The 69,844-nt window shown below is 33.5% G+C and overlaps 11 protein-coding genes, 1 long non-coding RNA gene, 1 other non-coding gene and 1 pseudogene across 16 annotated transcripts in view; 4 read left to right on the forward strand and 10 right to left on the reverse strand.

The window, feature by feature from the left end:
* LOC108819636 (uncharacterized) overlaps positions 1-1,528 on the reverse strand; it is a 2,540-nt gene extending 1,012 nt beyond the window's left edge. Inside the window, exons 1-3 of the mRNA XM_056987331.1 lie at positions 641-1,528; positions 485-559; positions 1-421 (exon numbers count right to left, since the gene is read on the reverse strand). The exon at positions 1-421 is cut by the window's left edge and continues 50 nt beyond it. Of these exons, the coding sequence (XP_056843311.1) occupies positions 1-421; positions 485-559; positions 641-1,528 (1,384 nt within the window). The remainder of the gene's footprint in view (positions 422-484; positions 560-640) is intronic.
* A 7,407-nt stretch (positions 1,529-8,935) lies between these two features.
* LOC108819637 (uncharacterized) lies at positions 8,936-9,511 on the forward strand. Its single transcript, XM_018592691.1, has one exon. The coding sequence runs from the start codon at positions 8,936-8,938 to the stop codon at positions 9,509-9,511; it is 576 nt and encodes a 191-aa protein (XP_018448193.1).
* A 3,500-nt stretch (positions 9,512-13,011) lies between these two features.
* LOC130497119 (uncharacterized) lies at positions 13,012-14,106 on the forward strand. Its single transcript, XM_056990104.1, has 2 exons — positions 13,012-13,870; positions 13,952-14,106. The coding sequence occupies exons 1-2, from the start codon at positions 13,019-13,021 to the stop codon at positions 14,084-14,086; spliced, it is 987 nt and encodes a 328-aa protein (XP_056846084.1). The 5' UTR covers positions 13,012-13,018; the 3' UTR covers positions 14,087-14,106.
* Positions 14,107-21,350: 7,244 nt separating this feature from the next.
* LOC108806337 (glyceraldehyde-3-phosphate dehydrogenase, cytosolic-like) lies at positions 21,351-23,515 on the reverse strand (annotated as a pseudogene).
* Positions 23,516-26,043: 2,528 nt separating this feature from the next.
* Positions 26,044-28,590, reverse strand: LOC108805871 (trihelix transcription factor GT-1). 2 transcript variants are annotated; one of them, XM_018577849.2, is made up of 5 exons: positions 27,921-28,588; positions 27,486-27,524; positions 27,051-27,182; positions 26,591-26,821; positions 26,044-26,510 (listed from the first exon to the last, which is right to left on the reverse strand). In XM_018577849.2, exons 1-5 carry the CDS (start codon positions 28,525-28,527, stop codon positions 26,311-26,313), a joined length of 1,209 nt encoding a protein of 402 aa, XP_018433351.1. In that variant the 5' UTR covers positions 28,528-28,588; the 3' UTR covers positions 26,044-26,310. The 2 variants fall into 2 exon arrangements, with proteins under 2 accessions (XP_018433351.1, XP_018433352.1); XM_018577850.2 differs by lacking the exon at positions 27,486-27,524 and having other exon boundaries at positions 27,921-28,590.
* A 2,861-nt stretch (positions 28,591-31,451) lies between these two features.
* Positions 31,452-32,868, reverse strand: LOC108811448 (uncharacterized). The gene is made up of 2 exons (XM_018583494.2): positions 32,512-32,868; positions 31,452-32,372 (listed from the first exon to the last, which is right to left on the reverse strand). Exons 1-2 carry the CDS (start codon positions 32,832-32,834, stop codon positions 31,541-31,543), a joined length of 1,155 nt encoding a protein of 384 aa, XP_018438996.1. The 5' UTR covers positions 32,835-32,868; the 3' UTR covers positions 31,452-31,540.
* An 8,323-nt stretch (positions 32,869-41,191) lies between these two features.
* LOC130495810 (uncharacterized) lies at positions 41,192-44,017 on the forward strand. The gene is made up of 2 exons (XM_056987332.1): positions 41,192-43,332; positions 43,405-44,017. Exons 1-2 carry the CDS (start codon positions 41,192-41,194, stop codon positions 44,015-44,017), a joined length of 2,754 nt encoding a protein of 917 aa, XP_056843312.1.
* A 6,018-nt stretch (positions 44,018-50,035) lies between these two features.
* LOC108806649 (uncharacterized) lies at positions 50,036-51,495 on the reverse strand. The gene is made up of 2 exons (XM_018578818.2): positions 51,085-51,495; positions 50,036-50,955 (listed from the first exon to the last, which is right to left on the reverse strand). The coding sequence occupies exons 1-2, from the start codon at positions 51,402-51,404 to the stop codon at positions 50,136-50,138; spliced, it is 1,140 nt and encodes a 379-aa protein (XP_018434320.1). The 5' UTR covers positions 51,405-51,495; the 3' UTR covers positions 50,036-50,135.
* A 1,187-nt stretch (positions 51,496-52,682) lies between these two features.
* LOC108808358 (uncharacterized) lies at positions 52,683-53,355 on the reverse strand. Its single transcript, XM_056987333.1, has 2 exons — positions 53,339-53,355; positions 52,683-53,242 (listed from the first exon to the last, which is right to left on the reverse strand). The coding sequence occupies exons 1-2, from the start codon at positions 53,353-53,355 to the stop codon at positions 52,732-52,734; spliced, it is 528 nt and encodes a 175-aa protein (XP_056843313.1). The 3' UTR covers positions 52,683-52,731.
* On the reverse strand, positions 53,223-53,373 carry LOC130497132 (U4 spliceosomal RNA). The gene has a single exon (XR_008936145.1). It is a non-coding gene; the product is annotated as a U4 spliceosomal RNA (small nuclear RNA).
* Positions 53,374-56,292: 2,919 nt separating this feature from the next.
* On the reverse strand, positions 56,293-58,283 carry LOC108809941 (uncharacterized). Its single transcript, XM_018582073.2, has 2 exons — positions 57,831-58,283; positions 56,293-57,235 (listed from the first exon to the last, which is right to left on the reverse strand). Exons 1-2 carry the CDS (start codon positions 58,136-58,138, stop codon positions 56,401-56,403), a joined length of 1,143 nt encoding a protein of 380 aa, XP_018437575.1. The 5' UTR covers positions 58,139-58,283; the 3' UTR covers positions 56,293-56,400.
* Positions 58,284-59,060: 777 nt separating this feature from the next.
* LOC108805935 (uncharacterized) lies at positions 59,061-61,251 on the reverse strand. Its single transcript, XM_018577929.2, has 2 exons — positions 60,830-61,251; positions 59,061-59,946 (listed from the first exon to the last, which is right to left on the reverse strand). The coding sequence occupies exons 1-2, from the start codon at positions 61,144-61,146 to the stop codon at positions 59,094-59,096; spliced, it is 1,170 nt and encodes a 389-aa protein (XP_018433431.1). The 5' UTR covers positions 61,147-61,251; the 3' UTR covers positions 59,061-59,093.
* A 1,526-nt stretch (positions 61,252-62,777) lies between these two features.
* LOC108805936 (uncharacterized) lies at positions 62,778-63,803 on the forward strand. The gene is made up of 3 exons (XR_001942480.2): positions 62,778-62,958; positions 63,171-63,302; positions 63,449-63,803. It is a non-coding gene; the product is annotated as an uncharacterized LOC108805936 (long non-coding RNA).
* A 4,433-nt stretch (positions 63,804-68,236) lies between these two features.
* LOC108805934 (choline/ethanolaminephosphotransferase 1) overlaps positions 68,237-69,844 on the reverse strand; it is a 68,862-nt gene continuing 67,254 nt past the window's right edge. For all 3 annotated transcript variants that reach the window (XM_056989977.1, XM_018577928.2, XM_018577927.2), the window contains 9 exons: positions 69,756-69,825; positions 69,492-69,555; positions 69,368-69,408; positions 69,201-69,285; positions 69,054-69,116; positions 68,904-68,962; positions 68,763-68,815; positions 68,596-68,668; positions 68,237-68,487 (listed from right to left, as the gene is read on the reverse strand). In XM_056989977.1, coding sequence (XP_056845957.1) covers positions 68,457-68,487; positions 68,596-68,668; positions 68,763-68,815; positions 68,904-68,962; positions 69,054-69,116; positions 69,201-69,285; positions 69,368-69,408; positions 69,492-69,555; positions 69,756-69,825 — 539 coding nt within the window. In that variant the 3' untranslated portion in view covers positions 68,237-68,456. The remainder of the gene's footprint in view (positions 68,488-68,595; positions 68,669-68,762; positions 68,816-68,903; positions 68,963-69,053; positions 69,117-69,200; positions 69,286-69,367; positions 69,409-69,491; positions 69,556-69,755; positions 69,826-69,844) is intronic.

Consider the following 69,844-nt stretch of genomic DNA (forward strand, 5'->3'; position numbering starts at 1 on the left):
TCGGAGAAGGCGTCTCTCCATCCTCAACTTCAACGCAGGGTTCCTTAGTTGGAGCTTTTAGCCGATGTTCCAATTGCTCTAATTTCTCATCCATCTTCTTCTCCATCCTTTGCTCCATTGCAGAGATACTCTGCTCAAACAACTGCGCCATAAAAGCCTTCATGTCTTCATTAAAAGATGGTTGCTTCGATCCACCATTGAGAACCTTATGCTTCCTTCTTTCCATACCACGATCTGGAAGCCTTTTCTTACTCTTCTTTGATGTATCGCCTAGGCTCGTTGATCCTCTTGGAGTCTGAAAAGTTTCATCACTCTCATCTGTCTCAGCTGCTTCATCGTTCACTCCCTCTTCATCATTCACATTTGCTTCATCAGGCTGATCTAGAGATTCCTCTACAGCTTCTTCGAAATCCCAAACATGCTGAGTGAAGTCATTCTTTGCGGAAATCAGCTACATTAGACCCTTGATTCTTTCATCCTCCACATCATCTCTGCGGAAATCAACACTCTGGATAATATCCGTATTCCCTGTCCATGAGATGAATGGATACATGTCATCCTACACAAGAAAAATAATGAAAGTTAGATCCTACAAATTTATTTCAAATCAGATGGAGTCATAAAAACAAGCGATACTTACCTCGGCTGTAAAAATCTCCTCCAACCGATTGATCTCTTGATATGACACCTTTCCAGCTCCCATCCAGTTGATGCATATAGGACCATCCGCAAAAGCTTTGTCCAGTTTTTTACCACAAAGCTTTCCAATCTTTGGTACAGCTTCCATTGCCCAAATCTGCAAGGCGTAGGAGAATCCATCTAAGACATAACTACTTGTCTTCTCCTTCAGTTTGTAGCGGTTCTTGGCTATTGACTCGCAGAGAAGATCATAAGAAGCAACTCCCCAAGGATACTTTCGAACCTTCTCAAGATCCATGACCACCTTGATGTATTTGAGAGGGATATTCTGCTTCTCATCTCTCGCTAAAACGACACAAAGAATGAAGGCAAGGTAGATAAGCCGTATGCTATCTGCATTCTTCCACTTCATGACAGAGTCCTTGTCCTTATTCCACAGGTCGAAGAGAGTAACTGTCTCGTCTTTCCTCCTCAAAACCCTGCTCCAGAAACCACCATCAAATTTCCACTCTTCAAACTCCGAAAGGGAGATACTCGTGTTGCACTCAAACCCGGTTACTGCGTGGTACTCTTGAAGTGAGAATCGAAGTGGTCTCCTCGCGAAGACAAACCAAAGCTCGTGAAGTTTGTAACTCACCAGCTCCCTGCACAAGAAGCTGTGTACCACTCTCGCCGAGTACCCGAGACCATTTTCATGAAGCTTAAAAATCTGAGCAAACACCGGATCTTTCTTCACAACATCCAGCTCCTTTGGCATCCACGCTTTGAACTTCTTAATAATGTAGTCGATCCTGCAGTTGTTATTGATCCGAGACACCTGAGGCTCCTTGCCCTCCTTAAAAAGCCTCTTTGGTAACTCCCCCAACATATCTACAAGCCATGAGATCATCGTTAGTTCAATTTGTTAAATATCAATACCATTCACAAAATAATGACACAAACTAAAGCTATTTTTACTTTCATATTGTCCCGATCCTAGAATATGTATTCCAATAGTTTAAAATTGTAAAAGAACCAACAATTTAATAAGAGAAAAATCGATCTTGAATATTAACAACAAGCATGTCTAGATTGAAAGAGAAAATTGTGGGCTATGAGAGCATAAACAAAGGAAGAAAATATTCTACAACCATTGTTTCAGTCGGACAAGAACTTACTAAGAATGCAAACACAATAGAAGGAACAACTAGTCTACATTTGAAGACCAATTTTTTCAACTACTCTACATCCAATCGGAGACCATTGTTTCAATCGGACCAAATGTTCTCTCTTTCTATAACCTTAAACGATAACAAAAAAAGCAAATCAAAATTATCTACATGATGTGTACTTAATCGAGGTTTGTAAGATGATTAACCAACCCACAAAACAAATTTGCCTTAAGAAACATTACAAATCGGTTTACACAAAAACTAGGTTAAATGGAACAACACATTGATTTCGTGTTAGATGAGAGAATATAGAAGAAATTGATTACCTTGTGTGAAGAGATGTGACTGTCTCGTCGGTATTAATGAAAGAAGCCTTCGATTTCACCCATCCGACGGAGAGGAAGAACAGAGAGAAAGCTCATTGACAAGGAAAAGGGTATGAGATCGTAAGAGGAAGATGACGAAACGAGAGTAGATGCTTCTAGATGAATCTCCGACGACGAACAAGGCTTCTCTCTGTCGATTTCTAGATCGCCATGGAAGGGGGAGAAAAGCTTACGGCGAAGAAGGAGAAGGAGAAAGAAATCGTGAAAAGAGGGATTAGGGATTTCCCAATTTTATTTTACTTTTTAACTTTTTTATTCTTTTTTTTACTTTTATTCTTTTTTTTACTTTTCCAATTTTACTTTTTTAGTTTATTAAATTAATTACGAAAATCTTAATAATATATTATAAATCTACTTAATCAATAATTAAAGGGCATTAGGGTATTTACAAGGTTTCAAAATCTTATTTTCCTAAACAATCTAACTAAAATCCTAATGTGACAAATGGGAGAAAAAAGTGGATCTATTTCCCAATTTTCTCTAAATTATGTCATATATTAGTTTTTATGATAATATTATATATGAATCATTTACTGTTTTATCAATAAATAAATAATAAAATTTTATATATAAATTAACTATAATTAATTATTTTATATAATAATATCAAAAATATTTTATATCTAAAAATATATCTTATATTTTAAAATAAACTTTACTTTAAAAAAATATTTCACATTTAAAATTTAATCTAATTTATATAATTAAATAATATTCATTATTTTAGTAATTAATATATATAGTTTAATGTAAATATTTTATAAAAAATTAGTGAGAGCATACAGCTTCTTGAGCGTACTGATTCTATAGCATACTGCTAATGCTTCTTCATCACCTGTACCAATCGAGGCCTAAGTTCCAGTTAAACCGCAATATAAACCACACATGGTATCTATTTAGTGTTGAACATGAAAGGATTTGAACCTTGCACTATGATCAAACCGCAATATAAACCACATATGGAACCGTTTAGTATTTATTCCTCTTGTGAATCATTTTTGGAAGAACGGACAAGCGACAATTGTAAGACTATATTGTGCACTCACGTTAACAGGCTGTCATGTATTAGTCTCGAGATATCTTCAAGACATCTTACATGTTCCTTTGGAGAAAATTTCTTGCCTTTCACAACTTGAGAAGATAAGTTATAGTTTTGGAGAAAATGGTTAATTGAAATTCTCGCATCACATCTTCTTCTCGCTTCGCGGATTTCTTCTCGATATTAGTAAATGGGGTCTTGGGTGGTTTCTTCAAAATCACTGAAGGAACCATACAAGTAGATCCTTTGTCCTAGCGGTGGAGTGTGTCTCGTCTGCTCATCTCTCTCTACAACACAGGAAGCATCTAATACCACCCAAGAACCAAGCAACTCAATATCTCGCATCTCATGTTTGCTGATGACGTTATGATAGGTCTATTGAAACTACTTATCGTATGTTTGTGTGTGCAATTGACTTATAAGAATAACTCTCTTATATTAACTCAAGGAAAAACTAACTCAAAACCCTGAGCCGTTTGTCAACAACAACACTTAGATCTGATCATCACTCGATGGATCTATATTTATAGCTAACAGATAAACCTAATACTTTTAGATAAAGATACAACACTTGTAGATAACTCTTAAAGTATATTCTTCTTTATCTTCAAATCTCGAAGTAGATTAGGATTCCGTTAGCTTGCTCCGCAAGTCTCTAGGCTTGTTCACTCAACTTCGAGCTTATCTCAACAATCTCCCCTTTAAGCTTGAAGTTGGTTCCTACTACATCTCGTACACCAATGTACTCTCTCATTTCTCTGAACTTCATCCTCCCGAGTCCCTTCGTTAGTATGTCTGCTTTCTGTCTGTTACCAGCAACGTGCTCGACGTCTACCAAGCCTTTCTCAACGCATTCCCTTATGAAATGGAACCTCCTATGTATGTGTTTGCTACGCCCGTGAAAGACTGGGTTCTTGGTGAGTGAGATAGCAGACTTATTGTCTACTCGGATGGTCACTCTTTTGCATTCACCGCCTGCAACCTCACTCAAAAGCTCCTGAAGCCAGATCGCCTGTTTTGCAGCTTCAGTGGCCGCCATGAACTCAGCCTCACAGGATGACAGAGCCACACTCTCTTGCTTCTGCGAGCACCATGTAATGGGGCTCTCTCCTAGATAAAATATGTGTCCAGTCACACTTCTTGCATCGTCAACATCAACATCTAGAGAGCTGTCGCTGCAGCCAATCAACTTCACCTCGTTTGCACGTCTGTAAGTAAGTCCAAGAGAAAAGCGTCCCTCGTAGATACCTTAACACATGCTTCAGTGCCGCGTCGTGAGACTCCTTGGGATCAATCATATACCTGCTCAATACTCCCACGCTAAAGGACAGATCAGGCCTTGTGTGGATCAAATAGCGCAAGCAACCAATACTCCTTCTGTACTTCTTCTCATCAACCGATCTCTCTTCTGCAGACTTAGAGAGCTTCAAACTTCCATCCATAGGAACGTGAGCAGAGTTGCATTCACTCATGCCGACTTCAGTGAGAATCTTTAATGCATATCTCTCATGCTTGAGTGTAATGCCGTCTCTGTGCTGAGAAACCTCAAATACCCAAGTAGTATGTCAACAATCCCAAGTCACTCATCTCAAACTTTGTCGACATCTCTTCTTTAAACACACGTATAGCTGATAAATCTGCCCCTGTTACTAGCAAGTCATCCACATAGACTGCAACCACAAGAAGATTCCCATTCTGTTTTCTCTTATATAACGAAGGCTCCTTGCTGCATCGTATGAACTGCAGCTCGTTGAGAATCTTATTAAGCTTATCGTTCCAAGCCCGAGGGGCTTGTTTCAAGCCATAAAGAGCTTTAGACAGCTTATACACCTTTTCTTCACTTCCCTTTACTTCAAATCCCTCAGGTTGAGACACATAAACTTCCTCCTTCAAGTCACCATGCAGAAAGGCTGTTTTCACATCTAAATGATGCACTTCCCATCCATACGATGCAGCTAATGCAATGGTAAGTCTGACTGTCTCAATCCTCGCCACTGGTGCAAAGACCTCGTCATAGTCTACCCCATGTCTCTGTACGTAACCCTTCGCAACGAGTCTTGCTTTATATTTGTTCACACTCCCATCAGGATTTCTCTTGATCTTAAATACCTATTTGAGTCCAATGGGTTTGACTCCACTCGGTAACTCAACTAGAGTCCATGTTTGATTCTTCTCAATCGACCTTATCTCATCTTCACAGGCCATTATCCACACCTTCATTCCTCTTGCTTCAGAGTAATCCCACGGCTCATCATTGATTGACATTAACAGCCATTCACATTCTTCTTCAGCTAGAAGTATGTAATTAGATAGGTACTCTGGCGTTGTCTTTACTCTAGTTGATCTTCTTAGTTGAGGTTGTTCCTCCACATCTGCCTCATCATCAGAGATCTCAACTACGTCTTGGTTATCGTTAGTCTGATCATCTTCGTGTTCTGATCGTTCCACACTAGCTTCTCCATCAGAAGCTGCAGTAAACTCAATCTTCTCTCAACCCTCTGTTTCCAAACTCACCAAGGTTGATGCTGAAAAAACTATTGTCTTTCTCTCGTTTCTCCCAGTTCCAACTCTCTTCCTCCATAAAGACTACGTCACGGCTCACTGTGATTCTTTTACTTGCAGGATCATAGAGACGATAGGCTTTACTCCTTGGTTATGTCCCGAGATGGACCAAAGCTCTCGACCGATCATCTAACTTCTTTCGGTTTGGAGCTTCCACTCTGGCATAGCTGACACATCCAAAGACTCTAAGATGTGCAATGTTAGGCTTGTTCCCCTTAAACATCTCGTATGGAGTAGCGGCTGATAAGCTCCTTGTCGCTGCTCGATTGATAAGGTATGTCGCATGCCTTACTGCTTCTCCCCACATATAGTTGGGAACATTCATGTGTTTCAGTAGACTCCTTGTCATCTCTAGTATTGTTCTGTTGCGCCTCTCCGCCACTCCGTTTGCTGAGGAGAATACGGAGCCGTCAAGTGTCTCTGGATGCCATACTCCTCGCAAAAGACATTAAACTCATGAGATGTGAATTCTCCTCCCCTGTCTGTTCTTAGTGTTTTGATAAGAATCCCAGTTTCTTGTTCAACAGAGGCCTTAAACCGCTTAAATCTCTCGAAGGCTTCACTCTTGTGCTTTAGGAGTAACGTCCACATATACCTGGAGTGATAATTGATTATCACGAACACATATCGATTTCCTCCTATGGTTGGTGGAGTGATAGGACCACAGAGATCCCCATGGAGAAGCTCAAGTCTCTGTGATGCACGAAAGCTAGTTGCCTGAGAGAACGGCCTTCTGGATTGCTTCCCAAGTAAGCAAGAAACACACGTTTTCTTCTGTATTGTCATCTTCGGTATTCCAGAAACTAGCTCCTTATCAACCATTAGCTTCATGTTATCATGGTTGATATGCCCGAGTCTCGCATGCCATTTGTCTTAAGAACTTGTAGAAACCACTTGTAAACACAATGGACTCTCTGCTTCTAACGACACTTTGTAAAGACGGTTCCTTCCCCTGCTAGTTCTTATCAACAGTCTACCATCTCGATCATGTATGTCTAACAAGTCTTCCTTCATTCTGACCTCACATCCCGCCTTTGTAGCATGTCCCAAACTAATGATGTTGCTACGGAGGGCTGGAATGTAATACACATTAGACATTGTTTTCTTAACTCCGTTCTTAAAGACAAAGCTAATAGATCCTTTCCCTTTTATGTTAATACGGGAATCATCACCGAACTTAACCTTTTCCAGTCACCGTATCGTCAAGTGTGGTGAAGTAGGTGCGATCTCCGGTCATGTGATTGCTGGCCCCGTTGTCCAAATACCACACACTGCTATCATCACAGCTTGACACGAAAGCATCCGGCTTCACCTTCTCCTCATTGAGAAATACCACTTCATGAAGCATCAATTCATGTGCATGCTGTGTGTCTTCCTCTTTATTCTCTTGTGTTTCCTGTAACTTGAGCAGTCGGTCAGGACAATCAGTGGCGTAATGCCCTAATTTATCACAGCGGTAACAAGTTATTCTCGCAGCATCTCGAGCCTGATATGTCTCTCTTGGCTGATAGTTATACCTTCCACGTCCTCTCCTTCCTCTGTCATGAAGTCGTCCTCTACGGCCTCTGCCGTCATGATTATATCCTCTGTTCTCTTCTCCATTGTCACCATTAGAGTTACGAGCATATTGTGTATCTGAGTTTGTATACATCAATTTGCTCTGTTCCTCTGACGCTTCTTCTTCAGTACTAACACGCTCCACATAAGCCTTTAGACGACCGATTATATCTTCAAATCCGGTCTTCTTAAGGTCCAATACTTGCTCCAGCGCTGCTACAATACTTATGTATTTCTTATGCGGAAGAGACTTTAAAAACTTCTTGACGAGCTTTGGTTCTTCAATGTCTTCTCCTAGTGCAGAGGATTTTGCAGAGATCTCAGAGATCCTCCCACTAAACTCATAAATTGTTTCGTTGTCCTTCATCTTCAATCTATCAAACTCCTCCATAAGTGTCTGTAGCCGAGCCTCCTTCACTCTGTCAGCACCCACATGTCTGGATTTTACAGCCTCCCAGACTTTCTTAGCGGTATCTAACTCTCCAACTTGTAACACCAAAGCCTCAGGTATCGATTGGACTAGGAGAGCCATAGCCATGTTATTCTTCTCCTCATCTGCTCCCTCTGTCTCAATGATATCCCATACCTTGTGTAACTTCAACATGATCTTCATATTGATTGCCCATACTGTGTAATTTGTGGCGTTTAGCATAGGGCACTTTATCGATGATGACCCTGCATCTTTCACCTTCGTTGTAGCCACTGTAAGATCTCCCATAGTTTTAACTTGGTGCTCTGATACCAAATATTGAAACTACTTATCGTATGTTTGTGTGTGCAATTGACTTATAAGAATAACTCTCTTATATTAACTCAAGGAAAAACTAACTCAAAACCCTGAGCCGTTTGTCAACAACAACACTTAGATCCGATCATCACTCGATGGATCTATATTTATAGCTAACGGATAAACCTAATACTTTTAGATAAAGATACAACACTTGTAGATAACTCCTAAAGTATATTCTTCTTTATCTTCAAATCTCGAAGTAGATTAGGATTCCGTTAGCTTGCTCCGCAAGTCTCTAGGCTTGTTCACTCAACTTCGAGCTTATCTCAACAAGGTCTAGCAACAGTTTACATGGAATCTCTGAATGCCTAGATGATTTTGCTTCCTGGTCTGGTCTTCATAAGAACACATTCAAAACCGAGCTTTTCACCGCGGGTTATACCAGTGTGAATCCAATGTTTTGCTAGCTATAGATTCCCATCTTGTCAACTACCTATGGGATTGGCATTGGAGCACACACTTGAATGATAAATCCTTCTGGACCATTGAATCTTCGGTTACAGAATCCTTGGCCTGGAGAAAGTTACTCGATCTCAGACCACTAGCGCTGCAATTCTGTAAAATTCGTCTTGGTAATGGCATGAGCGCTAGTTTCTGGTTTCATGTTTGGACTCCTCTAGGACAATTGATTACTCATATCGCCCTTCTGGTCCAAGAGCTTTGAGGATCAGGAAGAACGCGGTGATGGTGGAAGCAATCAGAGATTCAGTTTGTCTCTACCTCACCCAAGATCCCAAATGGAAGTTGAATTACACACTTATTTTACTACAATAAACCTGCCATTAACAGTTGATGTTGTAGATAATTATGAATGGATTTCTGGTCATTATCCCTTGAGTGTTTTCAGGTCTTCACCACATACGAGGTGCTGCGGCCACGACAGGGGATCAAAGACTGGGTGGATGTCGTCAGGTTCAAAGGAGGAATCCCGAAACATGCGTTCACAATATGGATTGTGAACTATGACAGGATACCAATGAGGTCTATGCTAGCAGCTTGGAGACTTCCAGTCTCTCCCACCTGCCCGTTCTGCTCCACGTACGATGAAACAAGGGACCAATTGCTGTTGTCATGCGATTACAAGAAGGATGTATGGAGGGAGGTCTTGCTCAGATGCCAGCCTCCATCAGTGATGTTCACTAATTGGTCAGAGTTCCTTTCATGGATCCGGTCATCACCATCGAGGAAGCTAATGCTACTGAGGAAGTTGGCAGTTCAAACAGTTGTCTTTCAATTTTGGAAGCAAAGGTACAACTTGATTCACAATCAGGCATCACTTCCGGCTGCAACTGTCTTTTATGGTATCGAAAAAGAGTTGAGAAACATCATCTCAGCAAGGAAACTAAGAAAGCATTTCAATTATCTTATGGCTATGTGGCTGAGATAGATTGTTTCTTGCAGGTTTAGTTTTCATTGATCCATCTTGTTTTTATTTTCTTTTTTGTTAGGATAGCTCAGATTTAAGATCTTATTTGAAAAATCTTCTTTTCATTTATATGATATTTAAAGTTTAGCAAAAAAAAAGTATGTAATTGTTCATTGAGTTGATACAAAATCCAACATAACAACAACATGGCATTAAAACAAGGGAAAATTGCCAAAAGAGAACTAAAAAATAAGGTTGGTGTCCCCTTGGTATAAATCCATCTAATTGTTGTCCTAATGGTATAAATTTTTTCATAATCCCAAAATTAACCTTTCTTTAAATAATTTAAAATCAAATTAAAACGAAATTAAAAGGTTTATATACATTTATAATGAAAAAACTATATAAAAAGATATCTAAAAAGCAAAAGAAATGAAAAAAAAAAACGAATAAATGAGCAACATTCCCATTCTAAATACATTTACACGGGATTATTTGTCTCTCTCTCTCTTCTTAGAACTCCATCTCTTCGACCCAATCGAGAACCAAACCCTAAGATGATTCCGTCGCCATCGCCGGTGACAGCTCCGCCTCTCTGCCTCTCTCTATCTCCGGTGTAACCCCTTCGTCCGTCCCCTACTCTGTGCCTCTCCGTCTCTCCGCCTCTTCCTCTCTCTATATCTCTGCCTCCCCGCCTCTCTCCCCCTCTCTCTGTCTCCGGTTCTCTCCACCTCTCTCCGCCTCTCTCCGCCTCTCTCTGTCTCCGCTTCTCTCCTCCTCTCTCTGTCTCCGCTTCTCTCCGCCTCTCTCCGCCTCTCTCTCTCTCCGCCTCTCTCCGCCTCTCTCTATCTCCGCCTTTCCGGCTCTCTCTTTCTCCGCCTCTCAGGCTCTCTCCTTCAGACATCCCTACAAGCAAGGTAAACCTAGGAACTATCTCTGATTTTGTTTTTTTTTGTTTTCGATTTTGACAGTTGTTGGCATTGATTTGTTATGTCTGACCCGTCTCTTTCTTGTCTGAATGTTGTAATACTTTTCTCAGCCTCTCTCTCTCGACGAACTCAAAGGAAATTTGGAGCTTCTATTGGTGATTGGTGAAATCGAGTTTGTCTTCACCCTCTCCGCCTCTCTCTTTCTCCAACATTGCTAGCATATAAGGTATCAATAATTTCTCCTTCTTCTCCTCGATCCGTTGCGTTGTGGCATTTGTCTGTGTGAATTCATATGGTTTTGTTAACCATTATGTGAAAAGATTGAAGGAATCGGGTTCTTTACTTGTTTAAGTTTGGTATATTGATTTTGTTTGTGAATCGGGTTCTTGGCTTGTCTTAGTCGTTGTTGCTTGAGTCTTGATATCTCTTGTGTTATGTCTGAACTGTCTGTTTTTATGGTTGTTGTATGTGTGAAGTTGTTGTCTCTGTTCTCGTAAAGAAGAACCTTTGTCTTAGCTTGTTGGTCAAATGATAAGGGTTGTTGTTGCTATGTGTTTGTCTTCCTCGGGTTCCTTTTTGCATATTCGATTGTTAGAAATAATAGTGTTGTTGTTGTATTTTTTAACTCATTTTCTTAGTTGCAAGATGGGACGGATACTCATGCTTTTTTATCTTTGTTCTGATTTGTTTTCTGCAGCTAGCTAAGGGGTGGTTATCTTTTTGGCCCTGCCTTGTAGCCGATTCTCTCTTGGAGCTACATTAGGTGAGAGACAAGTAACTCATTTATGTTTCTGATATTTTAAAATGGCATTTGGATATCATAATTTTTTGGGAAAATTGCCAAAACGGAACAAAAATTCAGCATGGTTGTCCTTATAGTATAAAACCATCATTTAGTTGTCCTTTTAGTATAATTTTTTTAATAATCCCAAAACTAACCCTTGATTAATCTAATTAAACACATTAAACTAATATAACTTAAAATAATAATAATTAAAAACGTTTAAAAAGGAAAAACTAAAAAAATTATTATTTTAATAAAAATAAACTTTTTAAAACTTAATAAAATAATAATAAAAATAATTTACAATTTTTAATAAAAAACAGTTTACAAAGTTTTATTTTTTATAAGAAGTTTAAAATGTTTGTAAACTTTTTAATTTTATCAAAATTTTTAATTAAAAAAAAATTAAAATGTATTTTTCTAAAGTTTGTTTAAACTTTTATTAAAAACTTTTTGTAAAGTTTTATTTTTATTTTTATAAAGTTCACAAATTTTATAAATTTTGTTTAAAGTTTTTATTAAACACAATAAACTAAAAGAATTTTTAAAAGATTTAATTAAAAACGTTTTAAAAAGGGAAAATAAAATAAAACTTTTAATTTTTTTTATAAAAATAAACCTTGTAAAAATAAAAATAATTTACAATTTTTAATAAAACATTAAATAAACTTATTAAAAACATTTTACAAAGTTTTATTTTTATAAAAGTTTAAAATGTTTTTAATAAAACTTTAATTAAATAAAAATTTTAAACTTTATAAAAATAAAAATAGAACTTTACTAATTTTTTTAATAAAAGCTTTAAACTAACTTTATAAAGAAAATTGTTTACAAAGTTTTATTTTTATAAAAAAATTAAAATGTTTGTAACCTTTTGAATTTTATCGAACTTTTTAATAAAAATAAAAATTTTAAATTTTTTTTTAATAAAACTTTAATAAAAATAAAATTTGTAAACTTTATAAAATAAAAATTAAACTTTACAAAAAATTGCACCTAATTTCAAAACACCACATGTTGTATAGATATGTATCATAGAGAATAATAGTTTGTGAAAAAAAATCAAAAGAAAAACTATGGAAAACTCAAAGATTAATGAAGAAGACAAGGTATAATCATTTTTTAAAAGTTTTTGACAAGTAAAATCGAAAATAACACGTTTTAGGAAGTTAGAATATTTTTAGGAGATCTTTAGAATATTTCCTTAACTGAATTTTTTATTAATTTTTGCAAAAATCAGGTATATTATCCGTAGAAGGCGCCTTCTAAAAGTTTAGAACATTGACAAAAACCTAGAACACGCTTTCTACTTTTAGTAGACGGAAGAGTACATTTTAGAAAACACATTCCGCGAAATTTAGAATACTTAATAAAAGTAGAAAATGCTTCCGGACGAAAAGTAGATAGATTTAGGATTAGTAGAATGCGCATTCCACTTTCTTAGAAAATTAGTAAATAGTAGAATGTACGTTCTAAAAATAGTAGATGAACGTGTTTATTTTAGAAATCGCTTTCTACTATACCATTTTCCGTAGAAGGCACATTCTACCTTTAGTAGAACGTATTTTCAAATTTTTATTTATCAACTTTTTGAAAAAAATAAAAATACCAGCATGTGTATATAGGTGTTTTATTAATTCTTTATATTTTTAATTTTTTTTTTGATTCACAAAAGTATTTATTTCATTAGTTTTCAGAAATACAAAGGGTAAAAAGGAGAAAAATTGGACAAAAAAGGATTTATACCAAAGGGACAACACCCTTGTTTTTTTGTTCTCTATTGGCAATTTTCCCTAATTTTTTTTCTCTGTAGATATGGAGCCAGAGCTACCTAAACGACTGTTTGCAGAGGGTCTTGAACCTCAGGTCGAGAAGATCAACAACTGCTGCCGCATGGAACTCATCAGGGATCTGAAGATAGCTATGCCTACAGACTATGATGATGTGAAGAAAGATCCTGTTTTCACTCACATCATGGCTATTGCGGAAAATAACCTTAAGTTTTCGGCGAAACTGGTGGATAGCTTCTTATGTAGGCAGCTGATTACCTCGAAGAAGCATGAGAAGTGGTTTGTCTTTGGGAGGTCGCCTCTCCGGTTTTCGCTTCAGGAGTACCACGCTGTGACAGGTCTAAAGATATCGCGGGAAGCTAGCAGTGGTGTAGTGAAATGGAAAAACGATGGGGGGTTTTGGAGTGAGCTATTAAAGACAGATGGTAAGATAAGCTTGCAGTCCATCAAGAAGGTACATCTACAAGAAGTTCACACCTGGACTCGGCTTGATAGGATGAGGTTGATTTACTTGTGCGTGATAATGGGCGTGGTGATGGGGAGAAATGAGAAGGTGTTCATCCCTCATATGTATATCAAGTTGGTGATGGATCTTGACAAGCTTCGGAAGTTCCATTGGGGTCTTCACTCCTACGATTTTCTGCTGCGTTCCATCGACAAGGCTACAAAGAAGTTGGGTAAGAAGGGCAGCTACATTTTCGAGGGTTTCTCCTATGCTATCCAGATTTGGCTTATGGAAGCAATTCCAGATTTTGGAGAAATATGCGGCACAAAACTCTCAGGCAGCTTCAGAGGTCCAAGGTGTGGCAATTGGAAAGGAGTTGCAAAAGTTTCTTATCAAGACATCACCAAACTTGAAGACTCATTTACTGACAAGGTATCTATATCTATCATATTCTTTTATTTGGTTGTATTTATTCTCTTGCAGCTTTTCATGTTATAATTGTTTTCTTTGTAGAGTGACTTCTTCTCGGTCATCTCAGTGACTGGCAATGGTGATGTCTTTCTGCACGAAGACTATGCAAGGAAGGGTGAGATGGAAGATGAACGAGTGAACCTTTTCCTTAGTAGGATCAATAGCAAGTTCGATTGAGCAAGACGGAGTGGCCAGTTATAGAACTTGAAGAGACTGAAATGGAGGAAGCTTTGACAGATGATATAGATGCAGAAGCTGGTATGAGTGGCGACGATACTGATGCTGCAGCAGACGAGGAGAACCCTACGGTTGAGGTTCCAGGAAAAGGCAAGAGAAAGGTTCATGATGAAGGAGCGGAGACAAGAAAGAAGAAGTTGCTGTGTAAGCGAGCAGCTGAAAAGAAACAGAGTATTGATAGTGAAACTAAGAGTTTCATTGAGGGTCTCCTCCGTACATCTGTTACTTCCTTGGGGGATATGCTCATCACGAAAATGGAAGATATGGAGAGCAAGTTTACGGAAAGGATGGGTAAGTTGGAGACCGAAGTGTCACAAATCAGGGATGCAGTGATGTTGAGTGCAGAAGGGAGCGATCCTAGCATGAGCGAAGCTGCAGAAAATCTACTAAAGTTCAAAGGAGATCAAGCTGCATGCTTTCTAGTTTTAGTAGAAGGAAGAGTAAACTTTAGAAAACACGTTCCGCAAAATTTAGAATAGTCAATAAAAGTAGAAGATGATTCCGGACAAAAAGTAGAAGCTTTGGGATTAGTAGAATGCGCATTCCACATATTATAGAAAATTAATAAATAGTAGAATGTACGTTCTAAAAATAGTAGATGAACGTAGTTATTTTAGAAATCGCTTTCTACTATACCATTTTCCGTAGAAGGCACTTTCTACCTTTAGTAGAACGTATTTTCAAATTTTTATTTATGAACTTTTTGAGAAAACAAAAAATACCAGCATGTGTATATAGGTGTTTTATTAATTGTTTATATTTTTAATATTTTTTTTGATTCACAAAACTATTTATTTTATTAGTTTTCAGAAATTCAAAGGGTAAAAAGGAGAAAAATTGGCCAAAAAAGGATTTATACCAAGGGAACAACAACCTTGTTTTTTTTGTTCTTTTTTGGCAATTTTCTCTTAAAACAACGCATTTTTATGTAATACTCTAGAACTCTCAATAAACTTTGGATCCTATATATAATTTTTTTAAAAATAATAATCAATAGGTTAATTTTAAAATTAATTTTTATTACATATTATAATTAAAAATATTTTTAATATGTTTTGTGAAGTTATAATTTTTTTTTAAGGTGGGCTATTTTTTAGGGATTGGAAAGAATTATGACCAAACTTTATACTATTTTAATTAAAATAATTGAAAAGAAATAATTTATTAAAATTGTAATTTTAGTTTTGTTATAACAACACAGTTTAGTCTTCTATCTTAAATCTATAAATTGAAGGTGCAACTTTATTTTGTGACACCATTTGTGTTTGTGATAGTAGTTTGAAATATATACTGCAAAGCTCTATTTATTTTTTTGGTAGGTTCCAACTTATTTTATGACATAAGACTGTAGAAAATTACAAAATATATTAACCCGTCTTACATTGGTTACATTTTTATAATAATCTTTTAAGAATCGATTTAATATTATTTCATCCCATTGCATATCATCAATATTCTACATCTTTAATAGAATAACCCCAAAATATGAAATTATAAAACATCAAACACAACTTGATTCATTGTATAACACTATAACTAAATAAAAATATCAGCTAATTTAAATATTTTATTTTTATTAAGTAAATATATTAATCTAATAAATAAATAAAATAATCTGTTAAAATTAAGTATTTTAAATTAAAATGTGTTGTGCATGGTTAGGAGTTTTTTGGAGTTTATTCCAAAACTTATAAAAGCATCTTCAGAAAAACTTTATAACTTCAAATATAGAGAGTTTTTTTGCTTTAAAAAAAAATTAAAAACTTCAAATTTAGAGTTTTGAACATCTAAACTTCATATTTAAAGTTTTACTACTCAAAACTTCAAATTTGAAGTTTTTTTTTTTTGCATTTTGATCCTTACAATTAGTTACATATCATATTTATATTTTTAAGTAATTTTAGTTTCTCGTATCTTCAAATTTTTTATATCTCATAACTATTTCAGATTTATTTCTATAAATTCGAGTTTTACAGGTAAAATTAAATAAATTTTAAAATAAAATATATATTATTTTAAAAATAGAATTATGAAACAAAAATATTATAAAAGAAACTTAATAAAAAATTAAAAGGTACATGAAGACAAAAATTATTACACATATTTAAATATTACAATAACACTAATGGTCTAGTAAATTTGCTTCGGAACCTCCAAAATATCTAAAATGTACTCTAAAATCATTTTGTGTAACCAAAGATGGAGCATTACCAAAATAATTTTAGGAATTAATGTGATATTTTCTTGTATTTTAATATTTAATTATGTATTTCTATTAATAGTTTTATATTGTAGTGTAAGATTTTATTAATTAATATTGTTATAATTTGTTTTATATATGTTCTAGTTTTTTATAAAAGTTTTATAGATCTACATTAATTATGAAATATATAAAGATTATAAAGTAAATTATAAATAATTTGAAGTTAAGTTTGAAGTTTTACTTTTGAAAAAAACACCTTAAAATTTAAAATATAGAGTTTTGCAAACTTTTAAATAGAGTCTTTTTGGATATGCTTTAAACACAATCTCGAGAAAAATAATGAGTTACCGAAAGTTTGAAAGTATATTATTTCAAAACATTATAGATATATCTCTGACTTTACTCAAAATAAAATTTGTTATCTGTTTGTTAATATGAATTCCTAAAATTATGGAGATTTAATTCGTATTCAAAATTTTTAATTAAATTAACATATATTATTAATTAGTTCTAAATTTCTTGTAATGTTGTCAAGAAAAAAAATTGTAATATAAATCATTGCATAAGACAAAATATTGATGTAAATGGTCTAAACTTCAAGGTTTTGTTCTTAATTATTGTAGAACAACATGTGTTCATGGTGTCTATAAGAATCATGATTGAAAAACTCATTAATTTACAAATATCATGTACATACATGTTACCAGTTCAAGTTTCTTTTGTTATTTTTGCATCGTTTTTAGATCTGTATTGTGAACCGTTTATACATATTTTGTGGAGTAAGAGCAAACAAACATCTAATCTATTAGTGTCGGATCCTATTTTTTATCTACTGTTGGAAGGTTGTCATTTAAATTTAACCTATACATTTTTTTTCATTAACAAAATATTAGATATTAAATATATAAATCTGAAAATTCTGTTACACTAATTCATTTTGCTTACTAGTTATTCGGGAATCAATAAACATGATTTATATTTTTATCAATGAAATTTAGTTTCCCAATTAAAATATACTAGATTTGGATCCGCACAACAATGCGGATATTTTTTTATATAATTAGTATATATTTTTAAGGTTATTTATATATTTCAATGTGTATATCTTTTAAATACAATAATTTTATATTTTTATTACTGTAAATTAATTAATTATTCCAAATCATCACATATATATTGCTTTTAAAATATATTTGTCCTATTGAATTTGCGTTTGATAATAAAACAATTTTTTAAAATATCACACATGAAATAAATTACTACTTTTATTTTAATATATAAGATAAGAAATAAAATATTGGTTTGTTAAGAGATCCGGTTTTATAAGAGTTGATCGTTAATTTAGATGTGACATATTTTTTTTGTCAGAAACAAAAACACACTCATATAGACTATGTTAACCAAACTGGTAGCTCCGCATCCATATGAACGACAAAAGACGGTTGTTTCCTTGCACTGCGTGCTAAACTGTCCGCCTTTTTATTTTGTGTTCTTGGTATATGAACGAGCTCTGAACTGTTGATACTTCTCTTCAAAATGTTAATGTCTTCTAGATAACTTGCAAAGGCTCTTGTCACTCTTCTCGTTCCGGAACCATCTTCACCAACTGAGAACAATCCGTTGCAAAAATGACTGAAAATTGTCTTAAATTCCTCATGCATTTCATTGCCCAAATGAGAGCTTCCATCTCTGAATGTAGGGCCGAGGTGGCCGCTCTTGTATTCCTTGATCCCATAAGTCCATATTAAACATATTTTAGTAATAAATGAATGGTAATTGATTTCTAGTTAAGGTTCATTTTAAAAAAAAATCACATATGAATCAAGGTTGTGACTTCTGTTTTAATATATAAGATTTTAAAAGTTTGTTTAGTTAAAATGAAATATAAGTTTAATTTTAAAATAAACACGACATTAAATAAATATTTTTAAAAAAAATTAAGTGAAAAATGAAATATACATTTATTTTAAATTAACACGAAATTACTTAAACATTTAAAAGGTAGTTGCTCAAAAAAAACATTTAAAAAGTTTATTTTAATAAAAATGGATATGTATTTATATTGTAAAAAAGATATGAAAAGATTTTATTCAGATATAATTTCAAATTAAATATAGGAATATATATTTGATTTGTTTTAAATAATTAAATTAATTTAAATATTTATAGTAGTTAAATCAATGGAAACAATTTTTTATGGGTAGTCCAAATTAAAAAAAAATCACAGATAAAAGAAGTCATAACTTCTATTTTAATATATAAGAATCTGTTTATTTCTAAGCGACATACACAATACAATATTTCTTCTTCCGTTTCTGAATAAGTGTCAATTTGACATTTTTCACACAGATTAAGAAAGTGATGGAAATATATGTGAGTTCTTATTAATCACACATCGTTGACCAATAATATTTAAGATGAATAAAATTATTTATAAAATTAATGCAGTTTATAATTAATTTTCAGCTGAAAGTAAATATAATTTGCATTGGAATTGTAAATTGACACTCTTTGTATAACTAGAAAAAATGTTAGAATGGCATTTATTATGAAACAAAAGGAATATTGTATACCTGATATCATTTCATTATGTCTCTTTACATTTCTCATTGCTATGTAAGACAATTTGAACCCTTTATTACCAAGATTTTCAATGTATGTGATGGTAACTAATTCCGGTGATTTTACAAAAAAAAACTAATAACCGGTGATATAATGAACTGGTCTTTGTGTATAACCAATGTTCTGAAAACCAAACCAATTATTAAATCGGTATTATAGTTGGATCAATGTTCGGACCAGTCGAACCAGTTCAACTGGTTTAAATTATTTAATTTAATATTAAATTAAGTAACTATATGTAAATATGTATAACTATAAAATTATTTTTATAAAAATTATATCATTACGTAATTAATATATTATCATAACATCGCATGTTATTTCTAATCCAACATATAAAAGCCGTATATTTGTTACTAAAAATTATAATAACCGCAAATTATCGTTAATATTTATATTGTGTGGTTTTCGTTTTTCTTTCCCTATTAATGACTATTCAAAAATAAAACAAGTCAAACATAAAGCCTAACAAATCAATCCATTGGTAGTATATAAGATTAGATGCTTTTTTAAGATATTCAAATATTTCCAGCATGAAATGTTTAAATTATGTTTTGACACAGATTTACTGTATAAAATTATACTAATATTTATATAAGAAAAAAATAAGATTTACTAACAAAAAAAACAAGTAACCCAGACTACAAGCTACACATTCTAGACTGAAATCAAATCTAAATTAATAAAATTGCGAAACACTTCTAACACTATTTTACTTTAAGAAAAATCGAGTTTTAACACGGATCACAATGTAGTATGACTTTAAGAATCATGAAATTATCTGTATAAAACGGTGGAAGAAGAAAAGGAAAAATAAAAGGAAGAAGAAGACCAACACATAAAATATATGATCGTTTGATTTTGTGCCAATAGTAATGTTAGTAAATGATGTTGCCGTGAATAATCAAGCATTCTGATTGGTTAAATATATTGGTAAAATTTATTAAAAATATTTTAAAATTAAGGAGAGGCATAAGATTGTAACTGTGAAAGAAAAGCAATAACATATAATTGGTTTGAACTTTGAAGACTTTTAAATTTAATTTAAACTTTTTGTTATTCAGAAATTTTAGTTATTAATCTATAATAAATCTATTAAATTCTCTTGTTGTTGGAAGTTAAAAACTTTTTTATATATTTACTCATAAAATACTAAACTTTGGAAATAACATGCCTAATCATAATATTCTTGAAATTTATGTAATAAAAACATACACATACAAACTCAAAAACTAGAATATTGTTTCAAAACTATAACGTGAACAGACTATCCCATTATTACTATAACAAAAAGAAGAGATGATGAAAAGCAAAACTGAAAAGACAAATGATTTTCTGCCTTACCATAACACAAAGAACACATCATCATCGTAACACAACGTGACAACAAGGTATGTACTAGCATCAGTAGTATCATTATAACAAAACCGATAAAAATTCCAGATAAATGAACACACCATACCAGAACACAAAGAACAAATACCTATAAAAAAAGCTTCACCAGTATTGTTGACTTCAATTTCTATTGCCACCGTCCACATATTAGAAACTATCATATATATTTTTTTTTTGGTAAAAGAAACTATCATATTTCTCCGGTAATTAGCGTATTCTCGTTGTTGAGATTCAAGAGTGTCAATGCCACGATGTTTATATATATTAATGTCGTACTGCATCTGTTCAAAAATGTGTATCATTGTGTCAGCGACGCGATGTTTATATATATTGTTTACGTCGAGAATGTTTTCTGGAAAATTTATAAAAATATTGGTATACATTACCTAATAATAAGGAGAAATGTTTTTGACAAAAATATATTATGCAAATCCATAGTAATCAATACAAAATATTGGATAAGAATTTAGAATATATTTTTAACTTTATTTAATTTCTAAAAAATCTGTCAACTTTTAAAATTTTTAAATTCCTTCGATTCCAATAATTTCCTCCAAACTAATTGGCAATACTTCTGGCAGTAAAATTAAAAATACATCTACACTAAATCTGACTCAAATGAAGAACTAAACTAACAAATAAAATACTAATGATAAAATATTTTTTTTTTTACTTTTACAAAATTATTAGTCAAGTTTGACCATCAAATTTTCTAACTAGTTTTTTCGATGATATAATTAGATCACTCTATTCTTCCTATGTGTAAAACAAATGTAGGATTTTATTAATTTTAGTTTTAAAAACAATTTTTTTATAGAAAATGTATCCAAAACTATCTGTCAACCACTCTAATTCACAGTTATCTACATTTATGTTACTTAAGAAACCCATGTTTCATTTGATGTAGTCTTGAAGAAGACTTTGTACAACTTCATACCCTCGAGGTATTATCGAACTGTTATTTGTTATCATTGTTAAAAATCATTTTACAGATGAATTTATTGTTTGATTCATTGGATATAAGAAGAGAGAACTCTTCGTTGTACAAACAACATAGAATTGAAAACATTTAACTGACTATATCAAAGGCCAAACAAAAGGCTCTCAGTAAAAAAACAAACGGTCTACAAACTTACCATCATGGCCCAGATAAAACTTATTCGAAAACGTACAGATTTAAGACATCATTACATCATTTGAGATCGAGAGCTTCTTTCTTTTTCTTCAGGGCTTTAGGCCTTGGACATGTGAATGATCAAGTCGACCACACGGGTACTGTAACCCCATTCGTTGTCATACCACGACACAAGTTTCACGAAGTTGTCACTCAATGCGATTCCAGCCTTTGCGTCAAAAATGCTCGACCTGCTGTCACCAACGAAGTCAGTTGAGACAACATCATCCTCTGTGTAACCAAGGATTCCCTTTAGTTTTCCCTCAGATTCCTCCCTGTACCGGTAACAAACCAATCAGTTAGGTTAATCTTACAAAAGATTCGATGAGACAAGCGAAATGGGAACCGAAAGCTTACTTGATAGCCTTCTTGATATCGTCGTAGGTAGCGGCTTTCTCGAGTCTAACCGTGAGGTCAACAACAGAGACATCAACGGTGGGAACACGGAAGGACATTCCGGTCAACTTTCCGTTGAGCTGTGGAAGCACTTTCCCGACAGCCTTGGCAGCTCCGGTGCTGCTGGGGATGATGTAATGTTGAATGAAGCGGCTCTTCCACCTCTCCAGTCCTTCATTGATGGACCATCAACAGTCTTCTGAGTAGCTGACATCACAAAAACAAAACATACAATGCAATAATAATTTCAGTGAAAGAGGTAACAGCATTCAGGAATCAATAATGAAAATGTATATAATATACCAGTGATGGAGTGAACGGTAGGCATGAGACCCTCAACAATTCCAAACCTGTCGTTGATAACCTGCATACACAGATTGCAACTGTCAATACAAACTAGTCACGATTCATTTTGAAATCCAAGAGACAGAAAACGTAATTTCATTAAAGAAACATAAACAGAGAGACCTTGGCAAGTGGAGCAAGACAATTAGTGGTGCAACTAGCGTTGGAGACAATGTCAAGGTCGGACTTGTATTCATGCTCGTTGACACCAACAACAAACATGGGAGCATCTTTGCTTGGGGCAGAGATAACAACTTTCTTGGCACCACCCTGAAACAAAAAACGAACCATATGAGATATTTTATCTTCTTAAGACTATGGGCATATTAGCTAAGACCAAAAACAAATAAAAAATAAAGTCAAAAAGACAAAACCTTCAAGTGAGCAGCAGCCTTGTCCTTGTCAGTGAAGACACCAGTAGACTCAACAACAAAGTCAGCTCCAGCCTCACCCCATGGGATATCCTCAGGGTTCCTTCAAAAGTCAAAATCAGAATTGTCCACAATTCTCCATAACATAAGAAGAAGAAGAAGAGATAGATTTATTATGTATATATTAATATACCTGATGCCGAAAACAGTGACTGGCTTCTCACCGAAGAGGAGGGTTTTCTCATCTTTCAACTTGAGTTCATTGTGCTTCCACTGACCGTGAACACTGTCGTACTTAAACATGTACGTCTGCAACAGAACAAAACATATTCAATATTGAATCAATCAATCAACACAAAAGACAGTAACCAATCCAGGATCGAAAGCTAAGAAACTCTCACCATGTACTCGGTGGTGATGAAAGGATCGTTAACAGCGACGAGCTCAACATCGTTCCTCTGAAGGATCACTCTAGCCACCAAACGACCAATTCTTCCGAAACCTTAGCCAAATACAGTATACTAAGATCAAAGCTAACCAAAATCTATGAAAAAAAGGCGATTTGAAATAGAAACACTCACCGTTGATTCCGATCTTAATCTTCTTGTCAGCTACACAAACAAAAAAACACCATCGGATTAGAAACCATTACAAACCAACAAAAAAGAGCATCAACGACGAAGATAGAATTCGAAGAAACACAAATCAAGATCAACAAGAGCGATGAGAATCTCACCCATTTTAGAGATTTAAGATGACGATGAGATCGAGAGAAAGCAAGCTCGAATGTGAAGAAGTTCGTTAGTGAGTGAGAGTTTGGTGAGGCTTTTTGGGTTATTTAAAGCGTTCGAGATTTTGATCGTGTGGCTGAGATTGTTTCTTGGGAAAAAAAGGTTACGGATGAGATTCAGTAATTTGATTGTCACTAGATTCTCCTTTACTTTTACGATTATTTACCTTTTTGCCACTGTTTCGGCCAGCTGCTTATGGTAGGATTAGTAACTAATTGGGGAAACTAATTAGGATATTCGAGGATTTAAAGCTAAGATCCTTTGGAAATACCCTTATTACTAGTCAGTGGGTGTATACCACGTAACACGTCGTTAAACTTTGTTTTGTTGTTGATGAACAATGCATGTGTGATATAGCACATCTTATTTTTGGAAAACTTTATGCATTTTTTAATATTGTTTCACAAGCCCAACATGAGTGGTGAACGCGAGGATTATTTACAATCCGATCCGTTTTGTCAGAAAAATTAATTATTTGATCCAATTTGATTCGTCTCATTCGGATATTCAGTATCCAGGATATCCGGAAATTTTTAATTTTTTTTATCGAGATCTAATTTGATTCGTAAAAAAAAAAAAAAAAAAAAAAACAAAACAATATAAAATAATAATATTTATTGCAAAAATACAATTTATTTACTTCTTAAAATTCTAATAACTGATATAATAAATTTATTCAATAAAAATACTGCAAAATTTATATAAAATATAATAATTTATATAACTTATATATAAATATTTAATTATATGATTTATATGCATATAACGGATCAGATAAGATATATGTTTCTAAAAACATTAGCATTTTTTATTTACTTCATTTTTTACAGATATTGTATTTTATTATTTGATTTGCTTTGTACAGTTACGCATATTCAGATTTTTTGGTTCGAATCGAAACGGATAACGAATCAAAATCAAATTTACAGATATTTTACCAGCCCTAACCAACATCACACACATAACTCCACAGTTTTGTACATTACTAATCAATACATCAATGCTTGATATAATGGCATGAAGCCATGAATCATGATAACAATGTTCTACTTCTATGTACTTATGTTACACTTTTCCCCAATTATAATCCCTTCTCAGTCAACATTCGACATAGTATACGCCTCTTTTAAATCATTGCTTTGAAATAATCAAGGTGAGAATTTTAAACACTGTACTCATAGGTGTATGTGTTCTTCAATTACCTGGTGTAAAATACATTTCTAGATGTAATCATAAGAATATTTTTTCTTTACAAATATAATTTCTAATTTGGTGCTCTAGATTTATCAAATAGTGACTTCATATTGAGACACATAGGTGCTCCCCTTTGAGAGCTTTGGTTGATCAGATGAACGTGAAAGACTTTATGCAAACGGTATGACTCTTGGCTTTTGCCAAAATTATCATTCTTCTAATCCTCTTAATTTTCTCATTTGGTTTTCATTTTATTTTATGTGTTAGTTGAAAGAATATATAAAACTATTTAATCGCGTATTCATATGGATCCATGTACATCCTGTGAATCACTTAAATTATCAGCGGTCAACAGTTTATCATATATCTAAGAATATGTTGAGATCTCATTATAGCATGCAATTATGTAGTTGGACACACATATGATACAACATCTTCAAGTGAGTTATAACATATAATTTAGTTGAATTGTATTTGAGGGCATTATTATTGAAAAGCTTTATTGTATGCCTACAAATTATATTGATATTTTTTTAAAAAAATATCAGTATATGTTTAGATAAATTCCTTTAGATAACATTTTTTAGTTTATTTTCGTAAAAATAGCATTTAGTGAGAAAAATGATCAAAAAATTTTTATCAAAAAAAATATGCATTTGTATTTTTAGGATTAACTAATATAGACTCATGATTTAGAGTTAACAGATGAATTTTGGAAATGAGTTTCCAAATTCCGAAAAATAAAAGATAAATATTAAAAAAAATTTAAAAAATTATATTGATCATTTTTATAATTATTTTTATGACAAAAATTTTAAAAAAAATATTTAAGAGAATTGTCCATATATTTAAGAAATATTTAATTAAAAAACCTTTAATGATGGATTTATCGACCATAACTCGTCAAGTGCATGTTCCGTAATAAGTGTGACAATTCCTTAACTTCTTGATTATTTTGAGTTATTTTGTGGACTTTCTATATGTTTTTTTTTTCTAAAATCCATATCATTGTCGGCCCTTATCCCTTTATCTTGAAGTGTTCACAATTTTTGTGTAATCTTAAAGATCGAAAAGAACAAAAATATATCACTATCAAGGTATATGTTAACATTCGATTCTTAAAGAACGGAAAAAGATAGATGCAATTATTGATGCAAACCCACATGACAAGAAAACGATTGATGCAAAAATTTAACAAATGGAATTATATCCGTGTAAACCTGCTTAGAAGTTAGAACCAATCTTAGTCCACTTAGATATAGATAAGTTGGTCTTATGGTTTATGTATTTGCTAATCATTTTAATTAACTCACCACATACGCATAGATCTGCATTTTGACTAAATAGTGGAACTGCGTAAAAGTGAATCCAAGAAATTATTAAGGTCATAACTGATACATTCGAACTGGAATTGAAGTTGCACATCTCTTATGATCCTTCCAAAGTGTTACCATACAAAAATACAATTGCAGGTCTTCTTGACCGGCAAGGTGAATCCAAGTTGATATGTCACATTTGAGCAAGTACATTCTTTGTTCTTCTCAGTGGGTAGGAAACAAAAGAGCTGTAAATGTACAAAATGAGAAAACATTTATTTACAGAGGACAATTTTTGTGATTAGATTAACTGTTGATTGATCTGGACGAGATCAAGTTCTCTGTGATCACATTCTCTCATCTCACTCCTCTGTACACAGCACCAGGTTGAAGATCATCCATGTTGTCTATATTCCTAAAACCATCAACTTGCAGACATGTCCATCCCCGTCTAGCTAGAAAATCACGGTAATCTTCTTCTGTGTAGAAGATTTTCTCTTCTGTATGGACTGGTAACTGGTTGGATTCATCATAATGGCATACCCTAATGGCTAGTCCTGCAAAATAGGTTTTGGATATTGACAACTCAGTAACCGTATTTGGTGTAGAAACAGATGGGAATGTGGTGAATCTTTACCATCATCGACATGGAGTAGATAGTTCCCTAAAGGCATGTCTCGGTCAAGACAGCGGACAACCTGATCTTCATCTTCTAACCAAAAAGCCCGTCTAGTTCTTAACCCAAAAGCTGATCTGATTGTGTCTTTGATTGCTTCAGTGCTACCATCAACGCCGATTCTTCTTGTATAGTCGCCAAATTTCACAGTTATGATCCTCCCACCAAAAGGCTGACCATGAGAATCACCACCTGTTTGTTTAAACATGAAACATAAATAAAAGACAAGACAAAATTAGACAAGCAGAGAAACAGAGGCTGTGAAGCAATTTCAAAGTAGTAAATGATTTTGGTTCATAACTTAGAAACACACAGATTCTTACGTATACTACTACTACACCATGCTTGAAACAAAAGTTCAAAAAATAAATATTTGGCCTCTTGGTAAATTAACTTTGAGGCTTTAAGTTATTAGACTTGCCGTTTCCAGGAGTCTCTCTCCAATTCCAAGGAGGAACTCCATTTGCTGCAACAGCATCAACTGTAGTGATGGCAAGAGGATGACCATCATGGTCAAGACGCCTTTCAAGGTTTAACGCTGGCCTTCCATTACCTAAAACATAGATTGGAAAAAAAAAACACTTATCAAAACACATACACATCCTCTAGAAACCAAACTAAACCAACTAACAGAGAAACTCTATGTTAATCCCAATTACACAAATATCATTTCCTCCTGCACATGCAACTCTTTGTTTCCAATCCCAAATGCTCACAATGCAAGTTTATACAGGTTAATATTACTCACTCAAGGAGGACTTTCACACCAATTTAAAACATAGAGGCAATGGACATCCTTTGTAATAGAGCAATATATATTAATTAACACACAAAAAGTCAATGATAAGATCAGTACCTTCAACAGATCCAAAAGAAATGCTCGGATCATCAAAACCTACGATGAAAGATAAAAGTTGCCACTTTTAAACAAAAGAAACTAAAAAACCAAGTACCAAAACTATCATCTTCTTACAAGATCAATGAGGCTATAACTAAGAAACATACTAAAAAAATAGAACTAAAACTAGTATCATCTCAGCCTAAAGCATTGCCCAAACTCTACCACCTATCTTATCAATACAAACCCTATTCACATCTGATTTTCCCCAAAACTGAGCATCCCTAAATTGCATAAAGAAATCAACTTTAGCAATTTAAGTACCAAAAGAATCATCATCTTCTTATTAGATCAATGAGGCTATATTAAGAAACATACTCAAAATGGCACTCAAACTAGTATCATCTCAGCCCTAAAGCATTGCCCTAAGTTTAGCCAATCAAAAGCTTATACCTTTATCAGTAAATTGCATAAAGGAATCAACTTTAGCAGTGGGCGGTGTATTAGGGCTCTTGCTATACTGTCCCGTCGCCGTCACTTTCTTGCTCCTATCCCTAAGAATCTCCTCAATCTCCTTGTAATACGACATCTTAGCCGACCTATTCCCTCTGTCATGGTGCTTGGCCTTCTTAAACTCCTTCAACAGATTCCTCCACTTGTCGGTACACATGGTCGGCGACCGATCGAAGCCTTTCTCCCTCATCTTGGCGGAGATCTGCTCCCAGAGATGCTTGTTGGACTTGGAGGTGTTGAAGAGACCGTCCATGCCTCGGCGGAACATGATCAGGGAGCGTGTCTCGTCTTGGACCCATGTCTCCGCTCGTTTCTTGGGGGCTTTCACTTCGTGGTCCTCGCCGCTGCTTTCTCCGAGGAGAATCTGTTGAGGCTGGAGATGGTGATTATGATTATGATGGTTGTGGTGGTGGGGATGTAGATCTCCTGGTGTGTTGGTGGTGACGTCGATGATCATGTTGTCTCGCGCGGCGGTGGAGGGATTGGTGTTGTTATTGTTATCGTCTTTGTAGAAATCGATAGGACGAGGCTTGTCGGAAACGAACATTGCTGCTGTTGTCTTACCCCCCCGAGCACTGAGAGAGAGATGTGGCGACCGCAGCTTTTTTTCGGTTTTTAATTTATGGGGGTTTTTTAGTCTATTTACAAAATTAGTAAAACATTATTGATATTTATAATTATTGTAGAAGATGCCAATTATTTAAATTATTAAAAATATCCACATTCGAATCTAGTCCATCTTTTAGATAGTTGAAATATTTGTACATGATAATCTATTTATCTGAAATGAACATACCGTGCTCATTAAAAAAAAGAATTAGGGGACATGACCATGTCGGGTTGTTCGTAGCCTAGTGGTTGCTGAGCTCTGCCTTCGGGTCCTGACATCGGGGGTTCGACCCCTACTTACCTCAGTTTGAGGATTAAAAGGTCCAAAAGTGACCAGTTGACAAAAAAAAAGGGGACATGACCATTACCGGAAAAAAATTAGTCATATAACCAATATAAGGTATATGCTATGATATACCATATATTTCTATAATATTTACAAAATTGTCCTCGTCCATTATTACTTTACACACGCACTTCTTTTTATTTTTTATTTTTATTTTTTCTCATCACAGATATCATAGAGGTGTTTGATTTAGCAACTAACTTTACAAAAGATTTCAATTTTCTATCAAAGGAAATCAAACTAGCTCTGGTGAAATTGAACAACGACTGATTAATCATAAGATGAAACAATTGATCGTCTGATTACTTTTCTTCATATATTTGGTTGACTTTACACTTTTCTTACTTTTCAATACATGTTGATTACGAAACAGAAAATACACAGAACCATCGGAGAAGATAAACAATACATGTTGCGTTCTACTATTCTATTTTATAAACATAGAATAGAAACATTTTCTTAATGTTTTCTCCTCTTTCCCCCTCCCCCTCCCCCTCCTCTCCTTCGCGGCTCCCATACCTCTCTCTTCCCCCTCCCCTCCTTCTTTTTGTCGCGGCGAGGCATCACTGTCACTCTTTCTTAATCTATAAACGATTAACATTGTGATGTTTCTATGTATCAAGTTCTCTATACTATTTATTTAATCTATATAGTATAGTATAATATGTTAGTTATGTATAACACGTTCATGTGTTGTATCGAGTATTCCATACTATGTTGGAATCTTGTATAGTATAGTTACTTAACGGATGAAACCAAACTTTAGAACTAGTTGCTCTCTCTCTCTCTCTTTCTCTCTCTGTCTTTCTCAACCTTATAACTAGTTGTCGTTTCAGTCTATACTATTTATTTACTATCTATAGTATAGTATAAATAACTATGTCAATTTACGGTGGATTGAAATTGTAAAAGTAGAACTTTCAGATTCTCAACAGGAGATATTGACGGAATCTCAGTTTAGATAACTAATGCTTATGGGTCTCATACAATTTCATTTTCAGTAATGTTTGAATTTAGAGTTACGCTATAGGGTTTGGGTTTAGAGTTTGAGTTTATGGTATATGGTTTGGGTTTGGGGTTTAGGGTTTGGGTTTAGGGTTTATAATTTGGGTTTTGGGATTAGGATTTGAGTTTAGGGTATATGGATTTGTGTTTGTTTGTTTGTTTGTCTTTACCTATACTATATGATATTTGTAAATAGTATATAACAAATTATTGTATGAGTTTAGAGTTTAGGTTTTGGGTTTAGAGTTTGAGTTTAGGGTATATCGTTTGGGTTTAGGGTTTAGGGTTTGAGTTTATGGTTTAAAATTTGGGTTTATGATTTAGGATTTGGGTTTAGGGTATAGGGATTTAGGTTTAAAGTTTTGGTTTAGGGTATATGGTTTGGATTTAGGATTTAGGATTTGAGTTTAGGGTTTAGGATTTGAGTTTAGAGTATATGGATTTGTGTTTGTTTGTTTGTCTTTGCCTATACTATATGATATTAGTAAATAATATAGAACAAATTATGGTATGGGTTTAGAGTTTAGGTTTTGGGTTTAGAGTTTGGGTTTATGGTATATGGTCTAGTTTAGGGTTTAGGGTTTATGTTCAGGTTTTAGAATTTGGATTTAAATTTTAGGATTTAGATTTAGAATATATGGATTTGGGTTTAAAGTTTAAGATTTGGTTTTAAAGTTTGGGTTTAGGATATATGAGGCAACCACTAGTTATGATGTGTACTAAACTATAATGTAACGGTATATAGAATAGATCACCTACAATGACCTAAACACATCCTTCTTCTGCCCTGCTTCTTTTCTACATTACTTATATTGGACGATGACATGAGGCCTTGTTGTGACCTTCGCCTGTCAATAATATTGGAATCTATAATATTGAAGCTCTTTCCTGAAAAACGTGCACGTGTCCGATGATCAAACTTTAAATTTAAATATTTTCAGTTAAAATGTACTATATAAAAAGGTAAATAAAATGGGATACGTAAAATGCATGTATCTATCTTACGCGTCATGCATGGCCAGTGAGCAAAACGGAAAAACGGGTGCATAATTATTCCGTCCAGCAAGCAATACTGTGTAATAGTTATATTCTTCATTAATGGACTTGCTATGAATATTCGGTAAATTGGCCCTTAAACAAAGGCAAAACCAGTGGTTCTATGTTTACTTTTATTTAAATTTATAAGGTTTTTGTTTGTCAAAACCAAAAGACTAGCTATCAAATGAGGAAAAAGGTAGATAAGAAAAAACCAGGCATATCATATAATAAAACCATGGGTCATACAACTCATTTATTTGTAGAAGATGCCAATTACTCCACCTGTTTTAAGTGATTTTTAAGACTTTTTCATATGGCTAAGAAAATACAAATTTTTATAGAATTTATTTTTGTATTTTCGTTTTTACCACATCGGAGAAGTTTCAGTTTCATTTTCTTTGAAGAGATGTAAAATGTAACATCATTTCTTGTTTTTCCTTCTTTGTTGAAGCTTGTTAATGGGTTCTTGTGGGTGACATTGTTACAATCTGTTTATTATTTGATTCATATAAATCTGAATAAAAAGCATATACCAACACAAAATATATTAAATACAAGACGTTCATAATTCCCACTTGCTCTTCGACTTATCAGCATGCTTAAACTCAAATGTCAAGACCACACTTTCATCCATCCTCCTCAAGACAAAGCTCTCCACCAACACATAACATTTATAGCTCTTCCAGTTTGAACCGCCTCCATCAAATTTGTCTGATCTTTTAACCACGGCTCTTTGGGAATCACTTTTCCACCCGAACCTCTCCTCTTCCCATTTCATCCTCTCAGTGACAGCAGACATCAAACCAACACTCACGTTTGCAACCCCAAACCAAACAACCCCATTTTCATCGACCCTTATTGTCTCTTTTTCGATACCTTGTCCCCCAAGCTTCACAACTTCTGGCTCAACTTCCACATTGACTACAACCTCGCGGTTTTTTTTGTCAGCATTTTGGCAAGAGTAAACCTCCTCCCATTTTTGGTAAAGAGTCATGTTGTAATAAGTTGAGCTCTTAAGCTGAACCTTTACGTTTCCTTCCTTCACGAATATGAAAGGTACATACCATTTACCTACCAAAACGTTTGTATTCAGATCAATAGGAAGCTCGGAACGAAGGTGAGCTTGAATCCCTTTTGCATCATCTCTCAGACCATAGTCTTCGGATGTCGAGTACTCAACGCTCCAATCCTTTCTCCTAAGGAACTTTGGTGGTTTTCCGCCAGAAGCAACAGATGTTGCAAAGTAACCTCGATCCCAAGATTTTGATTGATGGATCTCGAAATGTTGGTATATGTCAAAAGGATCCGCTTGTTGTGGTTTAGCTTCAGGAACACGGGTGAAACAAAAGCAGCAGGGGACTCTGTCTTCCTCTTTCGCATTAGCAGAAGCTTCTCTGCAAACACAACAACAAGAAAGTTGTACAAGTTCATATTGTATTTGTAAGATATCAAGTTCAAGACATTTGATGGATCCTTTTAAGTTCTATGTAAACTTGAGATAGTTAATGGCGTAGTAGCCGATAGAAGACATACCCTGAGTGTTTTCCGCTTCTTCTAATGGCGTAGTAACGGTTAGAAGACAACGGCTGGTTAAGAACCGGAATGAAAACGACAGGATCGCTGAAAACCATGGGCAGGTCTTTAATAAATTGGATGGTGTATTTCATAGTCAGCTTTGCGTTCTGTGGAAACGGTAAGCCTTTGAGTTGAGACTCGTAGCAAGACCCAAAGCAACACGTTGGCCTTGACTCTTCATCTTGAATTACAAGTACACCGGAGTTTGGACCTACCGACGCTGGCTGCTGCAACTCCGCTCTGTTATTTTGATATTCCGACAAACGCCTTGTAACATACATTTTTGGTTATGCTGTTGGTAGATATTTAATTTTAATGGTTTTGTAATTTGAAAACTCATGACTGGATCTATTTATACAGAGCAGGATAAGAAGAAACAATAAATTTGTAACCATAATAAATAAATATTCTAATTAGAAAACATTTTACACGGCATTGTCTATAAACTTTTCCAAGCAAGTTCTTGACTTGGCATTTAAGGAAAGTCTTTCTCATCTTCATCTATGAGAAAATTTAAAATAAAAAAAAATACTATTATTTTAAAATAATGTATTTAAAGAATTAAGTTTTAATTAAAAACATAATAAAAAAATCTTATAAATTTTAGGATATCTCAAATATTTTCATTTTTTTGTTCTTAAATATGAGATAATCATTTGGAAATTATTATTTTATTTTTATAAATATTATAAGATAATCATTTAAAAACCTCTTGGAAATCTCCCGATAAAAATGTACTCTGTATTGATAAAACCTCTCAACAAAGTATTTTTAGGCCTATAATATTAATATTATAATTAAATTTGAAATATAAAGATTCAATAAAAAAATTTAAAGTAAATTTTTAATTTTTAAAGACAGACTAACAATTTTAGAACTTTTAGTCTACTTATAAAAACATAATAATTTTTTAAAAAAAATTAGTCACTTTGTCCGGATTTTGTGTGTTTTAAGAAAGTTTTACCTCACTAATATCATGATTTTAGTTGTTTGGATAAACTGACATTAATAATATAATTGTTCATTGAAGATTACATGCTTGACTGAGATCTTTAGAGATCTGCGTCATGGAAAAAATGAAATTTAATGAATAAATAATTGATATAAAAGTTTTTTGGGATATAAAATTTGTTAACATATGAGTTGTCAAAAAATATCATCAATACAATTATTTACGAAGCGATTTTCACTTACAAACTCTCACATTAATAGTTATTCAAATTTTTACTACATTTAATGAATAATTAGATTTGTCAATATATAATTAATCATACATTAAAAAGAATTTCATTAACTTGATAATTATTATTATCTAAAATAGTTTATATCGTGCTATGAAGACTTTATTAACCGTAATGAATCATTAGATTGTTAATATATAGCTAACCATAAACTAATATGGATTTCTTTGATTTGACAATTCATATCATAACAAAACAGTTTACATTGTTTCTTACCAAAAAGTATTTTTCATCATAAAATCTTTATTTTAAATCTTTACATGTATATTTTGTATATAATTTATGTATAAATGAGTGTTTTCAATTTTATTTTATGCAATAAAATATAGTTTTATCATACTAAAAGCTTTCTCTTACATATAAATTTGATATTAAATTTATTACTGATTTTACATGATAAAATTATCGATGTCATGCTGAAAAACTTGTATATATAAAGAATTTGTTGTTTAACTTATTGAATGGACAAACTAAATTCCTTTTAAATAACATATTTAATATTATTATTTTTTAAAAAAGTTGGGACCTATAAGCATGAAAAAATCCATTATACACGAAATAGTCATTTTTCCTAACAGACACATACACACTGTCATATATACATATAAATGTTATAATACCTCTTGATATTAACCGGCACAACCTGCAAAAAGGAAAATTTAAAAAGTATTAATTATTAACCCAACAAAAATAACTTGTGGCTTACTTGATTTCACATCTTCTTTTTTTCGTAGCTTTCTCGAATCGTCTCCGGCGATGATTTTATCCACACCGTCTCCTCCAACTTATTTCCAAAGCTTACTGTATGCTGCAGTTTCCCATATTCCCTTAATTTCTAGGACCGTAGCGATGGAAACGATGAAGATGTTGCAATTATGCTTTCGGAAAGTTTTGTGGTACGAGGAAACCAGTTTAGGAGGCTTTGTCGATGACGGAAATGTGAAGCTTCTCAGATTCTAAAATCGGCAGGAACGAGGACACTAGAATATGTATGTATCTGAATTTACAGGAAATTTATGATGTATGTAGGAGAAGATGAACAATTATGTTATATGTTCTATTCCATTTGATAATTAATAAGAAGTGCTATTTTGTTATTATACTATTTTATCATACTCCATTCCATTTGATGGTTAGTAAAAAGAGTTATATTTTGCTTAGAAACATTATTTGTAACTTTTAAAAATTCAACTATCTTTACATGTTTTTAATCTATAAAAATCGTATTGTGATTTATATTGTATAGTTTAATATTACATAATATAATACATAATGTATTATGTTATTTAGGGTTAAATATACTTAGGAGTTGGAGATGTACTATGTTATTTATTTTTGTTCCATTTTATTTGGGTTTAGGATTTCTATTTGGGTTTAGGATTTATATTTTGGTTTAGGGTTTAGTATAAGGGTTGGGTGGGATAAGAATGAAGTTTAGTATCTATAGATCGGGTTTGAAATTTTTTGTATTTAGGAATTAATGTATGTAAAGTTATAATTTTATACTATTTTGGCAGTATATAATAGAATACTGGATGCATATGTATGTGGTCAACAAATGTAGACGTGGATGACTTCTCCTTAGATTGTCCACGTTATTCTCTTTCACTTTTTTTACATGATACCCGCAAGGATAAAATCGGACAATTTGGAACACAAATGTTAGAAAATACATTATGTCAAAATTAATGCTATTTACTTAATTAATTTACACTCAAAATATGGCTAGTAGGCAAATCTATATTATTAAAGTTGAAGTACACAATTAGATTATTTGGAAACAAAGATAGTTGAATAAATGAAATATGTTTGGAAATATAGATATTAGAATAAATGAGATATGTTTGGAAACATAGATAGTAGACATTTGTTTTTTTTATTTATACATTTAATCATTGTATTTTCAATAAATTAATAACAAATAAAAATTGTTTTTTTGAGCAACCAAATGAAATTTTTTTAGAAACATGAATAACATATTTAATACTTTTCATTTAAACATTTAGCCATTGTTTTTACAATAAATTAAACAAATTTCTTTCTACATTTCTTTTTGTTTATAATTCTATCACTATATTTACAATTCTTTTTATTTACAATTCTTTATGGTGAAAATAAAAACACAAACTGAATATAAATAGTATATTATATAAAACAATTTTTAAAAACAGTATTATTATTTTATATAGATTAGTCAAATATAAAAATTTAAACAGTTTAATTTTCAAAAAAAAAAACATAAAATTAATAATAATTCATAAAAAATAATACAAAAAATTAAAATTTTGAAACATGGATAAAAGTATATCAGTTTTAAAATATATAAAATAGACTAATCTAATTACCTAAAACATTGTTTTATCTAAAATAATCATAAAATAAAATTTAAATTTTATATATATATTTCAAATCAAAATAATAATTTAAAGTTGATTTATATCAAAAATTTATTTAAAATATGCATATATTCAAAAATTATTTTTACTAAAATATTTTCTAATAACCATTATTAAAAAATGTTTTCAATATATATAAGAAAAATACAACAAAAAGATTAATTTCATATACCAACTTAAATTATGGTTTTTATATTTCAAATTAAACTTTAATAATATAATATACGTGATTATTTATAAGATTGTATATATAAAATACTATTAATTATATGATTATTTATATGATGGACCAATACAATTAATTATATGATGACATATATATGATACATAATAGTAACTAGGGCTCGGCGTTCAGGTATCCATTTCGGTTCGTTTTGGATCTGTTTGGGTTTCGAGTTTCCGGAGTCAAAGATTTCAGCCTCATTCTTATATTTCAAATTTTCAGTTCGACTTATGACTAGGCTAGGCGTTCAGGTATCCATTCAGATTCGTTTCGAATCTGTTTGTGTTTTGGGTTTCCGGGGTCAAAGATTTCAGCCTCATTCAGATATTTCTAAATTTCAGTTCGAATTATATTCGGATCTTTGCGGGTTCAGTTCGGGTTCGGATAATCCATTTAAATTATTTTTAAAAATTTATTATATATTTTGAATTTCTTAAAATCTATAAATAAAATAATATATTATATATAAATCTAAATAACATATATCAGAATACCTAAACTTAACATATAAATTTGTTTGGTTTAAATTTTGGATCAAAAATCAATAATTATTTTAAATATTTTTGGTGTTTTGAGTGTACTTTACTATGTTAGATATTTATATTTTGATTATTATTTATATATTTTCAAGTATTTGAACCAATTTAAAAGTATCATATATATTCTAGATGTTTTTATATACATTAAAACTAAAAATAATTAATATATATAAGTATATAAATCTTTTACGGATACATTTTTATATCCAAAATACTTCGGTTCGAATTGGTTATGGTTTCGGTTGTTTAAATATCATAAATTTTGAATACTTGAAAATATTTAATCAATTTTTATTTAGGTTTGGTATTACTCTTTCGGATCGTGATCGATTCGGTTTTTCAGATTTGAATTTTTTTTATCGAACTTTGATATTGACATAAAAAATAAATAGCAATAAAGTTTTGAAATATACATTCGCACAGGCGTGCGGATCAAAATCTAGTAAGTCCATTATAGTGCAAACACTCCTAGTTTTTTTTTGTCAACCACTCCTAGTTAAAATTGAGTTTATATGAAACGATAGCTTAAGTTTATATTATCACAGAAACTTGCACAAAACTTCTTCACATGGTGTCAAATAACCAGTTGCACGTATGACCAGTGGCCTCGCCGCATGAAGTGAGCGGATGAAAATTTTAAATTCAGTGTAATGTCTTTAAAGTCTTAGTTATGCCCCCTGTTTTTTTTTTTTTTGGAACTCGTTATGCCCCCTGTTTATCTTCTATAATAATAAAGTTCACTTGAAACTCTCCACAATGCGCCACCTCAGCACTCATTGCTCCAAAATTCGCCACGTGTCGCTGTTCCATCACTCTTTTATATAGTTGATTTTTGTTCTCTTTGTTGAATTTTTTTCTATTTGGACCCATAATTATACAAAAATCTCGGCCCAAAATTTCTTAAGATTATCTCATGCTCAAGCTACTGTTCGGCACCGTAAACATTCAGATTTTCATAGTTTCCATTAAAAAGATTGTAACGTTTTCCTTTCTCTTTAACTCCACCATTAATCTAATCATTAAGCTACACTCCATCTCCTCTCCACTCCGTTTCATTTATTCAGTTTCATCATCGGCACATACACCGGCTTGAAACTCGACCTATAAATGTCTCAATGAACATCTCCACCGGCCAGATTTCTGAAAGATTATCGTTTCATTTATTCAGTTTCATCATCGCACATACACCGGCTTGAAACTAGACCTATAAATGACTCAATGAACATCTCCACCGGCCAGATTTCTGAAAGATTAAACTCTGTATGCAACAGCTCCAACCTCATCCTTGACGAGAAGGTAACTCCCACGACCTCATCCATTTCTTATTAATACAAACATTTGTCCCAAAACCAATTGTGTTAAACAATATAATCTCCCGTTGATAGTCAGGGTCTTCTATATTATTGATGGTAACATTCAAAAGGGTTCAACCATTGTCTAACCAACCTTACAAACCAATGATGACACTGAAGACTAGGCATGGGCATTCGGGTATTCTTTCGGGTAGGTTTTTGGATTTTAAAAATGCTCTCATTCGGATATTACAAAAACGGTCTTGACTCGAATTCGGATAGGTTCGAATATTATCCAAAATAACTAAACTACTCGATTCGATTGTGTATTTATATCCAAATTACTGAAATTTATATAAAATAACTTAAAACCCTAAAAGTACTCAATTTATATAGTTTAAATTGGTTATTTTCGTCTGAAAGTAACCATATACATAATGTTATTTGAGTATTTTTATCCATAGCATATATTTATCTATAAATACCTAAAGTTTTTAGGTTTATGTTAAATGGCCCCATTCAGATATTTAGGCAGGATCCAACAGGGTCGGATACCCTATTTTCGGGTCAGTTCGGATAAATACTTCGGATATAGATATTATACCCAGCCCAACTGTAGACGGAAAGGACAAGTAAGACACAATATAAACAAAAAATTTAAAATAATTGTATTTAAATTATTGTAAAATAAAAACTCATATTTCTTCGGTTCTGAGAACTCTGCATGCATAAATCAGATACTAATATGTATATTATATATAAGATATTTAGGCAGGATCCAAAAGGGTCGGATACCCTATTTTTTGGACCAGTTCGGGTAAATACTTTGAATATAGATATTATCTCCAGCCCAACTGCACACAGAAAGGACAAGTAAGACACAATATAAACAAAAAATTTCAAATAATTGTATTTAAATAATTTGTAAAATAAAAATCCATATTTCTTCAGTTCTAAAAACTCTTCATGCATAAATCAGATACTAATATGGATATTATATATATATATATATATATATTTCAAACACAAGATACGATATAAATGATCGGAAAAGTACAAAAGAATAAAATATAAATAAAATTATCTCAATTATGGTCTAGATTAAAACAAACCGATAAAAAATATACCATTAAATGAAAATATCTTCACTAAAACTTTGTTAATTATGAAATTTAGTTACCTTCAACTAAAATAAAACTGAATATCATAAAAATTCAACCGAAAATGATAAAAGTAATATAAAAAGGATCAAATAAATAATATTTTATAAACAATAATCAAATCATGAAATTAAATTATATATAAATATTGTTTGAAACTAAATTTCCGCGCGAATCGCGGACAAACCACTAGTATTTATATAATGCTAATAATTTTCATCTTTGTCCCGGATAAAAATGAACGAAAACAAATTAATCTCAGTTCCACTTGCTCTCTATCTTACCAACAAGCCTAAACTCAAATGTCAACACCAAGCTCCCATCAATTCGCCTCAATTGAAAGCTCTTTACCAATACATAACATAGTTGACTCTTCCACCGCCTCGGAATATCTATGGTCTCTTAACTTTAGACCTTATCCGATCGCCTTTCTTCGACCACCCAAACCTCTCCTCTTCCTATCTTATACGCTCCAAGACGACAGAACCAAGACCTATTTGCTCCTCGGTCTTCCATCTTAGTCCACACCTTTTGTCTCTTTTGCAACCTCGTTTCGTCCAAGCACTAGATTCACCACTAAAATGATAATCAATAAAAGATTGGCAGTCATATTCTGTTTATAGAAAAAGTGAAAAATAATAAGAAAATAATATTAATTGCCAATGAAAAAACATTCTTCGGCAGAAAAATTTTAAACCATAAACCATAATATTCTAAATCTTAAACCCCAGGTACTAAACCATAAAACTCTAAACTCTACATCCTAGAGAGTAGAAGCTCTATTCATTCACATGATGTGAATCACATCTATAAAGAATTTGAAGTTAAAACATCTTTGAGTTGGAATACTACAATAATGATGACTTAGTGGATAAGGACAAATACGAAAAAAGTTTAAGTTAACATTGTATGGTTAGTAAACAAATCTTTTTATCTTCCAAAACATGACGGCTCGATATTACAGACTTGAGCGCCCACAGACAATGGGGCGTTCTGGCTATTACAAGTGTTCCTGTTACGAGTTTTGATATCTTTCCACAAACAAGTGCTTCCAAATGTATCATCAGCAGTATCAGTTGCAGAAAGATGATTTATTTTTTGTTTATATTTTCGTTTTTACTTCATTTGTATTCTCTCCGCTAAACTTGGTAAGAAGAAGTTTCCGTTTCATCTTTGAAGAGATGCATAGATGTAAGATCATTTTCTTGTTATTATATTCTTCTTGTTTGTTGTGTTGAGACTTGGAAACTGCAGAAGTGTTCAGCCGAAACAATGTTGGTCAAGTTTTTGAAGGAATGGCGGGTTTACTCTGATAACTGAAGGATGACGTGGCTCTGGGAGATTAATCTATGTGGAGATAAATATCACAAGTCAAGATAAACGTCAAGTGGAGATATTCCCGTTGAGAGATTCTAGGGAATGAGATGTTAGATTGATAGTTATCTTGTAACAAGATCAGATCGGCTAGGTATATAATAGACGAGTCTGAGTCTTGGTTAGGCACGTTTTTTAGTGAGATAAAGGTGGTGTGTTTTTGAGAAGAAGAGAGATTGATCTCGTTCTAGTTCTCAAGTGTTTTAGGAGTTGTTCAGTGTTGATTCACAGGTTGTGAAGTCAAGTAAAACTGATTAAACAGATTAGGTGTAATTTGTTTAAAGAACTTCTAATAAAGGTTTTGATTTGAAGCTTTACGATATACATCTGTGCTCTTGGTTTTTCATTTGGTATCAGAGCGGCAACCTACTTAGATCCACAGATCTATAACAGGTAGAGATCCTGAGGTGAGCATGGATTCATCAAAAGAGCTTATCGCTGTTCAGAGGACCTTCATGCTTGATGAGAATAACTTTGGTCATTGGAAAGTAAGGATGAAACAGAGGTTGAAAGGAATCGAAGAAGATGTGTGGACGGCAGTTAAGACAGGCTGGAGTGAACCAACTGTTAAGACAGAAGGTGATGAATTCATTCCAAAACCTAAAGAGACTTGGACTGACACGGACAAGCTGCAATCGAAACACAATTCTAAAGCTATCTCTGAGATCTTCAACGCGATCAATCCAGAACAATTCAAACTTGTTCAAGGTTGTGTCTCTGCTAAGGATGCATGGGATACTTTAGTTGATTACTACGAGGGTACCTCTACTGTCAAGAGAACTAGACTGGATCACTTGGCTGCACAATTCGAGAATCTGAGAATGTCTGAAGATGAATCAATTACTGTTTTCAGTGCCAAGCTAAGTGCGATTGCCCATGAAGCTACTGTGCTGGGTAAGGAATACAAAGACAAGAAGCTGGTGAAAAAGATGATTCGTTGTCTGCCAGAAAAATTTGCTAACTACAAACCTCTACTGAAAGTTGGGATGAACACTGATGATATGAAATTCTCACAGCTGGTGGGAATACTTAAAGCAGAGGATATGGATTCAGGCGGAGAGCCAACTAAGAAAGGTAAAGATATTGCCTTTGCTGCTGAAAAAGAGGAGGACAAGATAAAAGTTCTTCATGATACCTTGAATCAGAAACTGGAAGATAGCATGGGTTTGTTAGCACGAAATTTTAAGAAGGCACTGAGGAAAATTGAAAGGGGACAAGGTAGGAGCCAAGGATATCAACGAACATCAGACTCGAATGGTGAATGGAAAAATGACAAGGAAAGATCTGGTTTTAGAAACACAAGAGGTGATGGAAACCAGTCCACAAGGAAACGAGAACTTCAATGTCATGAGTGTGAAGGATATGGGCACATCAGATCAGAATGTCCACTAGCTAAGCGCAAAGAACTCAAGTGTTCTGAGTGCAAGGGTTTCGGCCATGTCAGGTGTGAGTGTCCAAGTATGACAAAGAAAGGTGAAAGATCAATGCTTAGTTTCAGTGACACTGAATCAGAAGGAGATGATGATGATGACAGGATGATGAACTTGGTGGCATTTATTGCTGAGGAAAGTGACACCAAAGCTGGTGAGGAATCAGAATCGGATGATGAGGAAATCGATCCTAAGGTTGAGTATCGGAAGCTGTATGACAACTGGGTCTCTATGAGTAATGACAATCTCAAGCTACTCAAGGATAAAGCCATGCTGGAGGCTCAAGTCAACATACTAGAGATGGAGAGATCAACTGAAACTTCAAAGTCTGTGTTGCTGAAGGAAAAAAGGCTGGCGTTTCCTGAAACTGTGGAGGAAATAAAGATTAGAGAGCTTGAGTCGAAAGTTGCACGATTGGGAGAACAGTTGAGTCTGGAAGAAGAAAAGAATAGGAATCTGGAGTCAAATCTCAGTGAAAATCACAAGAGAATTCGGATGCTGAACACTGGTACAAAAGAACTGGATAAGATTCTTGGTGTAGGACAGTCACCAAGTGTCAATTGGGGACTTGGTTATTGTGGAAAAGAGATGAGGAAGATCCAGTCACCTGCAACTACAAGTACCAATTCTACTGTTTTCGTGCGATCTCAAGAAATAACAGCAAGAATACCTGCTAAAGAACAGTCCACTGATATCGAGAAGCGAACAGAGAGGTCAGATCTTGGAAACAACAGGATTTTCAAGCGCAGTTGCAATTCGTGTGGGCAACAAGGCCATATTGCTAAGTTCTGTTACGAACGGTACTTTAACATACGGAAAGCTTGGAAGAGTGGTGTGAGCTATCCTGATCCAAGAAGATATGGTTGTGTCTGGGTACCTAAATCGGTGCTGTATGCTAGAAAAAATGAAGAGGATTTCGACGATGAGTTTGATGTCATCTGTGATATAACCCAAGTGAAAGATGACAGAAGTGCTGGATCAAAGATTAATGTCAGTAATGAGATCATGAATGATACAAATCTCAAGTGCTTTATGTCGCGATTTGAACACAAGGAGGAGACAGTTGACTATCTAACAAGCTTGGTAGCTTACATGTCTTCTGAACAGTCTGACTTGACGCCATGGTATTTTGACAGCGGATGTTCAAGACACATGACTGGCACATGACAAGTCCTTACCTCTTACACTGATATAAGTGGTGGAAAAGTTACGTTTGGTGATGGTGCTAAAGGAAGTGTTCGTGGAGTAGGAGATGTCAAAGATCCAGATCAACCAGACCTTGTGAATGTTTTCTATGTTGAAGGGCTGAAAGCTAATCTAATAAGCATCAGTCAGCTATGTGATGAGGGCTTGAAAGTCTGGTTTTCAAAAACAGAGTGCCAGGCAATAGATGACACTGGGAAGGTGACTCTTGAAGGGATCAGGTCTGGTAATAATTGTTACATGTGGAGACCGTCTAACACCTGCTTATCAGCTACAGACTCTCAACTTGACTTATGGCACAAACGAATGGGGCATATGAATGTTAACGGAATGCAGAGAATTGTCAAAGCTAATGTTGTAAGAGGAGTGCCGAAGCTGGAAGAAGCATCAGGGTCAGTGTGCAAGGCTTGCTGTCAGGGAAAACAGATAAAGGTACAACATAAGCAAGTGAAAGAGATCACCTCCAAACGAGTCTTGGAATTGGTTCACTTGGACTTGATGGGACCCATACAAACAGAAAGCATTGGTGGACGCAGATACATATTTGTATTGGTAGATGATTTCTCTCGATTTACTTGGGTGAGATTTTTGAGAGAAAAAATCTGAGACATTACAAAGCTTCAAGATGCTGGCTCTACAACTGTCCAACGAGAAAGGCAACATTGCTCAAGTCAGAAGCGATCATGGAGGAGAATTTGAAAATCGTGCGTTTGAAAAGTTCTGTTTGGAACAAGGCATTAGACGTCAGTTTTCAGCCCCCAGAACTCCTCAGCAAAATGGAATTGTTGAAAGAAAAAACCGCACTCTACAAGAGATGGCTAGAGCAATGATGCTTTACAATCAAGTTGAAACCAGATTCTGGGCAGAGGCAATCAGTACAACATGTTATATCATCAACAGAGTCTATGTCAAGCCTGGTACGAAGACTACACCTTATGAAATATGGAGAGGAAAAACGCCAAATTTGAGTCATCTTCACATATTTGGGTGTATTTGCTACATACTCAACGACAGAGAGAACTTGGGGAAGTTCGATTCCAGAAGTGATGAAGGAATTTTCTTAGGCTACTCTACTCACAGTATGGCCTTCAGAGTCTACAACAAAACTACCAAAATGGTGACAGATGCAGTGAATGTTGTGTTTGATGACAGAGGTGGACGTACTGTAGAAGAAGTGAGACAAGATGAAAGTGTGACAATCAATCCGAATGGAAAACTGTCCAACAGCGATGATGTAGCATCAACAAGTAGACCGCAACACAATAAACAGCAAGTTCCTAAGAATCACTCAGCTGACGATGTGATTGGAGAAATTGATGCTGAAAGAGTGACGAGGAAACTACAAATCAATTTCAAAGAGATGGTCAAATTGGCGTGTTTCATCTCGATGATTGAACCAAAGGATGTCTATGAAGCATTGGAGGACGAGTTCTGGACTGAAGCATGTCACGAAGAGCTTGAACAGTTTGTCAGACACGAAGTATGGGAGCTTGTGCCTAGACCAAAAGGAGTAAATGTGATTGGTACAAAGTGGATTTTCAAAAACAAAATAGATGAAGATGGAAACGTGGTAAGAAACAAGTCTAGACTGGTGGCTCAAGGATACTGTCAAATAGAAGGAGTGGATTTCGATGAGACCTTCGCACCAGTGGCAAGACTTGAATCCATCCGATTGCTCCTGGGTATTGCTTGCAAACTGAACATCAGATTGTATCAAATGGATGTTAAAAGTGCCTTCCTGAATGGACTTCTACAAGAGGAAGTATATGTGGCTCAACCCAAAGGCTTTGAAGACCCAAAGTTTCCAGATCATGTTTACAAGCTGAAAAGAGCACTATATGGTTTGAAACAAGCCCCTAGGGCATGGTATGAACGACTCACTCAGTTTCTACTGAAAGCTGGGTTCAAGCGAGGAAATGTAGATCGGACTCTATTTATCTTGGAGAAAGACCAGGAGATGCTTGTAATGCAAATCTATGTCGACGACATACTCTTTGGAGGAACAACTGAGAGTCTTGTGAAAGAGTTCGTTCAAACCATGACAAGTGAATTCGAAATGAGTATGGTGGGTGAACTCAACTACTTCTTGGGATTACAGATTAAACAATTGGAAGATGGAATCTTTGTGTCTCAGAGTACGTATGCAAAGAATTTGGTGTCTAGATTTGGATTACATTTGTCCAAGGAAGCTAGAACACCTATGAGCACAACGTGTAAGATGTGCAAGGACGAGAATGGTGTGAAAGTGGATGAGAAGTTATATAGAGCAATGATAGGAAGTCTGCTGTATTTGACTGCAAGTCGACCTGATCTCAGCTACAGTGTTGGAGTGTGTGCACGCTACCAAGCCAATCCTCGCGAGTCACATATGAATGCACTCAAACGAATCATCAAATATGTGAAGGGTACAGTGAATCTGGGCATGTTCTACACAAAAGATACTAACACAAGTTTGGCTGGTTTTTGTGATGCAGATTGGGCTGGAAGCTTGGATGATAGGAGAAGTACCTCGGGTGGATGTTTCTTCTTAGGAAACAACATGGTGTCTTGGCATAGCAAAAAGCAGAATTGCGTATCACTCTCCACAGCTGAAGCTGAGTACATTGCACTTGGTAGCTGCTGCACTCAGTTGCTGTGGATGAAACATATGCTAGCAGACTATGGTATGAATTCTAACCCTCTTTTGGTTCATTGTGACAATCAAAGTGCAATAAATATTTCAAAAAACCCAGTGATGCACTCAAAGACAAAGCACATTGCTATTAGATATCATTTTGTTAGAGATTTGGTTGAGGCTAAAATTGTGGTAATAGAGTATGTTTCATCAGCAAGACAATTGGCAGACATCTTCACTAAAGCACTCGATCTAAACACGTTTGTGAATTTGCGTAAAGCAATTGGTGTATGTGAAGTATGAGCAGCTGTGACCATGAGGGTTGAACAGGTGTAAAGGGATAGACAGGAACAAATAACCGAGAGGCTCTTGAGTTTGCTAAAATCCTAAAACCTCCTGTTGGCAAGTCATGTGTAAAGAGGGCTACTCATCATGCATTAGTAAACTCAGATCACTTTGGGAGTTTAGGCTGAGAGACCATCAGATGCTTAGCTTGAATATGGATGCTATCACATTTATAGTTGAGTTTCATAAGCGTCTGATGTGTTCAAGAATGAAGGTCAACCAGGTTGGACATGGACGATACAACGTTTTTGTTTGATCCTGATCTCTGTCCAGACTTGTGTTCCAAGAAAACAGCTGACGGTAGATTACTTCGAGCTACACAAAATGAAAAATGAAGTGGAAGAAAGTGAAGAGTATCTATGTTTTATCAGTTTAAAAAAAAAAAAAAAAGAGGAGGAGACCACTGCAAAGTCTGGAAAAAATGAATCAAATTTTAAAGTAATTCAGCTTTGAGAAGTTTGTTTCAGCGAGAAAGACACTCTTCTTGGGTTTGGGTATCACAATACTTCAACTTGAGTAGATCACTGTCTGGATTGAACTCTACAGGGTAAGCTGTTTCTGGATTATCTCGGTCAGAAGTGATAAGTTTCGTGTGTATGATGATGTGAAGACTAGTGCACTATGATCAAAGTGATGAAAGCTGTTGTTACAGCCGTTGCGGCGAGCCAATGGGTTGATTCCTCATGTCTTACAGTTCAAAAATAAAAACCTCTTGGTTGTGTGTTCCTGTCGAAACTCTGAGTACTTGCTAAACCCTCCTCTGGTCAGAAAGTTGATTGTACATAAAGGTTGTTCTCATTGCTCTGCTTAATTCTGCTGGTAAACTTACTCTTGTATAAATCCACGAGTGTCTTGATATCTAAAGAAATTGTCAAAAGTTGATTTTAGTCACTAAGATTGGGCTTTTTGATAATATTGTGATTGCTGTGTTATTCTAACTATGTGCGGCCCAATTGTGGCAAGCCCAAGATGTGGTTAAGTGTTTCTTTATAGGTTGAGCTCAAGGGAAAATCAAAACCCACATCTCTTGGCGATATCTCCAAAGAAAAAAAAATGAGTGACGAACCGAGGGCTAGAACTCGAAGGCAAACCATGGCAGCCATGATTCGAAAAATTGCAAGAAACCCGACAACTGTATCTCCTGAGAAGATCGGGTCCTCAATTGTGGTGGATTTGGCTGAATCATCCGCACGCAAGCCAAGACGAGCACGAGCCGGTCAGAGATCAAATCCGGTAGCAATCGATGAGGTTGTCGCTCATTCAATGGCTGAATTTCAACATGATGAAGTCGCAGACAGCGAAGATGAGGCCATTCGAGAAGGGTCCGACCAAGATGACATCATGCAACAAGAGAATTCGGGTCAAGAGACCAACATGCAGCAAGATCTCCTAGGCGAGGATGGTGGAGATGAAGAGACTGCGGCTGAAAGTGAAGATGTGGAACCTGAATTGGTGGAGACTGTCGGAGAAGAGGAGTTTGTGTATGAGAATTTGGAGCTGCGGATTGAGAACATCAGAACTCAACACCAGGCTAAGCTTGCAGCATCTTCTGGGGTTCGAACCATGAAGCGTCGACCGTTCAGTGCAACCTTCTATACGGTAGCTGCAAATGCTAGGTATGAGCATCTGACTTCTAGAACCGTGTTAATTCAGCGATTCCTGCCTGAGGTTGATCCCGATCTGTTAAAAGCTAGAAAGATCATCGAAAAGGCTCAGTTGATGTACACGGTTATGGATGTCCCGAACTACACGAATGAAGTTGTGTTGGAGTTCTATGCGAATCTTGGTAACATGTTAAAGCGAGATGGAACGACTTGGGTGTTTGTCAGATCTCACATGTATGAGTTTTCTCCATCTCTGATCAATCGAATCTTTAAAACTCCGGATCAAGATGGTGACTTTCCTCGCAAGCCATGGTTAACAGAGAATCTAAATGATGCTACCAACACTATCACGGGTGGAAAGAAGAAGAAGTGTTGAAATCTGAGCATGCTTGATGTGATTCCTACAATGAACATTTTGTTCAAATTCTGTGTCTTCAACTGGATGCCTACTGCAAACCGTTCAACCTTGACCATAGAGCGCCTCAAATTCATTCATATGATGGTTTCCGGCAGGCCATTTGACTTTGGAGTCATGGTGTTTGATCAGATCTATGATCTCGGACAACAGGCAATCACTGGCGAGTCTAACAAGTTGATGTTTCCGAATCTCATTCAACATGTTCTTGATGCTCAGTTTCCGATTCCAGCACGTGACGAAGACTCAGCTCCTCAAAAACCTTTCAAGATGGTTTTGGACAAAAAACAGGGAGTAGCTAAGAACCCTCCGGGCACAGGTCCTTCTCGTCGCTATTCATACACTGCAGATGTAGGACGTGTGAATCGTCTTGTCGACAGAATTGCGTACAGGGCTGCAAGTAAGTGTTTCTCTCTCTATTGTCAGGATTATGCTGATTTTGGTTGTTTTTAAGTGTCTATGCTACCAAGTAGGGGGAGCATATGGTGATTTACCGCCTAGTCTAGGTGACGATGGAGAAGAAGATGGGGCAGCAGAGGCTAGCAGTCAAAGCGATGAGTTCTAGAGTTTAGGATTAACTTGTTGTGGGGGAGATTGCATCTAGGCTTTCACTTGTTGTGGGGGAGTTGGTTTTTCATGTACTCAGCATGTTTCATTAGCTTTTAGGATTCTCATGTTTTGAACTCGGATTCTCATGTTTTTGAACTCGGCTATGTACTGACATAATTATTGTGTTTTCATGATATTTGAACGTGTGCTTGGATCAGTACTTGTTTGTCTTCTTGGATATTGTGTGCTTGTGGATGGTTTTGACCACAGGTGCTTGGTTATCACAGACACTTAAAAAGGGGGAGATTGTTGAGACTTGGAAACTGCAGAAGTGTTCAGCCGAAACAATGTTGGTCAAGTTTTTGAAGGAATGGCGGGTTTACTCTGATAACTGAAGGATGACGTGGCTCTGGGAGATTAATCTATGTGGAGATAAATATCACAAGTCAAGATAAACGTCAAGTGGAGATATTCCCGTTGAGAGATTCTAGGGAATGAGATGTTAGATTGATAGTTATCTTGTAACAAGATCAGATCGGCTAGGTATATAATAGACGAGTCTGAGTCTTGGTTAGGCATGTTTTTTAGTGAGAGAAAGGTGGTGTGTTTTTGAGAAGAAGAGAGATTGATCTTGTTCTAGTTCTCAAGTGTTTTAGGAGTTGTTCAGTGTTGATTCACAGGTTGTGAAGTCAAGTAAAACTGATTAAACAGATTAGGTGTAATTTGTTTAAAGAACTTCTAATAAAGGTTTTGATTTGAAGCTTTACGATATACATCTGTGCTCTTGGTTTTTCATGTTGAACCTTGTTAGAGGGTTCTTGATGGCGACAGTGTCCACTAGACTTCAGTTGTTTTCCAAACTAAGAGCATTTCCAATGTAAAACACCATTTTTTCCTCCAAAATGGAGTAAAAGTGATTATGGAGTAAAAATGCTCTAACCCCACTCCATTTCTCACTCCATAATAGAGTGATGAACAAAAAAAAAATTAGATTACTCCATTTATAGAGTAAACTCCATTATGGAGTGAGAAATGGAGTGGGGTTGGAGCATTTTCTACTCCAAACTCACTTTTACTCCATTTTGGAGGAAAAAATGGAGTTGGGTTGGAGATGCCCTAAAGAAACTCCAAACATATACTAGCTTATTACAAATGAAAAACATGTACCAACACAAGAAAGTTTTAAACAAGAAGTTGTCATGATTCCCACTTGGTCTTCAACCTATCAGCATGTTTGAACTCAAATGTCAAGACCACACTTTCATCCATCCTCCTCAAGACAAAGCCCTCCACCAACACATAACATTTATAGCTCTTCCAACTCGAACCGCCTCCATCGAATCTGTCTGTTCTTTCAACCACGGCTCTGCTCTTCCACCCGAACCTCTCCTCTTCCCATTTCATTCTATCAGTGACAACAGACCTCAAACCAACACTCTTGTTTGCAAACCCAAACCAAACAACCCCAACTTCATCCACCCTCATTGTCTCTTTTCCAATAACTTGTCCCTCAAGCCTCACAACTTCTGGCTCAACTTCCACATTGACTACAGCCTTGTTTTCTTTGTCAACGTTTTCACAAGAGTACACCTCCTCCCATTTTTGGTAAAGACTCATTCTGTAATAAGTTGAGCTCTTAAGCTGATCCTTTGCGTCTCCATCCTTCACAAATATGAAAGGTACGTACCAGTTCCCTACCACAACACTTCTGTTCAGATCACTAGGAAGCTCGGAACGAAGCTTAGCGTTAATCCCTTTTGCATCGTCTCTCAGACCATAGTCTTCGGACGTAGAGTACTCAACGGTCCAACTTTTTCTCTTAAGGAACTCTGGTGGTACACCGTCAGGAGCAACGGATGTTGCAAAGTAATATCGAGACAAAGATTTTCGTTGATGGATCTCGAATTGTTGGTAAATGTCATAAGGATCTGCTTGTTGTGGTTTAGCTTCAGGAACATGGGTGAAGCAAAAGCAGCAGGGGACTCTGTCTTCCTCTTTCGCATTAGCCGAAGCTTCTCTGCAACAAAAAGTTGTAAGAATTCATATTGCATTTGTAAGATATCAAGCTCAAAACATTAGACATATCCATCTAAGTTCTGTTCAGACTTGAGATATTTAATGGCCTAGTAACGGTTAGAAGACATACCCTGAGTGTTTCCCGCTTCTTTTAATGGCGTAGTAACGGTTAGAGGACAACGGCTGGTCAAGAACCGGAATGAAAACGACAGGATCACGATAAACGATGGTCGTGTTATTAGCTGCGATGATGTATATCACAGACAGCTTTGCGTTCTGTGGGAACGGTAAGCCTCTGAGTCTAGACTCGTAGCAAGATCCGAAGCAACAAGTTGGCTTTGACTCTTCATCTTGAATTATAAGTACACCGGAGTTCGGACCTTCCGGCAATGGTTGCTTAAACTCCGATCTGTTTCTTTGATATTCCGACAAACGCCTTGTAACATACATGTTTGGTTTTAGCTGGTGAATGATTAGCTATTTTTTGATAGTTTTGTGATTCAATTCGTATAACTTGTGACTGGATCTATTTATATAGAGTGATGAAGAAATATAAAATAACTAATAAGCAATAAATAAATAGATATCAGATTTAGAGAACGTTTTACGCGGTACTGTCTAAAGACTTTTCCAAGTGGTGATAAAAAAAAAGTCTTTTCCAAGCAAGATCTTGAACTTAGAAGGAAGCGCGGAAGTCTTTTTCTGGCTGTTCTGAATAGTCACGTCACATCGTTTTTGAATTTGTGCATAAAATTCAAATTTTATCAGACTTTGATTTCAACAGGTAGGACCTATACGATCTAATCTATTCACGTGGCCAATCTTCAATGAGTTGGTGTGGAGATTGTAAGAAGAGAGCTTGTGTGATGGTTAACAGCTTTTGATGCAGATTGTAAATAGACTTCTTGATATTAATAAAACAAAAAAGGGATTACAAACTCAATTACAATTTCTCTTCCAGCTTACAAACACGTCGAAGCTCGTATGCCAAGATTTTTAAATGGCAGAATCTTAGCACGTTACCAGCAAATTTCTAGGAAGATTTTATCTTAATTTTATAAGAGTGTTTACGTTAGATATAAAATAGATGATTTTCAAAAGTTATTGTATTAGACCATCTCCAATGTTTCCTCTATTTTTATCTCTAAAATAGAAGAACTCTATAATATAGATGTGTTTTGTGTCAATGTATTTCTGTAAAATACAGATCTTCAAATATAAGTTGTTCAAAAAAAAAAAATCTCGAAATATAAAGCAAAATATAGAAAAATGCTATTTTTTCTCTATAAATAGAGGAGTAAATAGCAATCTCTATTTTAGATGTAGAAATAGAGATAGATTAGAGTGATTTTGCCTCTAAATGCTATTGTAGAAGTAAAAATAGAGGAGAATTAAAGATATTCTTATGGATATTATATCCTAGGGCGGAATTGTAAGGAACATTAAATAGTATATAAAGGGTTAAGAATAATCCAATAATCATCAATTGGTTTTAAGTTGGAAGAAATTTTCAAAAAAGTTCTAAATTGTATCAGCTTATTACAAATCATACTGAATAAAAACACTACCAACACACAAGAAAGCTTCAACACAAGAAACTCTTATGATTCCCACTTGGTATTCAACTTATTAAAATGTTAGAACTAATCCACTAATCACCAATTAGTTTTAAGTTGGAAGAGATTTTCAAAAAAGTTCTAAATTGTATCAGCTTATTACAAATCATACTGAATAAAAACACTACCAACACACAAGAAAGCTTCAACACAAGAAACTCTTATAATTCCCACTTGGTATTCAACTTATTAACATGTCTGAACTCAAATGTCACAACTATACTCTCATCCCTTCTCTTCAACACAAAGCTCTTCACCAACACATAACATCTATAGCTCTTCCAGTTCGAATCACCACCACTAAATTTGCTAGATCTCTCAATCACCGTTTCTTGAGGATCACTCTTCCACCCAAAATTCAACTCTTCCCTTTCCATCCTCATAATAACAGCATTTTTCAAACTTATTCTCTTGTCTGCAACCTCAAACCACACGACCTCATTTTCATCCATACTTCCACTCTTTTCTTCTATCTCATGTCCCTCAATCTTCACAACTACTGGTTCAACTTGAATATTAACTACAACTTCGCAGTTGTTTTTGTATGCGTTCTCACAATAGTAAAACTCTTCCCATCTTTGGTAAAGAGACATGAGGTAATAAGTTGTGCTTATCATTTGCGTTACTTTCGTGAAGACATATTTTTTTATAGGGCTATACCCCGAAGGGAGTCTTTCCAGAAATTCTCGAAGACCCAAAACAAGCTTAGACCCAGGAGGGGGTTTCGAAATAGTTTTCAACCAGCAATAGACGCATCTCGGTTAGTACCTCATTGGTTGCGTCATTGCCCCAAGCGCAAACGAACATGAAAGGTACATACCATTTTCCTACCAAAACGTTTGTATTCAGAATAGTAGGAAAGGTTGTAACAATGTGTGTAATATCCTTTCGCATCGTCTTGTAAACCATTGTCTTCGGATGTTGAGTATTTAATGATCCAATGCTTTCGCTTGAGTAACTCTGGTGGACCTCGTCAAGATCAACGGATGTTGCAAGGTAACTTCGTGACAGTGATTTCGGTGGATGGATCTCGAGTCTTTGGTCTATGTCATAAGGATCTGATTGGTGTGGTTCAGCTTCAGGCACATGGCTGTAGCAAAAACAGAATGGGACTCTGTCTCTTTCTTCCTCTGTGGCATTAGCTGATGCTTCTCTGCGACATAAGTATACAAAAATAAAGGAATTAAATTTTTAGATTATATTAAGAATATTATATCTCACATCGGGAATTCTAAAAGATCTGAACCAATTCACTAAACACCAATAATTTTAATCGGGAATTCTAAAAGATCTGAACCAATTCACTAAACACCAATAATTTTAAGTTGGAAGTCCATAACAAACCCGAACCTAATAGATTACCCTTTTTACTAGTCAGGTTTTTAAGCTTCGATACATAACACTTGGTCAATTTTTTCAAAAAAGGTTTGGTATATTGATAATCAAAAACATGTTTATATAACCAAAAAAAATCTGAAAACTCAAGATTCAAGACACACTATAGATATGCCCTCCTACGCACCTTTTTTTTTGGTAAGACTCCTACGAACACTTGAGACTGTAAAAATGGTTATTTGGGAATTTTTAAAATATTTGTTTGTATGTCTGTCTAGAGGTTTTGAGTCCGAAAGCACATGCATCCTAAGAAAAAGTCAACTATTTTAATGTAACTCTTTTTTTTTTGTAACTGAATGTAACTCTTTTTCGAGGAGTAGATCCATCCAAAACATTAAACATATAATCTTTTATATTTTTATTAGGTAATCCAAGAATTTTACTAACTCTACGAGGTATGTAAAATAGTTGGTCAACTTAGAATTAAAAAAGGTCAACTTTCAAGATTTTTTATTATTATTAACGGACAAACACAAATCCCTAATTTGCACAGCGAATATATAGAAAATTTTACCTCGTAGAGTTAGTATAATAAAAAATCTTGAAAGTTGACCTTTTTTAATTCTAAGCCAATAAGCCATACCCTGAGTGTCTGCCGCTTCATTTAATGGCGTAGTAGCGGTTAGAGGACAACTCTAAATCAAGAACGGGGACGAAAACGACCGGATCACGATAAGTAGTGGTCACGTTATTAACTGTGATGCTGTATTTCACAGTCAGCTTCACGTTCTGCGGAAACGGTAAGCCTTTGAGTCCAGACACGGAGCAAGATCCCAAGCAACACGTTGGCTTTGACTCTTTATCTTGGATTATAAGTACACCGGAGTTTGGACCTTCCGGAGTCTTCCTGTTTGTTCGGTATTCCGACAAAGTCTTGTAACATACATTTTTGGTTTTAAACTTGTAAATGATTTATTTAGAAATTTCTGTGTTGTGGTTGGGTCTATATATAATATAAAGTAGGATAATAATAAAAAACATATAACAGAAAATAATGACTTAGAGAAGCTTGTACGAGGTATTGTTTATAAGAGCATCTTCAACAGGATTCTCTATTTTAAAGTTTGCAAAACTTTAAATTTGAAGTTTCAGCGTGTTCTTCTATAAAAAGAAAACTTCAAACATAATTTTAAAATTATTTGCATTTTACACTATGGTTCTTATATTTATTATAATTAATATAAATCTATAAAACTTATAAATAACTAGCACATATATAAAAATATCACATTAATATTAATTAATAAAATCTTAGAGTAAATACATAAATTATAAATATAAATACATAACTAAATATATAAATACATGAAGATTTTGAGGATGTGAGACTGTCTCATATTCCTCGAAACATGAACGGACGGTCCGATGCTCTAGCTAAAGAAGCAAGAAAGAGAGGATACATTTTTTCCCATATAGATCAGACCCGGTCAGAAGGAGGGACTCCACGGAGACTCGGCTCGTCTGGACCACCACTTGATCTAACTAAGATGGACAGCTGACAAAAAAAAAACTAAATATTAAATTACAAGAAAAATACACTATATTTTGGAGCTTGCAAAACTTCATATTTGAAGTTTGCAAAACTTTATATTTGAAATTTAATGATGTTTTTAAACTTCATATTTGAAGTCAAAAGATGTTTTTAAACCTTAAAACTTCTTATTTTAAGGTTTATATTTAGTTTTACGTGTAAAACTAAAATTTATGAAAAAAATATGAAATATTATAATATATGATTTTTTAAAAAGAATAAAATGATAAACAACAAAATATTTAAGAATCATAAAATGTAATAATGTAATTGTAAGGATCAAAATACAAGTAAAAATGTGAAACTTTAAATTTGAAGTATTGAGTAGTGACACTCTATATTTGAAGTTTCACTATTAAAAACTTCAAATTTGAAGTTTCCTTTTGGAGAACAAAAAATTTCAAATATGAAGTTATATAGTGTATTTTGGAGAGGTTCTAAAGACTTTTTCGAAGTCTTATTTATTTATTTTTTTTATCAAAATCAAAGTCTTATAAAATATACATTTCATATGGAAGTCTTTTTCCAGTCAGTTTTTATGTCACAGCAAATCTTTTCTATAATCAGCGAATTGTAAATATTTTATTCATTTGGAATTCAACAGAAGCAACATTGTGGTTAAGCTGAATGTTTAGGATTGCTACATTACATATTTTTACTATATCGATCATCTTTTTGGACCGATTTTAATCACATTGCTCAAAAATCTTGGTTTTGCTTTTACCAGTTCTGAGTTCCAAAATACCAATTACATTTAGTTGATAAAAGATTACCAAAATCATCATAGAAAATCAAGCAACCAAATTTAGATTTTATTACATAAACATGAATGAAACTTCTTCACAAAGATATTAAATCAACAGTTGCACACGTGACACACAATGAAAACATAAATGAATTGAACTCAATCCCACTTGCTCTTTAACTTATCAGCATGCCTAAACTCATATGTCAACACCAAATTCCCATCCATTCTCTTCAATTCAAAGGTCTCTACCAACACATAACATTTATAACTCTGCCAAAGCATTGCATTACCTTCAAATCTCTCTGATCTCTTAATGCTAGACTTTATGTCATCAGTTTCCTTTGACCATCCAAATCTCTCCTCTTCCCATTTCATCTTCTCCACGACCATTGATCTTAAACCTATCTTCTTGCCTGTAATCTCGAACCACACAACCCCATTTTCATCCACACCTCTGTTTTCTTTTCTAATCACTTGCCCTTCAAGCTTCACCAATTCTGATTCTACTTCAACATCAACTTCAACTTCTCCGTGTTCTTCGTTGTAATCAACGTTACTACATGAGTAAACCTCTTCCCAACTTTGTCTAAGAGTCATGCTGTAATAGGTTGATCTCTTTATCTGAACCTTTGCGTCTCTTTCTTTCACAAATATGAAAGGGACATACCATTTCCCTACCACAACGCTTGTGTTCAAATCACTAGGAAGCTTGGAACGAAGCATAGTGTTAATTCCCTTTGCATCATCTATTAGACCAAAGTCTTGCGAAGTTGAGTACCCAACCCTCCAGTTTTTTCTTTTAAGGAACTGGGGTGGCACCCCGTCAGGAGCAACGGATGTTGCAGAGTAATAATAAGACTTTCTTTGATGGATCTCAAATTGTTGATATATGTCATAAGGATCTGCTTGTTGTGGCTTAGCTTCAGGGACATAGTTGAAACAAAAGCAGCATGGGACTCTGTCTTCCTCTTTGGCACTTGCCGATGCTTCTCTACAAACATTATGTTAACAAAATATTTTAAGGTTTTTTGCCCATACCCTGCGTGCAATTAAGGTCATTTAAGGAAATTATTCATCATCACTATTCCCACCTTTTTATATGAATAAACTTTTTCAAACTTTTACAAGAAGACATTAAATTTTAAATTAAGAATATAGTATTTTGTGATTATCAATTTTTAATAACGTTAAATGAATAATAATAAAATATTTATTTCATTTATTAAAATTTACAAACTTCTGTGTAATATTAATAAAATTTAATAAAAACAGAAAAAATTATCTTTATCTTTTGGGAAACATTCTAGTATAACACAAACGTTGTTTGTGATTTTTAAGCTCCGGTACAAAAAAAAATCCGATTAAGCGGAAAAGTGTTTCGTATCTTGATCACTTGTGGAACAAAAAGAAAGAAAACAGCTCAAAAGAATACCAAAGTTCTATGCAGATTTGAGTAACCTTATTTTTTGAGTAATTTCTACTCATGTCGACCATGGATTTTTTTTTCTTGTAACAGATCGACCATGGATTTGTCCTTGAAATTAATATAACATGTAAAAGGCAAAAAAGTTGTAAGATTATGTTACCCTGAATGCTTCCCACGTCTTATAATAACGTAATAACAGTTTGAAGATAAGGGCTGACCGAGAACCGGGATGAACAAGACCGGGTCATGATAAAAATCATCTCCGTCACTATATCCCACCGTCAGCTTTGCGTTCTGTGGGAACGGCAAGCCTTTTAGATCTTGACCATAGCACAACCCAAAGCAAGAGAGGGGTCTTGACTCTTCGTCTTGAATCACAAATACTCCAGAGTTTGGACCTTCTGGTGGCTGCTGTTCCAACTTCAACGGGTTCCTCTGGTACTCAGAAAGACGTCTTGTAACATACATCTTCAATTCGGAATCTTTCAGGTGTAGAATTTAGGGGCTGGGATTTGGTTCTATATATTGCATTATGGATTGAGAGATAAGCTAGTTGTACAAGCTATCGTCTAAAGACTTTTCAAAGGTTTTGACTTCTATGGTTTATTTATACAGAGGTTTTATAAGTATTATGAGAGATTCATGTTACATACATGATGTCGTGTTTTTCTATGAACTTTGTAAAAACATGTTTGATCGATGCACATTTTTGTAGGTTGCGAATATTCTGACGTCTGCTGGTCAAGACTATGCCTTGACTTTTTATAATCTTCCGTGATCTTAGGGACAAGCGTTTAGTTCCTATTGGTACAACAAAATGTGAAAACATAAACTATGCTTTAGTTAATTTACTTGTATTACAAAAAGTCAAATGTCAATGATATCTTTTCTTTAATGTCAATAATCTTCATATGTCATACCTTAATACTTAGAGGATAACAGTGAAAAAATGTTTCTAGAATAATTTTTCTTTTTTTTCCCATGCATAAATCTAAAGCAAAAACATCATACAAAGTTCTCTACATAAATTCACCTATCCTGATCAAACAAAGACAAGAATGACTAAGAAGAAGACCCCATATTGATCATTCGCTGTATTGATCCAATCCAACAGTACGTACACACATAACACAAAAAAAATCACCTTTAGGGTTCTTTTCAAGCTTCTTTACGCGTGATCCTGTCCTTACCACGTTACCAGCAAATTTCAAGGAAGACTTTATTTGGTTTTATCCATTTAAGAAAATAATAAATTTAAAAAGAAGTTTTGGCATCTAGGAAGAAGAATGACCAATTAGTAAAATATGTTAAATAACTCTATAATGGTAAGATAATTAATCAATTTATTATTCAATTTAACAGAGTTCACATCAATTCAATACAGGCCAAGATAAAGCATAAGCTGAAAGGGAAGAAGCTCAATTCAGTATTGGATAGTCCTCAACTTATCAGCATGTCTAAACTCATATGTCAACACCAAACTCTCATCCATTCTCTTCAGCTCAAAGCTCTCTACCAACACATAACATTTATAACTCTTCCAATGCGATGAACCACATTCAAATCGATCCAATCTCTTAACCGTCACTCGGTTTCCATCTATCTTCTTCCATCCAAAGATCTTCTCTTCGCTTTCCATCCTCTCAACAATCATTGACCTTAAACCTATCTTCTTGTTTTTTCCTTCATGATCTAAAACTTGGAACCAAACAATCCCTTTAGCATCCAAATTTGTTGTTTCTATATTAATCTTTTGTCCCTCAACTTTAATCACTTGAGCTTCAAGATCCACATCAACGGCAACCTGAATACAATCTTCGTTGTGAACATTCTCATAGAAGAAAACCTCTTCCCATCTTTGATGAAGGGTCATGTTGTAATACATTGATATCTTCACTTGATCTATTATGTCTCCTTCCTTCACAAACAAGAAAGGGACATACCATTTCCCTACAACAACGCTCATATCAAGACCAGGAAGCTTAGAACGAAGCTCTACATTTAGACCTTTGGCATCATCTATGAGACGTAAGGTTGAAGTCCTGTTTTCTAACGTCCAGCTACTCATGAGGTATGCAGGAAGTATAGCATTGGGATCAGCGGGTTTGGCGTGATAGTAAGAACAGGAAGGTGATGATGTAGTTGTGATCACAACTTGTTGATGAATGTCATAAGGATCTGGTTGTGGCTTCTTATACCTATGAACATGATTGAATCTGATGCAGAAGCAGCATGTTACTCTCTCCACCTCTCTTTCAGTGCTAGTAGATGATTCTCTGAAATCCAAAATTTAAGCTTCTCCAAATAAGATGAGATTTTTGAAACATAAATAGATCTGGGCATTTGAAGTGTTTGTCATGCATGCTTAAATGACATAAAAGATTTATAAATTCAAGAAATTAATCATTACTTCAGGGATTATAATGGGATCAACTCAACCTGATATAAACCTAAACAATCATATTTTATCTCTATACTTATATTGTTTGTTATATGAAAATTTGGCATTTTAACAAATTAATAAACTTCCTTTTGCATAGAAACATATCATACACACGTTTTTAGATAATCCTTTATTATTATTGTGAACATATCCCCTATACATTATTTTTGAATATTATTTATGAAGTGATTTGACACATGTTATCACCACATTCAGTTTTAACAAAAAAATGACATGACTTACAAAAAATATGACATAGCATTAGTCAATTATGACACATGCAATTATGAAAATATATTAATAATTCATTTATTTCTTTTAATACAAAATTATAAATATATTTCCGTTTAATATACAAATTTTAAAAATATTATTTAGTTTTATATCTTAAAAATTATATATTTGACAAATTTTTCTCTTAAATTTTATAGAATTTGATTTAATATATTTAACCAAAATAAAAATATTTCCAAGATTATAATTTTAAATATTATACATAAATGTTATTAAATATAAATATAAATTTAAATAAAATTTATTTATTTTATCTTTTATATATAATTAAAACTTAAAATTATTTTAAATATAATTTAAATTTTAAAATTTTATTTCTGCACATATTGCAGGGAAAACACCTAGTGAAAATCTAGAAAGTAAACTTACTCCATAATATTCATGTCAAATAAAAAAATAGTTTAAAGGAAATAGTCATATACCTCGAATAGTACCCGCACCGTTCATAAGTGTAGTAACGGTTAGAAGATAGAGGTTGGCTAAGAACAGGTATGAACACAGCCGGATCACGACGAACGTTGTCTCTATGTGAACCGTAGTTGTGTATAACGGTCAACGCTGCGCTTTGTGGAAACGGTAATCCTCTGAAGAGAGTTTCGTTGCACAAACCGAAGCAACAAGTAGTCAACGATTCTTCGTCTTGAATCACAAGCACACCAGAGTTTGGACCTTCAGGTGGTGGCTTCTTGAGCTCCGATGGGGTTTTCCGGTACTCCGACAAAGCCCTTGTTACATACATGTTGTCGTGTGTTTTATGGTTTGTGAGGGAACATGTTTGACCGATGCATATTTTTATAGGTTGAGATATACTATTGACTTTTGCTAATCAAAACCATTGATTTGACTTTTGTCAATACTAGGTAATGTCTTTCCGTGATATCTATCTTATTAAAGTAGAAGTACTTTAAGTTTTTGTTTGGTAATAGGGATATAAATCTTTAAAAAAATATTAATTGTGTTTGGTAACAAAGATAATAGAGATTTTTTTTTCCTTATTTAAATGATAGATTTAAGTATTTAATGTTCTTTCCTAATTTAAATAATAGATTTCTTTAATAGAATGAATCTTAACCATAATATATTTTAGTTAAAATTTAATATTATTCAATATTTATTAATAAAAATAATAAAATAAAATCACACATCAAAATCAATTTATATATCATATAAATAAAATATAAAATATTTTATTTATAAATTGTTAGTATAACACTTTTATAATATAAGTCCAATTAATTATAAATATTAAATTTTTATATGATACACTGTGATATAATAGACGATTAAAATCACATAATATAATTATTTAAAGTAATATATTAATTTTTTGTTTTAAAATGTTATACTAACAATTATGTAATACATATTAATTTACATATATATATATATATATATTATCATTAGAACAAAGAAAAAAAATTGAAGTGAAAGCAAATATTTATACGGCCACGGGTCAAACTATAGAAATAAACAACAATGGCGTAAGATTTTTTTAAACAAATTTATTTTAGTTTCAAATATGTTTATATATTTTATGTATTTATAAATTATTTTATTTGTTATTAAGAATGCTAAGATTTTGGAATTGGAAAAAATTATGATTCATCTCTATATTATTTTAATTAGGAATTTCAAATTAATATCAAAATATTTTTTTAAACTTTTAATTTTTATTATAACTACAAATGTTAATTTTCAATCTAAATTTATGTTTAAATATTACAAATATATCATTTATAAATAAAAAACTAAAAACATAAAATGAATACCCGCCCGGTTGGGCGGGTCAAGATCTAGTTAGGAATTAAAACGCGTAATTGCTATTAGTATCGTATTAAAATGCGAAAACATACATTATGCTTTAGTTAACTCATTTGTGTCACAAAGGTCAAATGTCAACAAACACCTCAAAGGCTTGTAAACGAATTTTAATTTAATGACTAGATTTTAACTCACCCTTCAAAAGGCAGGTATATTTTTTGTTTTAATCGTTTTTTTGAAAAATTATTTGTTTGTATTTAATTTATTTTATAATCATATTTGTATTAGTTACTAATTTAATTTGATATAATAGTTTTTTAAATAAATGAAATATATAGATGGATCCAATATGTCACATTTATTGGGTTTTTAACCAAAGATTTAAACATAAGTAATTTTATGTTAAATTTAGATAGAAACATTTACACTATAAGTCACTTTTCTAGTTCTTTATTACATTGTCGGTCAATTTTGACTCCTGCGACACTTTTTTACAACCAGCCACTCTTCTTTCTAACTAATCTAGTTTCATTTTAAAAATCTTTTAGTTAGATAAATTTTAAAAAAATTCCACAAACCCATAAAATCTAGAGTTCTAAAATCTCTCTCTCTCTCTCTCTCTCTCTCTCTCTCTTTCTCTCTCTCTCTCTCTCTCTCTCTCTCTCTCTCTCTCTCTCTCTCTCTCTCTCTCTCTCTCTCTCGATCCTAACCAGATCTGGTTTCCTTCTCCGATAAAAACGAAGTTGGTGAAGTCGGCCTCCGGAATAACTCAGCTCCTTAAATTTCCATGGTAGACAGTCACTCTTAAACTTCTTTATCTCTTCATCTTCTTCAATTACTTATATTTTCCACTGTAAAGTTGAGTTTTTTGTTTTCAAGTTTTCTCTTTTTCTTGATTACGTCTCTTTTTAAGCATCATGGCCACCTCACAATTTCATCAACATAGATTCAATTCTTGTATTCGTATATGAACACATTTCGATTTTCTAAAACTGTTTCTAGGTTTTGAAAAAGGGAGAAATGATTTATTTATTTGATACAATAGAGAGATGGAGGCATCATATTCAAAATGCTTTGGATTGACTCGCTTGACATTAACTAGGACTCGAAAATAGAGATGGTCAATTTCTTCAGGTAACATCATCTTTTGAGTTCAAAAGGATATAATTCAGGGAAAATTCAAACATAGTAAATTAAATGAAATAGATTGTGATAAACCTTTGAATTCTGCATATGTTAGCGAGCAAATGTATTTATTTACTTCTTTTGATATTTTTCAGGCACACTGTATTCTTCCATTTAATCTAAGAAGACTCGAACTTTGTGAGTTTTAGAGAGAGACATAGTCCCATTCTTCTTTGATGAGTACATAATTCTACACCAAGGCTTAGAGGGATCCATAAGACTAGATTTTCTTTTCTTGTTCACATGTGTCCACATGTACCATGCAATTTCACATTTTCCATGTGTATACAAAAGCATGTGTACACCTTAATCCCGTAAGAGACCGAACTGCGAAGTGAAAAGAAAGTTATTATATAAGATTCCTGTACTTATGTAAAGCTTTACAACATACACTGTGGGGTCTTTATTTAGGCCAATTCACAGTCATAGACAATGCTTTTGGACAGGCTATCGCACGTATGTATAAATCATGCCCTCTCAACTTGTGTCTACGATATGTGTACAATCATGCCCTCTCAACTTGTGTCTACGATACTTGTACATGTGTACTCTACGATATGTGTACAATTGAAACATTAAAAATCATTCTACGAGTTGTACACATGTACTCTACAATATATGTACACTTGAAACATTAAAAACTATTTCTACGAATTTTACAAAAGCATCATAACGTTACAATATGTGTATGCATCATTACCACATGTTTAACAACGCAATCACTGAAACATCCAAACAATTTGACAAATATATATATTTTTGTTTATCTCTAAGGTCCTAAGATCATGAGATGAAAGAAATCTATCAAAGGTATAGAGAAAAAGAGAAGTGATGATTATTTGATAGAAGTGCTTAAGGGGGTATTATTGCTATAGAAAAAAGCACACTAATCATGTCTTTTATTTTTTGTTTGATTATGGTCCAATGAGTTCTGGAGATGTACTTTCATTATGCTTTTATATGCATTTGATTACAGATTTAAATGGTCAGTACAAAAAGATTGTAAAACCATTTAGTTGTAGCTATTTTATATTTATTGATCCAAATGTTTATTGATGAATGGTCATGTTCTTAACAAATATCCTTATTGACACTAATAAAGTTTGAAAAATTAGTGAAAACAAAGTGTACATATGAAATCAGTGTACACAAGTCATTCCTAGGCGTAAGCAATATCCATGTGTACAATTCTTTGTCAATATACATACTTTGATGTACTTTTTGGGCAATGAAGTCCTTGCCTGACAAACAAAAAAACCAAGGAACATTGATCACTAAACGAGCTTGACTGAACAAGTAATTTACACAGCAAACTTCTCAGCGTCTCAGTTTTTAAATCATTAGTCAAAACCAAGTTTTATATAATTCATAACTATTGTAGCACACAAAACTATCAAGCAATCAACTTACTATCAGGTTTTAAAATATGTACGACTAAATGATGTCCATGTGTACATATAAAACAATTACTATCAAAGTGATGTCTATGTGTACACATAAAACTTACTATCATGTACAATGAATCATATGTATAATAGTGTCCATATGTACAACATACATAAACATCCACATGTAACACACCAAGAAAATTTCACAATCTGATTAACCATTATAGAAACAACGGAGTTATCTATGGTGGATTTTGCGTAAATATCTTCCTCTTTTCAGAATTCATTCTTTACTACACAATTCTCCAAATTTTCAAGAAAGATGGCTCATGTACATGTGTACACATGTTCACATATGTTATCAATTGTAAATCTTGATTAATATGTGTAAATCTTGATTAATATAGTGTAAATGTTTCATTAATATGTTCATCTAGTTATTTTTAAAAGTAAATCAATCTATTTTAATCTAGCCTTATATTACTCATATATTTCATATCCATTCGATGGATTTTTTAGACTTTTATCTGAATAAATTTTGATCATTTAGCTTACATATTAAGTGTATATCTTGTATTAGTATGCTCATTTGCATATAATATGTGTGAAAATGCACATTAGAAAATTTGGGGCAAAATTAAAAGAACTCATTTTTGCAAATCTGAAAATCTAAAGTCAAAAATGAAAATAGCCAAAAACGTGAAGGACTAAACATGCAAAAAGGTGAAAAGTAACCATTGTTGTTCTCGAGCTTTCTTCGACGGAAAAGACGAGCTACAACCACTCCGTACGGCAACGGCGGTAGATCTGAGCATGGCGATGTGATGCGGAGGTGATTCTCCGACAACGGCGGAGGGATGTAGAGGTGATTCTCTGACGGCGGCGGAGCGCGCCACAGGAGTTCAACGTAACTTAATGGTGGAGGAGTTTGCCGTAGGAGCTGTGAATCGTAGAGGCCAGAGATCTACAGCGGTTGTGTCCATCCTCACACCGGAGAAAATCATTGTGGCTAGATGTGGAGATTCCTGTGCCGTTTTCTTCCTGTAACGGAAAGTTATTCCTTATTCTCGAATCTTGACCATGAGGTTATCATCGTTGATCTCTTAATTGTGTTTGTACAATTGTCTAGATGTTCATTTCACTGTTTTAATTTTATCTTTGATCTTTACAAGTTCTTAAAATCAATCAACTAAAGATTTTTTAGAAAAAACAAAATCGAATCTGATAAAGTTAGAAGACGAACAATAAAAAGTGGGTCCTACAATTTTTTTGGTCTAGTTATGTTTTGGTTAGAAGCGAACGGAATAAGTAGAGAAAAGTGTGTTGGGAGTATAAAGTGACTTATACTGTAATAAAAACTCAGAAAGTGACTCTGAGTGAAAAAAACTCATTTAGATACTTGTTCATGTATTACAAAATTTATATGTGATTTGTTCTTTTTTATTTTTAATTTGAAATTTATATATTTTAGTTTATAGAATTTTATATGATTTAAACGGATAGTCAAACCCAAACTAAAACCCATAAAATATGAATTGAAACAAAAATTTGAATTCTGAATAGACTTAAACCAAAATCTCATCATATAATTAACCTTCTTAATTTATTAATAATAAATATTAAAATATCAACAACTTAAAATATTTGTGTTCAAATATTAATAACATAAACAATTTTCGACCACACTTGAAAGCACCATATATTTTATGATGTAAAATTTCATTAATAATTTTACAAAAATTATGTAAATTCGTAAAGATTTTGTCTATTTTGAAACAGGAAAATTCGGATATGTTTTCAAATCTATAGATCTAGTGATTCAATATGTAATCCGGTTTGGATTTCAAGAGATATTCATCAACTAAAATTTTGATAAAACCCACAAAAACCGTTAAAACCAGAGGATGCATGTTGAACCTATAGATGATTGATATAATTCAATTTTATTTAAATTGTTATTTTTTATAAATTTAAAATTTAATTTCAATGTTTTAATTAGATATTTAGATAATTATTAATTGATAAAAGTCATGTCCAACATAAGTATTTTTATTTCCTATTGGTATAGGTGAACATATGAACATTGACCTATTGACCTATACCAAACATAACAAAACTTATACCCGCAGATCTTAAAACATGAACATGACCTATATAAGTGTGGTCCAACTATTTAATAAAATAGATTAAAAACTATTAACTATTTAGAAGAAATATTATACAAAAAACACAGATTTTTTTTTAAATATAAAACAAAAAATATACCCGTCCTTTTAAGAGCGGATCAGCATCTATTTGTATTTGAATTATATAGCATAACTCTAATTTGTTGTAGAAAATGTTTAAATTATATTTTATGTGAAATGAAATATAAATAATTTAAATTTTAAAAAATTTCTAAATTTTTAAAATTACTTTTTAATACTGATATATTTATAAACTATATTATTAAATTAGAAAAATGACCTATTAATAGTCCAGCTATTTTATAAAATTATTAAAAAATTTTACTAATCAGTTAAGAAAAATATTCTACACAAATATGATTACAAAGAAAAACACAAATATAATTAAAAAGATACAAATATAAAAATTGAATTTCTAGAAAATGTAAAACAAAAAATATACTCACTCTTTGAAATGTTGATCAGAATCTAAATTGTATTATATTATCTTAATTAAACCACAGTTCATTTCCATTAATTTTTATAGTGGACATAATATTTATTAATGTAAAGTATCAATATTATTGTTTCCAAATGATATAATTTTTATTTATTGAACTACGTAAAGTTTGTAATAAGTAGTGAACCACTAATATTTTGGAATTAAAGGGTGACTTTACAAAATATGCATACATCTTAGAAGCATTACAAAATTATTTTATGAATAATAATAATTACTGGAACTGAATTTATTCTGATAGATCCCAAAAGAAAAAAATAACCGCATATTACGTAACATATAGGTGGAAGTTACAGATTTAGGAAACCAACGTGGAAGTTACAATTTTTTTAATAAAGGTAATTACATAATATATCTAGATAATTATTTAGATGCATTATATTTTATGTTGGACACAACCTTTGATCAATTAGATATGTTGAAGAATTAATAGAATAGATTAACTAATCTTCATATAATCATAACGTAATATTTAGTACATTAGTTCCACAAAGATAATAGTTTTGAGAGTTGTATTTGTTTCACAAAAATAGTAATTTTATGTGTTTCGATGTAACTTTATAGTTTATTTACTTATTTAATTTCTTCATATTAATTAAGATTTATAAATTATATATTCCTCCATTTCATTTTAGTTGTATTTCTAAGTTTATAAACACAGACTAAAAAAACATATAATTTTATATATTTCCAAAATAAAAACCCAATTACCTTATACACAACCACATTTCAACAAATAGGAAAATACAATGAATAATCTTATTAATAAATTTTGCATTAGAACTTTAAAAATACAATTTTAGTATATGATAGCAGTTAAGAAGATAATATTAATAATTTTTTGTATTTTTTCCAAAAATAAATTCAAAGATAAAAACCTTACACAAAGTTTTCTACATAAATTTATCTATTCTGATCAAACAAACACAAGATGAGTAAGAAGAAATACATCACCGATCCAGGGAGGAGGTCCATATTGATCATTCTCCGTATTGATCAAACGGTCCACACAAAACAATTAACATTACCCTCAGGGTTTCTTTTCAAGCTTCTTCGTGATCCTGTGGATAACAAGAAAAGTATCCAGAGTTACAAACATTAATTTATTTGTGTTTTCAAAAACAAGAACATGGACCGTTGTCCACAGAGATTGTGAATCAAAATTTCACCTGAAGCAGTAGATTCCAAGAGCCGCAGTGATCTCATGTATGACCGATGTGGCAAAGTGCAAGTATAACGACACTGGTTTGCACGAGTACAACGTTAGTTAAGACTTAAGAGCGAGAGAAACAAACAGCTAACTAGGTAAGGTTTTGCGTTTTTTTTAGGAGCAAACCTGTGAATATGCAGTAGCCAAGAAGAACCCATAACTCGTCGACTAGAGGAACCCTGGAAGACAGAAAGTTTCTCAGGTTTATAAAGACAAAAAAAAACAATAAAGTTTCTGCAGGAAAATGTATATATGAGAAAATCATACCCAGCATTCAATCTTGCGGTTAGAGCGTTTGCAAGTGCAAAAGGAAGATAGACTAGAGACTGTATTTTGATTTAAAAAAAAAAACATACATAAGGTTACATTTTCCAAAACCAGTAAGATTGGAGAGATTAGAGAGTTATGGGATATTACCAAGCACATGTTTGTTTTCAATCCTTTAGGCTCATCACATAAATGAGCAAGAATCATTCTTCCCTGAGAACAAAAAGAACATATAGCTTTTTGAGTTACAAATGATAGTAAGAAGCATTGATCAATAACTAAAAAACCAAGACTTACCACTAGAAATCCAAAGGCAAGTCCAGTTCCAAGTACAACTAAGTGAGGGTATGTTGCTATGAGATTGATTGGAGACAAGTAATCCCTGTATCAAAATAAGATCCTCATCATTTTCAACAGTAAAGGAGAGAAAGATCTTAAAAGAACATATAATACAAAATACTTACCATATCAAAACACCTCCAAGAAGAACCACGAAAGGATACAGCTGCATCAGAGTATTAAACAGAAGATTAAGTTTGTAGCTTTTAGAAAAAAAATATTTTATAAATCAATTGTTAAGGAGGTTACCATAGCTAATGCTAGCACCATGCTCCCTTTTCTTGATTGAACAACTTTATAGACATTTGACACACTGTAAAAATGCAACCGCATATGAACCAGCTCAGCAAATAGGAACTTCTCAACTAAAAAAGAGCTCTTAGCTCAGCACTAAAGACCACTCTTTTCTTTAAATCTTCATCTATCTCATTGTACTCTAGTTTCAGTGCCATCTCACTTCCTATTGCACAACTGGAAACCAACACATGTACTGTTCAAGTTAGGAAGACTCACTTGAATGCAACGGTTGGTATAACAGCAAAAGCGATCATCATGTATAGTACTGCTCTTGAAGTTTGGATGGCTAAAACAGAGAACTCAAA

This window comes from Raphanus sativus, chromosome 6, assembly GCF_000801105.2.
Source record: "Raphanus sativus cultivar WK10039 chromosome 6, ASM80110v3, whole genome shotgun sequence".
NCBI classification, from domain to species: Eukaryota; Viridiplantae; Streptophyta; class Magnoliopsida; order Brassicales; family Brassicaceae; genus Raphanus; species Raphanus sativus.

Excerpts from the sequence above, each read along its gene's own strand:
- LOC108805871 (XM_018577849.2), bottom strand. The coding sequence starts at position 28,527 with ATGTTCGTTTCCGACAAGCCTCGTCCTATCGATTTCTACAAAGACGAT. Across the intron at positions 27,183-27,485 it reads TTCTTTTGGATCTGTTGAAG|GTAATGGAAGGCCAGCGTTA; the intron begins GTACTGATCTTA and ends TCTATGTTTTAG. Across the intron at positions 26,511-26,590 it reads TCTACTCCATGTCGATGATG|GACTAGCCATTAGGGTATGC; the intron begins GTAAAGATTCAC and ends CCTATTTTGCAG.
- LOC108805935 (XM_018577929.2), bottom strand. The coding sequence starts at position 61,146 with ATGTATGTAACAAGGGCTTTGTCGGAGTACCGGAAAACCCCATCGGAG. Across the intron at positions 59,947-60,829 it reads CGGTGCGGGTACTATTCGAG|AGAATCATCTACTAGCACTG; the intron begins GTATATGACTAT and ends TTTGGATTTCAG.
- LOC108811448 (XM_018583494.2), bottom strand. The coding sequence starts at position 32,834 with ATGTATGTTACAAGGCGTTTGTCGGAATATCAAAATAACAGAGCGGAG. Across the intron at positions 32,373-32,511 it reads AGAAGCGGAAAACACTCAGG|AGAAGCTTCTGCTAATGCGA; the intron begins GTATGTCTTCTA and ends TTGTGTTTGCAG.
- LOC108806649 (XM_018578818.2), bottom strand. The coding sequence starts at position 51,404 with ATGTATGTTACAAGGCGTTTGTCGGAATATCAAAGAAACAGATCGGAG. Across the intron at positions 50,956-51,084 it reads AGAAGCGGGAAACACTCAGG|AGAAGCTTCGGCTAATGCGA; the intron begins GTATGTCTTCTA and ends TTTTTGTTGCAG.
- LOC108809941 (XM_018582073.2), bottom strand. The coding sequence starts at position 58,138 with ATGTATGTTACAAGACGTCTTTCTGAGTACCAGAGGAACCCGTTGAAG. Across the intron at positions 57,236-57,830 it reads AGACGTGGGAAGCATTCAGG|AGAAGCATCGGCAAGTGCCA; the intron begins GTAACATAATCT and ends TAATGTTTGTAG.
- LOC130497119 (XM_056990104.1), top strand. The coding sequence starts at position 13,019 with ATGGAGCCAGAGCTACCTAAACGACTGTTTGCAGAGGGTCTTGAACCT. Across the intron at positions 13,871-13,951 it reads AAGACTCATTTACTGACAAG|AGTGACTTCTTCTCGGTCAT; the intron begins GTATCTATATCT and ends TTTTCTTTGTAG.
- LOC108819637 (XM_018592691.1), top strand. The coding sequence starts at position 8,936 with ATGGATTTCTGGTCATTATCCCTTGAGTGTTTTCAGGTCTTCACCACA.
- LOC130495810 (XM_056987332.1), top strand. The coding sequence starts at position 41,192 with ATGGATTCATCAAAAGAGCTTATCGCTGTTCAGAGGACCTTCATGCTT. Across the intron at positions 43,333-43,404 it reads CAGTCTGACTTGACGCCATG|TGGTGGAAAAGTTACGTTTG; the intron begins GTATTTTGACAG and ends CACTGATATAAG.